At 31.9% G+C, this 72,089-nt stretch overlaps 1 protein-coding gene across 1 annotated transcript; it reads right to left on the bottom strand.

Moving 5' to 3' along the window:
• Positions 1-14,966: 14,966 nt before the first annotated feature.
• Positions 14,967-37,926, bottom strand: LOC106126208 (chondroadherin). The gene is made up of 2 exons (XM_013323696.1): positions 37,865-37,926; positions 14,967-16,767 (listed from the first exon to the last, which is right to left on the bottom strand). Exons 1-2 carry the CDS (start codon positions 37,909-37,911, stop codon positions 15,048-15,050), a joined length of 1,767 nt encoding a protein of 588 aa, XP_013179150.1. The 5' UTR covers positions 37,912-37,926; the 3' UTR covers positions 14,967-15,047.
• Between the last annotated feature and the right edge of the window lie 34,163 nt (positions 37,927-72,089).

Here is a 72,089-nt window from a genome sequence, read left to right as displayed (position 1 = left end):
AATAAATGTGAAGATGTTTTCCAAATGTACTCTGATTTACAAACATTTTAGCTTTACGAGTTAGAAATTTTTAATAAAATAAATTACCTATTTATTTTCAAAAGTAAAGTTAAACAACAAAAATAGGTATAAATTATGTAATAGTGATGTTCATAGGAAGGAACAAAATAAAACGGTACAGAATAAAAATTACGTAAAATGATAAAAAAAAACTCGTTGTCCTTTAACATGTTTTAATGTTTGCATAACTTCTCTGTCCATTCGAAACAATATTGACTGTGTTTCCGTGTTTACAAACGTCCGAAATACAAAAACCTTTGATACGACTAAAATGAACTTCTGGAAACAGAAAACAAATAACAAATGAAATAAAATTGACAATGAACGTTTTATCACAATATAATCCTTTTGTAATTCATCGAATGACATTATTAATCACACTTTTGTAAAAGATTCCGTTTTTTTGCAGACGTTACAAGATTCAGTATTTAGTTAAGGCCACCTTAAGTGTCATATAATTGATAAAAGCTATGTATTTAAATCCCTACAACAATACTTGCAACAGCATTTGCTATACTTACCTGCAAACAATCAATCAAAACTTTCTTGCAGATATAATTTTGCAGGCGCTTTATTAATCTGTTAATTTTCACGAAAAATGGTTATAAAATGTTACAGAACTATTGCAAGTTTCACTCGCAAATTAACGAATAAATAATACTGCTATTTTTAAATACGTGTGTGTATTTTAAAATCTAAAACAAGAAAATTATTTTTAAAAGTATTTTAAAACATTCTGTAAAAAAAATATAAAAAGCAACATAAAGCGTATAAATGTCAGTCCCAGGGTAGAGAAATCTTGGTCAAGTTCTGTTTAAAAAAAGGATATCTCGATTCTAGTCACGTTCTATTGGAGTATTTTTGGTGCATTGCATGAATCGGATAGCTAAGTTTCTAGTAATGGGAGATATGAAGCAACATTTTGCTAACATCATTAGAGATATAAAGATTTAGTGATTTAAAATTTTCTCACGTCAATCTAGCTTTCCGTCAAGGTGCCATCAAAATCAGGCCTGCCGTTTCGGAGATTACAGGCAGACAATTTTTTTTTTCGTTAATAGCATCCCTACTATATCATGTTCGTGAAATAAGATCGACTGGAAGTTCCCTAATCATTTGCATTTTTAATATTTTTTTCTCTAAAAGAAAGCAAGGTATATCTGGAGGATTTTTCTATCCCGGATCGTTAATTATATCTTGAAATCTCTTATAGGAATGTAAACGTAATAGAAAGTATTGAGACGGTTTTTACGCGGAGTATTAAATAGTGTATAACAAGGGACATAAATTTAACAAAATAGTCCCGCAAACATTAATTAATGTCGGAGCGGTGGCCGTGTCCGTCTTGTTTAACTGTCCATAAACTTTAAACAACATTTATTTTGTTTAATTATTCATTTATTAATGCATTAAAATCACAATACGTGGCATAAAGGTCACTTACCTATTTATTAATTTACAAAAAATTTGAATTAAAAAAAAACTTAATAAGTTGCCTATGTGTTCTTCCAGACTATGTTCTACATAAGTAAAATTATCATCAAAATCCGTTGAGCCGTTCAGAAGATACCTTCACACAAACATCCATCCATCCATCTTAAGTTTTGCATTTATAATATTAGTAAGATGAAAAAACACATACATTGTTTTTAAATAAGGAAAAGTAAATAAATGGCTTCAACCTAATGTGTCGTGTCTTTAACAGAAGCTTGTATAACATCGTCAGAGGAGCGATATCATAATAAGTCTGTCGATTACGTCGTCTTTTGTTTGTCGGAAAGTAATTTTCGACGGCAACACGATTACCTCGGCAGTATTTTCTCGTAACGAAGTTCTTTCGCAACATGTTAATCTTTTTTAAGTACACTCGAGCTAGGAACCCGAGCTGTGTTATTGTTTTCACGTCATTCTTTCGTTTCTATAAGAATATTATCTCCCGTGAAGAGCACATTATTTTATTTCTAGACCACTTTAACAGAATCTTGATATGTCTTAATAAAAAGTTTAGTAAAATCTGTTTAAGTTTTTTTTATAATGTTGTTTTTTTATTTATGATGCTGATCAATCATCACCTACAGGTCACTATACGTCCTCACCGAGAGTCTTATCATATGTTAAGGGAGGCTAGGCCATAGTCAACCACGTTGGCAATTCACACATATATTTGAATTTCTCCGCAGATATGTGCAGGTTGCATCATCATGTTTTCCTTCACTGTAAGAACCTTGGATATGTAAATCGTCATACATATACAAGTCGTACATATGTTAATCGAAAATGTAAAAACACATTGGTACATAGCGGAATTCGAACCCTGGTCCTGCAGATTACAAGTCATGTGCACAGGACTCTTTCTTGTCAATTATAATCTACTTGATTTTATACTACTCACAGGAATCAGGAATCAGAGCACAAGGTAACTTCTCTGGCTAATAGAAGCAAATATACCTTATTTTAGCTTAATTTTTACGGCCGGCCGCCTGTCTGTCTCCAATCTAACTTGGGAGGTAACAATATTCTTGCTCTATTGTCATACACAATAATGTCTAGAGACAAAAGAGAGACAATGTAGGTGGGTGTAGGAAATGTCACACTGCGTTACTTGTCAAGCTGGCGACGTCAGACAGGGTAGGTAAACCTTGGAATAAATTCTACGGAATGGAACTAAGTGTGTGAGGAGCCTTCCTTCCAAGAACACCGACGGCTTTGAAAATGATAGAAAGATGTTGCATGCCGTGCTTGGAACACCGCACACTGAGCATCTGGTCTGGAAAGGACTGGAATAAAAAAATTGTTTAACTTTGATGACATGATTGTATTGGGTACTGTTACAGAACAAAGGTATTGAAAAAACATTTGCTTTTCCTTGTCTTTTACTTTTTTATCCTAATCTCTAACAAGCTGCTGTTTTCGGAACAAGTTTTCAATACTTCGTATTATTTTTGTCCATTGCATGCGCGGCGAAAATTCTTTCATAGAACGTGATTTGGTTTAATATGACGCGTTTTGATTCAAACAACATTTTGTGGTAAAAATGAATTTTTTACTTTGATACCGATATTTATATGAAACGATAACATGAAGATATGTATGTATGGATGTAGTTATTTAACAGTGGTAGAGCCCGCTTTAACATCTTCGCACGAATCGGCCCGGCTCGCCCGGTGAAATACCACGACCACACAGAAGACAGGCGTGAAGTGGAAGGAATTCCGCGTTTCGTCTGATGAGCGTGCGTCCCGGAGGCCTAATTTAGTCCTCTTTCCCTTCCCACCCTTTTTCTCATAAGGAAAGGATGGGAAGTGGAAGTGGACTTTCCGGATGAGAGGATGCATGGGAAAGGAAGATAAATGCTTTCTGTGCATCCTCTCCTCCGTCGATTAAAGGTAGGTAACGCATATGCAATTGCGTATGTCTATGGGCAACGGTCACTTCGCTATTTTAGCGACTTCAGGTGGCCGCTCGCTCGTTTGCCACCTTATGATATAAAAAAAAATATGCATCCATTATTGTTATCTCAGACTATCTTTTTAGCATTTTATGACGTGTTGTGTAATACACAAATGCCTATGTGTTCTTCCAGACTATGTTCTACATCTATGCCAAATTATACCGAGATCCATTAAGTAGTCGTTCTGGAGATGCCTTCTAACAAACATCCATCCATACTTTCAAACATTTACATTTATAATTACTACAAACATGTTTATAAAGTAAGCATAACAAATAAATGGAGAATTCGGTAGATATTGTTATTCGAAAATCGAATGCAATATTAAATTGGAGGAACACAAACGTCGATAAAATCCATTTAAAGTAACCCTTTCACGTGTTCCGGAACAAACAGTGTGTCATATTTACACTTGTAACTCAAAAACTGGAAAAGCTTTTGTGTGAGAGATTGTCCGGACAGATTAATCCTATATGATAGATTACTAGTTTTATTTGGGAAATAAATACAATTCCGGTTGGACTTTATTATAAATTTCACTCTTCTTTAAGTTGTATACCTTTTACGTAACGCGTAATCACTTCACGCCTGACTACTGTGTGGTCGTGGCGTCAGTCAAAAATATTATATTCCATCTTAAAATTAAGTTTTAAACTCTAGATATTAAGTTTATAGCAGTAGAAGTAGTTGTAATTAGTACAACCAACTCGCAGTGTCGGCAATTTGTGGTAGTAGACTGTAAACGTTCAGATTGCCCTTTGTCCTAATTCAAAACTTGATCCACTTCCATTTAAGCCGGCTACACTACTTCAGTTTCATCTGAACTTTCAACTTTATTTTATACTACGTGTCGCCCGCAACTTCGTCCGTGCAGAAAAAAAACTTAATAAGTAGCCAATGTGTTCTTCCAGACTATGTTCTACATCTGTGCTAAATTTCATCAAAATCCGTTAAGCCCTTTAACCATCCATCCAAACATTTGTATTTATATGTAAGATGATCGGTGTTCATTTGAAGGTTTTATGTATATTATAAATTTTTACTTATATGATTAAAATTAATCTTACTTTATTATTTATATATAATTTTCTAAGTATAAGGCAACAAAACTCGTTTAGGAATATAAAAATAATATTCCTTTTATGTAATTTTTATAGTGCTTTTACTAAAATCTACTTGATTTATTTTAAAAACTACATTAAGTTGCTTTTGTCTCAGTCGAATCAAATTATTTATGTTCAAGTCTTTGATAAAAGCCCAAAAAACGAAATAAGAATTCCGTGTGTACCTAAGTGTAATTTAACATTCTGCAATTTACATAATATCCTATGTCTTGCCTCGGACAAAATCCAATTTATATGACCCCTGTTCTATTTGTATCAAAGGTAAAAAAATGATCCGCTCCCCTGAAATTATTCCAGTTCTACGTCCACTATTACGCACCGTGAAAACGTGCGTGTAAGGATTAACAGCCCTACTCAGAGTCCTTAAATAGCTACAAAGGGAAGAACCTTTGTGTAGATTTTATAAAAAAAAAAAATCAGGTAAATATTAATTATTTATTTGAGACTGGCTGACGCCCACGACTTTGTCCGAGCGGAATTAAAAAAAAACTTGATTAATACCTTGTGTTTTCTTCCAGATTATTTTATAGTTCTATGTCAAATGTCATCGAGATCCGTTTAACCCCTCTGCAGATACCTTCTAACAAACATTCAATCACATTTAGTAAGATATAACGTTAGAAAATGGTTAATGCACAACCGTATTTTGAAAGTGACTTCAGTGTTATATTCCCGGATAATCGGGAAGTAAACTGTGCAGTCCACGTCAGGAAATAAATCACCGTCCGACCTTTGTCGACGTCGACGTGGGGGACCTGGCGTCGATTCAAATGCAAATTGAAAACCGCCCGTCGTCCTATCGAGCGTGTCGCATTAACACCTATAATTACCACATTGCTAACGACTGTTACATATCAGCTTTTATCTATACACTGCTGCACAAAAGAAGAGCTGGTTGTTTAAGTTTTAGGGTATTCATAATAAGAAACTTAAAATAATTAAGTGAAGTAACTCTGATAGTTACTTTAGTTTGGTAAATTACAAGTATTTATTATTGCGTTTAATTCTTTATTATCGGATATATTCACAAAATATTAACGAACATTACGTTATCAGAGACTTGTTTTTCGTAGCTTTCGGATTTACGAACAAAGCGACTGTAATATTTCACTGAAGCGTAATCTCGCGCCTAGTTGGTGAAGGACTGCGTTACATTTTTACACTTAAACACTTTAATTCCATTTGATTTATAACCAAGGAGGCATATCTTATGTTGTGTTAGTTTTGGAACAGGGAAATTATCATAAATGATAGTTAAATCTTAGAAAAAATTCTGGTGTTAGTTACCATACGCTTTGATTGATTGATTTGTTTTGTTTTTATAATTTTTTTTTGTGTTTTCAGAAGGTCCGAGAATCGATTACAGACAGCTACAGCGCGGTGGGACTCGCGGGCGGCAGCTTCTATTATTTAATAAAACTATAATTATTTGTAGTAAATTTATTTCTGCTTTTACGTCAAACAATTTTAATTACGAAACAGAATTAATTTCAATCTTATCGTCTGTCAGATTGAAATGTGCTTCAAACAAAAGATTTAATTTATTTTTAGTACTTTTTTTTTAGAAATGAGGCAACGTGTTTCGTTTCTTTAACCGTGGACTTTCACTGCTGAAAATCTCGTTTTTATCTGTTCAAAAGAATTGAGGAGGAACGTTGCAGCAGTGGAAATTCGCTATTATTTTTATACGATGTTTTAAAATGAAACAACATATGGATTTCTTCATTTTATTACAAAACTTTGCGTACATCAATATCTAATTGTATACATAGAATAAATCAGACAACATGATAGCCAGAAATTACAAAATCTATTGTGCTATATATATTCAAACATAATTAAATAAAAACACTTTTCGAAACATGTTATGTAACAAAAATAATACTATTATAATGATTTACATCACATATATAAATTGAATAAAAATAAATCATAAATTGTTACAGAAATACCAAAATTATAATAACATTTTGCTGAATTTAAAAAAGTAGCCAATAACATGGCTACGTCCATCAGCTACCTTCCTCTCAAGTCCTGTCTAAATCGGTCCAACCGTTCCGGAGATTACCCGGAACACACGCGGCCTTCCCGACAGACATACAGCCAATGTCAAAAATTGGTTATTCGTTATCAGCAACGTGGTACGACATATGATTTTTAGTCCATATTTACAGATCTACTATATAGAAAAATTGACATTCGTAATTAAATGAGTTAGATAAGCTTTGGATAGAATTAATTGTTTCTTTACATAAAATCAATATTTAAAAACGATATTTGTTATAATAAAATTTGTCGAAATTAAATGTAACATCTATAAATCATCGAACCGAATAATCGATCTATTACTATCGATAAGAATCGATTTTACTTATGTAACCAAAAGAAATTTGTAATCCTGGCACAAAAGTAATTATTTTATTCATAAAAGCATACCTTTTTAAATTGTAAATTGAAAATAGAACGACATATATTTCTAAATCGGAGATATTCATAAAAACTAAACTAACTTACATTGAGTATGGTCACATGAAAATTAGATCCAAAATATAATCAATGAATGTGTCATACAAATAATAGACGTGCGTTTAAATCACCGATACATATTATTGTGAATTACCACTGTCAAAAAACATCTAGATAAACATATGACTATCTCAATTTCTTTCAAAGACAACGAGAGAGATAGCTATACATCATGCGATTGTTTCCGCAGTGGATATTCACTTTATTTCACAATATTAAAAAAAAACAATATGATTGAATAATTGTTAGCAAATAGTACACTGAAAGCACCACAACTAATCTACATAGTAATTTTAACATCATAATACTAAAACATTGATTACATCAAACGTGTACTACGAAATACATAATGTAAGATATATAACTTACTTGTTATCTATTCGCGAACATACATATTATGTTTCAAGCATCAAGAATTATACGATTATATAGGTGATACATAGGGACGTTTATATTTGTGTTACATAGAAACATTAATAATGTAGGTATTATGAATATTTTTAAATATTATATGAAAGTAGTTTTATATACATAATTCGGATTTCGCTCGAGACTGTACAAAGCAGACTGTAGTATATGTTATATAAATATTACAGTTTTTTTAAATATTAGTAAGTTTCACACGCGGGCTGAACAATGTCGTAGAGCAGATGCGTGAAAGAGATGTGTAGTATCTCTTTCATACAGTTTTAGTACTGCTTAATTCTACTGTTCTGTCCTTTTTTAAATATCATAATGATTATAGTACAAGAGTTATTTATTGTGTGATATTAATTAGTTACGAAGCTCTATATTTATGGATATTTAATTTTATAGATAGTAAATTAAACTATTTTAAAATCTTAATACTATTAATTACTTTTTTGGCGTCGATGAAATTATTATTAACTTATATTTAAAACCATTTTGTAGGTTAGATGATTCTGACAAAATCTTATCCGTATATTTGGAGCCTTCTTTTTCATATTAAATTTTTAAATGAAAAACATACGAAATTTTGCTCAAGTACCCGCTTAGTTTAAACCTATTAGTGTATATCTTGAGCAAGACATATATAGATATGTTATAGTATCACAAAATTACTATGACTTTCAAATTAATGAAGTACAAATTGGGATACATTCAAGACTCCTTGTTTTATAAATACAAATACGTTTATGTTTTATAAATTCGTATTTTTATATACATACTAGCGGACCCGACAGACGTTGTCGTGTGTACACGTCTTTAATTTGAATAAATTAATATGAAGTTAATATTTGATGAAAATTGTGAATCTGAAAATGAAGAATACACGAAAAATTTCATCAAAATCGGTCCAGTCGTTTGAGAGAAGTTCAGTGACATACACACTCACATAAGAATTATATATATAAAGATTCATTTATTTTACATTACTGTGAAATTTCATTGCCGTAAAATAGATTGAGACGTGTCTCTTTTTATCCAAAGATAATGAAAGGGATAGTTCAATAGGTTTACTATAAGTATTGTGACAATGACTGTCCACTATTTTTATTCTATTCAAAATATAGTACGTGATTACATGCATAATAAATATAATTTTAAAATAAAATTTACAAAAGCGTCTTTAATTTATGTACAGTCAGACACATAATCTAATCTAACACAATTTTTTTTTTGACATCAAACAAGATGTACTTCTTTCGCTTATTTTGAGTTTTTTTTTTTGATTAAATATTTGTAGAACTAACTTTTAATGATTTTATGTTTTTTTTTGTTTTTTTTTTGTATTTTCTACGAAAAACAGTGATTATGAATACAACTACACATTTGATTATATATGTTGTTTTATACGTTTCCTTATACTAATTGGTGTTTCATCCTTACAGCTCAGAAAGTTTGTAAAATAAAATTTAACGAACCAAAAATTTGTATGTGTTGCGAACAGGGCATTTCGTATAAAGGTTAGAACTTAAAATGGCCCATGTTTATGAAAAAAAAAATTAACAAAATATCTGTAGCAGTTGTGTACACAAAAAGAAAAATACGTTTTTTCGAAAATTTTTCAAAATTTGTACTTTTGCAAAAAATTTATTTATTAAGGTATGTATAAACCTAAAAAAATTCTATTACATATTAAGTACTATTAAAAATTAATAAATTTCGTAAAAAATTAAAATGTGTTTTAGTCAAGAAAAGTATAAATAGTTTAAACCGAAGTTGTGTGATTAAATAGTTTACATTTTATGTTATTGCTTTGTTAATATAATAATAACTAATGTAATTGAATCAGAATTAAAAAAAAAATACCTTTCCTAATTCCATACGCATGCATATCCTTCTACCAGCCAGATATTATTTTAATTATGTTAATTCCGATAAACTGGTTCATGTATATTATACGGCGCACTAGATTTTCATTCTTCTCATCGGTCTATCATTCATTTCATTCGCTCCCTTCTTAATTTTACCTTTCATTCAATCCATCCATCCACTCTTAAGCAGGATCACATACATATTTAAATTTCTCCTGTCACATAAGATTCATCCTTCCACATAACATGCCCTTACTATGCTAATCTTTTATTACTTGACACTTTCAGTCGTCGTCTTATATACTTTAGGATTTAAAAAAAACCTCTTTTACGAAACGACTCTGTTTGCAACACCTAACCTACTTATATTATTTACTCTATTTCTTACCTCAATGCCACGTTTACATTAGGCCAGCTCAGTGTGCCAGTCGCGCTGAACTGTCATGAACGGTTTTAAGCGTTGTTGTTTACAATATGCCACTCCAGTCTGAGGCGTGGCTTAGTAAAGACTACAGGGACAATATCGTCTAGAAAACAATGGAAAATGCAACATAAGCAAGCTTTCAATTTAGTGTGACAAGAAATTATCGAAGAAATTAGTTGTTAAATAATTATTTAACTTTGCCAAACATAGTTTTTATTTAAAAAATAAAAAATGACAAATAAAATTATTGGCAGATTCAACAATCCAGATAAAATAACAAAGTGTAGTACCGATACAATTGTTCAGACAGAACAGGACTAGCTTGTACCAAAGACCGTCTACATTATGTCAGTTGCGGCGGAATGATTTTACTGGCCTAAAAAGTAGAACTCCATCTCAGTTATCGGTCAGGCTGGCTTACTGGTTTCAGTGGGTGTGACATTAGGCTAGTTGTATGTCAGCGCTGATTTCGACCGCGACTGGCTTACTGAGCTGGCCTAATGAGAACGGGGCATTAAGGTCAAGCGTTAAAACCCCTTCTCCACTGTGCTAATGGCCGCGTAAATTCTAAAGCGACTGTCATTTTACGCGTGAAAACTTAAATTGGTTTTTATGTATGTGGGTTTGTATGCATGTGTGTACTTTCCTTTGTGACTGAATAGAACCTAAACGACTGAAACTATAAACATATTGTTTAATTATATGTTTCGATTGGTATTGTTCACAGGAGTGTTATAAGAATATTTTTTTTTTATAATTGTAAGGTGGCAAATGAGCAAGCGGCCACCTGGATTCGCCGAAATAGCGAAACGACCGCTCCCCATAGAACACCAATTGCATACATGCGTTGCCTACCTTTAATTGACAGAGGAGGTGGCGCACAGAAACTGGATATTTCCCCTTCCTATGCATTCTTTTCTCCGCCAAATCCACTCCCCATTCCCACCATTTCCTTATAAGAAAAGGGTGGAAAGCAGATTAAAATTGATACACCAAAATTAGTCTACGTTACGCATGTCTTCTGCGTGGTCATAGTATTTCACCGGTGGAGCCCTCATATTCGCGCAACAGAAATTGTTGGTGTGGGCTCTTCGACTGTTAAAGAAGTCTTGGGGGTTTTTTGGTGTTATCTTTCGCGGTCGCGTCAATAGCAGTGACACTTGCTCATATTTTACAGTCGCGCGGCTGAAGATGTTCAAATAAACGCTACAGTGGAAAAGGACTCTAACACTGCAACTATTTTATAACGAGCACTGCGTTTGTGCATATGTTCGTTAATTAATCTAATATTTATGCTAGACTTAAATACTGTTTGGTGTTTTAACCTATATTTACTTATAATTAGTATTAAAATACTGTGGTGTGGGTAATATTAAAATAATACTACAAATTAGAAGGTAGTTTGCAATCAAATCAGATTAAAAAAAACAACTAAATAATTAAGATCTAATTGAACTCAATTGTATGTCTAAAAATATTTAAAAAGACACTGTCAATTCATTCATTAAAACTTTTTGTATGCAAAGTCTGTTATGTTATTTTTGGAAAAGAAATTAAACAATTTAGTCGTAAACAAACTATCATAGTAAAAAATATTTCATAAAGTAATCAAGCGATTATTTTAATCAGTTAAAATACTATTGTTAGGTGTTCGAACTATTCAATTTTTTTTATATCTATACTTATAAATGTAATACACTATTATAGAATTTTAAAAAAATATTAAAATAATTATAAAACATATTACAAAACTATCGCATTAATTAATCGGTTTTAATTAAGCCAAGCGATATTATCACTAACCTCTATTCCACTGGACGGGCTGCAAGCTATAGTATTTTGTGTCTATTCGATTTTCGCCATTTTGGTGCTAACGGGCAACCGCTAGGTTGGTAGCGGTTTTGGAAACTTGAACTTCTAATAATAGAGATTAATCCGAAGGTAGCTTTAAGTGAGACTTTATGAGGAAACAAGCAAAAGCTATAATTTCCAAGTAGTGTCACATCCAGTGGTATGTTTATAGAGATCAATTGATATTATCAACTCAAATTATATTTCTTTCGAAAGAAATGGATTCCAAATCAATTTTTAAGTACAAATAATATGTAATTGGGGTTATGAATATAAATTAAGAAATTAATATTTTAATATTACTTAATGTGTATTCTTAGTTTACGTATATCTATTTTTTTGTATAAAATAAAGAAACTCTGGTAAATAAAAATAAAGTTGTAGAGTAAGTTGTTAATCTACTGCGTAAAAAGCTATAAAATAAAAGAATTGAAACAATTATAAATAATAAAAATTAATTATAATTTAATTATTGAAATTAGAGAAAATTAGAAAATATAATTTAATGTAAGAAAATAATTCGCAAAATAAATTTCACACAAGTTCTAATAATAAAAAATAATTTTAAATTATAGAGCAATAAAATAAAAAAATACAAATAAAGTGCTTTTAAATATTATATTACGTACTTATTACTAAGTATGGTGTATTTATTTTATCTTATTAACTATTTTTTTTTTGTATTTTTTATTTTTTTTATCCAATAATATCTTATTATTAATAGAGTGTAATAATTTTAAAAATTAAAACAAAAAAATAAATATTGTAAATTAATTTGAATATTTCGGTTTAAAAATATATAAAATTTAAAAGATTCAACGTTGATTTTATAAATGCATAAATCATTTTTAATTTTAAATTAGTAACATTTAATAATTTGACAAAAACAAATAAGTAAAGAGACTAAGATAAGGAAGTGGTTGAATATCGACTTAGTTTGTTACGAAGAAATAACTTAAAATCCTTAAGTCCTTAAGTTACGTAACTCCTAAATAGTATAACTTAGACTTAGAGCTATCATATGTATCTACTCATTTAAGTAGACACAAGTCAATCTTGTGGGTCAATGAAGCGCTAATTTATTAATAAAATTAGAGATTTCATTTGTAAAGTTATAACACACTTTACTGTTTTTAACTTAACATAGTTGACACTGTTATGTGTTCTTACCAATACTTACCTTATTTATGATATTATATATCTTAGAAAGAAATAAGTTGTTTTGAAAATATAAATATACGAACTCATAATAATGGGGAGAAAAACTGCTTTTTGCTCAATAGATGTCAGATCAAGAGTGAGCGTGGTAACTAAATATACCACAGATATAGAAAAACACTTTAATAAAAAGCATAAAGTACTCTGTGGACTGTAGACATAGCAACGACGTCCGTCAAATTTCCCTCAAAACATTTAACAACAAGATTTTTTTTTAAATAGTCATAAATTATTAATAACAAATGATAGATTTTTTCCAGCTGCCATTCCAGCACTGTGGACAGTTTTTAAATTCCAGTAGAATTAAAAGTAACACATTATTTTAATCGCTAAAATGACGTATAGAAACAGATTAAACAGATGACAGCTGACAGCTGACACTTGGCAGTGGCGCCATCTACATAGAGTTTTCAGTTTTTCTCCCCATAAAAGTATATTTTCATTATATCAGACATAGTAATAAAACTGTACATTTAGATATAGAGAAGTGATGACTACAAATCTAACATAAACATACAAGCGTTACATATCGGTGTTTCATTTCAATCTATGTATTAGAAAGAGAGAAGCCATCTTGGATCTAAACGAAAACACTCACTTGACTACTAAAGAGGAAATATTAGTAATCCATTGTCATACCCATAGCGATAACGATTTAAATAGCACAAAGAAGAACAGATAACTCAGGACTATTTTGTATAACGAATAAATTAGCATTTGACCATACTAGTTGATCTTAATGATGATGTGTTTGAAAGATGGTACGCGGTAGCTTAGTCTTTGACGAAAATTAATTAAGAAAAAAAAATAGATAAAGTATGTCCATGTTAGGTTATTTATCTGTGAAACTATATTCCAATATTGATTCAGAGTAAACAATGGTACATTAATTAATACAATTCTATCAGTGCCTAGCAATCTATACCAATGAACCTTTGAAAGTGGAAAAGGAGATTTATCAGTGTTGTTTGTGAAATTCTTTCCTTCGAAAGCCGAACTACTAAATTTGGAAAAGTAAAAATATTTATCCATTCTAGGAACGGAGATTAGTTGTTGCTATCGAAAGAAACAAATAAAATGAAAATCAATTTATTAATGGATTAGAGTATTTTCCAAAGAGGAAATGAGGTTCCTTGTGAAGTAAATAACATGACGAATGGTTATAGTCACTTTTATATGAAGAATCTGTGACATGATGAGTGGTTTTGTGATGATGACAAGATGAGTTGATGGAGATGCTCATTGATATGATGAGTGAACTAAACTTAATCCATTAGGCTCTCGGTGATTACGTATTGATACTTTTTTTAAGATAAATAATAAAACCCTAGATGGACATTATAATCATAAAGAAAATGTAACAGAGGCAAAATATTCCATTTCCTTTGTCATTGATATTGTACGTGATCAAACTAAACATAGTTTATCTTAAGTTGCCGAAACGTCTCAGGTGCCAGCGTATTGATAGGATAGAAGATCTTCAGATTCATTGCCATCACCATTTGCCTCTTATTATGAAATTTTGTTATGGATTATACGTGTTTGTTAGATTTGTATTACGTTTGGATGACAATGGACTTAAAACAATGATAATTATCAAAGACATTAACGAAAAAAAAATCAATATGTTAATAATTTTAAACAATATGGGTCCTTTCTTTCGTATGATTGAAATGATACACCAAATAGAGATATAGCATAAAATACTTAATCTAGTTTTTTTTTTAAAGTCTTTCACGAATTTCTACTTATTTGTTGTTTATTGTAATGTTTAGTATACATTACGTTACAACTATGACACATGTAAAACGCTAAAATATCAAAATATGTTTCTTATAGTAAACACAGTATATCAGTTTTAAATCAATAAGTTATTATAAATTACACGAACCTACGATAACAGTCCATTTCAGTTCTTTGGTTTACACCAAGTCGTCTTCATCGTAATATCATATATCGTCTTTCGAAGAAGAATATGATGAACGAGCCAGAAAGTAAGTCAGCGGAGTATCGGCTTGAGAACTTGGTTCCTTATCAGTGGATGCAGAGGGCGTCGGTAGATCAAAGGTTACACGGTGAGGTCGCTGTTTGACGAGCGGCGCTTGGGCTCGTTGTTAGCTGGTTTTAGATACGAGCTGGTACGGGGCGTGGATGGTGGCGACGGTACCGACCTCAGTGCGGTTCAACAGTTCGTCAGGATGATCGTGTTCGCACTCTCTGCGCTTCTCCTCGTTAGTGTAGTATTGTGCGGCGCGGCGGCGCGTGCAGCACAGCGCTCCCGCAACCGCCGCCAGTACCGCCACACTCAGCAGCAGCAACCCGGCCAGCACGCTCATCTGTGCCTCGTGGCTGCTTGAACATGAATCCAGTACATTGAAAGACAAATCTGAAAATTTAATTCCGCGCAACCTCAATGGCGAGTAGCAAGTCAGTTGGCGGATAGTCCCGTTCAAGACCGTGGTGGCCATGTACACGAGCATGGTCCCGGCGGAGCATTGGTCGCAGCGCCACAAATTTTTCGACAAATCTACGCGAGCTATCGCTTCCAACCTTTGCAGATCTTCCTCTTCTAACCTCTCGATTTTGTTATGTGACAAATCTAGACGCTGCAAGAACCTTGCTTTTGCGAGCAATCTAAATGGAAACTTGGTTAATTTATTCCAGGATAAATCTAACGACACTATGTGCTCGTTGTATGTAAAAAAATTTGGTGGTATACCTTCCAAAGCGAGATTCGCTAAACCCACGTCGTTTATTTCTGGTAAAATTTGTAGAACGATGGCGATTTCGGCCAAGGCAAGATTGTTTCCACTAAAATTTATTGTCCTGAGTGTTTCTACAACAGGAGCAAAAGTTTGCAAATGGAATCTGTCTATTTTGTTGTGACTTATGTCTAAATGTACGAGCGAAGTTAAGTTCGCTAAAGCAGCTGGAGCAAGTAGTGCCAGCCTATTATGGCCCAGTGCGAGAAGTTTTAGCTCACGGTTTCTTCCGAACATATTATCAACTATAACCGACAATTGGTTACCATCCAATCTTAATTTTTTTAGCCTTTTAAGGCTGATAAATTCATCCGAAGTCAGATATTTGAATTGGTTTTCACCCAAGTCCAATTCTTCTAAATTAGACACTAAATGATAGATCTGGGTATTGATCCTCCTCAACAGGCATCTTCTACACTTAAAGACTCTCAACTGCTGTATATCCTTAAACACTTCAGGGTTTAAGTCATCCAATGGATTATCACCTAGGTCCAAATATGTAAGCTTGGCTAGCATTCGAAAGAGACGTGGTACCAACGTAGATATTTGATTATTTGATAGAGTCAGAGTTTTTAATGATGTTAGATGTCTAAATGTTTCGCTCGGCAAATGTTCTATGTTATTGTGATCGAGATGAAGGTGGGTAAGATTTATCAAACCTCTGAAGTTGTCGGCTCCTATACTCGTTAGGTTGTTATCGGTGAGATTAATCAACCTTAGATGCTGAAGTCCCCAAAATGAATATTGCCCAATTGATGGTACATTAGAATTCACAATGTGAAGTTCACGAAGGTTGACGAATGGAGTAGGTTGTGTGAAAATAGGACCTATTGTTAGAAAATTAGGTCGATCTTTTGGGGCACCTATAATGATTACTTCACCAGTACGATCGAAGAATTCCACCGGTATGGTGTGCATGTCTCCTCGTGTACAAGTTGTGCGCAGAATATGACCCAAATCGGCATCGTACGCAGTTCGACAGGTACATTCACTTGGGCAAGTTACTTCGGCTGATCGCACATTCACTGCACAAATTATCGTCACCATAACAAGAATTATGGGTCTCGGTTTCCTGAAACAAAGAAAATATAATTAGGACAATTTGATTGGTTTAAAAAAAACGTTATGACAATATTTTCTTTAAAAGTTAAAGACAATGATATAATTGAAGTTATAGCTTTTGTTTGAAATGTAGGATAAAAGAAATTTAATATTATATATAATATTGTCTGTCATTAAAATCAACAACATAGTCTGTGATTCCTTACAACAATGTAGCAGTTTATGATAATATGTTCAATTTAAATTCATAAGAGATTCCGTGCCCAATAAAATCGTAGGCAAGGATTTTGGTACGGTTCACAAATTAAATTACTCTCTAGGAATCAATTTCGTATTGAAGTGAACAGTCCCCGAATCAGCCTATTCATTGAACTTGTTACGTTTCTGTAGTTTTGGATCATTACGTAGTTTTCCTGTGCGATGCTCGACCTGCAATAATCGCTTAACAAACTTTCTTTTATTCTTTTTTTTGTTGAAATTGTTGTTTTAATATTTCCACTGCACAAACATCTGTGTTATTTCTTTTTGTACAAACTGCTAGTGGAAATTTTAATTATAGAAGTAACAGTAATCAACGATGGTAAAACAAAATCACAACTTTAATATACAATTTTTTCTGAAATTGCATTAACTTGAAACAAAGAAATATTTTAGCTCGATACAAACAACGACCATTATCAGCATAAACAAGTTAATATAAAATTATATTCAGAACTTTTCTCATAACAAAACTCGCAACAGCGATTTCTTTTAAATTTTTAATAAGAATTTAATTTAAATTCTAATCTAAACAAAGTAATAAGAAAGAAATACATTAGGTAAAGAAGATATACGAAAAAAAGTAAAATTTACTGTACTATACTCGTACATAAAATAAAACATAAGTTGTACGTCAAAAATGGAAAACATTGAATTGCCTACTTTAATAGAAATTGACGTGGGAATATATTTGCTTGAAAAAATATTTTTTACATAAGACGCTTCAAAAAGATTATGCTCAGCAGAAAAAGTTCACGATCGAAATTGAATCATTATTAAATTTATGTATATTTTTATTTTAATAATACTTATGTTATGCTTAATATTTTAATGATACTTAATTGGAATTAAGTAAACGTAATCACTTACTTTACACTTATCCTACATACACGAGACAATTAAAAAACATCATGGCATCAATCATAAGATTACGTTATAAAGAAAGACAAAATATTTTCCGATATTGTGAAAAATCGCAAACACGTTTTCCTCTCCGAGCTAATAATAAAAGGCAGAAAATTTGGTGGTCGTAAGTTGAGAGCTACGTGCGCGTTATGAGCTCTTATTATCAGACGTATATTAGCACAATGATATTAAAAATCGATTTAAATTGCTATGGATCAGGATAAATTGAGTTACTATTGGCATTCTGTAATTCGAAATAAGAACTTTATAGACTTCAAAATAATTATTAACAATATACAATGATAGATAAATATCCGAAAATTATTGTAATTATTTGGTATTGCGATCGATTAAAGTAAGAAATGAATTGAAAATGTTAGTTAAAAGATTGAATATTGGTTCAGTCGTAATTAGTATATAAGCATTTTATAAATACAAATCTAAACACGCATCTAATAAAGCACAGCAAATTTCTAATAATAAAATTGGAGTGTCTGTATGTAGTACACATTTTTCTGCATAGCTTTCGTTTGCTCCGAAGTACACATCATCATCATCAGCTCACTATACGTCCCCACCGAGGGGCTCGGAGCCTACCCAAAGTTATGGGCGATTAGGCCATAGTCAACCACGCTGGCCAAGTGCTGGTTGGTTGACTTCACACATATCTTTGAATTTCTTCTCAGATATGTGCAGGTTGCATCACGATGTTTTCCTTCACCGCAAGAACATCGGATAAATATACATATGTAAATCGGAAATCGGAAAAACACATTGGTACATGGCGGGATTCGAACCCAGGACCTGCAGATTGCAAGTCAAGTGCTTGACCCCTGAGCCACCGAAGCTCACCGAAGAACACACCCAGGCATATTACTCGATACTTTTTTTCACCCTGACGAAGTCGCGGGCGACCGGTAGCTTTAGATAATAACAGTTATATGAAAAACGAATCATATATGTATATGTTACCTATAAAAGTAGCGACGTTGAGTTGGAGTGTCAATTTGTGTGAAGTTGAATCCTTGTTACTACGTGATAGTTGCTTGTTTGGGATCGGTCACGGAGTACTACCTGATTCTATCAAACCTAACAAAACTGTATAACCAACACCTTTTCAGTTACCGGTGCCCTCTATTACCTATATAGCAATCTGTCCAGCGCAATAGCTATATCGTTTTACGTGTTTCGACTGTTGACATTTGCATTGAGATATATTGTCGTCTCTGCTTATTCAAAGCGAATGTGAGAGATGGCATGTGTCAATTTGCCGCTGAATTCTGAACATATATTGCATTTGTTTTGGTTATTCGTTTAAGCTTTAGGTGTTGGTACAATTTTTTGAATAGTCGTTTTTTATACGACCAATTTTTACGTGCAATGTTTTTGTATAAAACTTTTAGTGAGGATTTGCATTGCCGAAACAAATATACTAAAATATATTGTTGTCTTTTGCATTCTCCTAAAGAAAAATAGGGACAACATAATGTTAATAAAAGGATATTTAGCCGTGTAAACTCACAATTATAATAATGTTTGAATTACAATATAATTTAGTACAACTAAGTTTATTAGAAATGATTTGTTGTATAGAACTTTTACATTAACTCAAAACCTTATAATATAAGTAAGCTCCTTATTACAATTGCGGCTATCTCATCATTATACAGATAAAAAAAAACTGAATAAAAGAGTGAAAAGTTTCTGAAGAAGACGCAAACAAGTTTAACACAATTTTAAAAAGACCTAGTTACGAGTTTCCTTGTAAAAAGTTAATTAACTTCAATCATTACTTAAAAACATCGTAAACTCAAGTACTATTAACACTGGAAATGTATTTTTAAAATTTCTTAATTTATTAAAGTATTTTAATTATAAAGTTACAGAATAAAAAATTTAAACTAAGGCCCTTCGCACACTAGGCAACGTAAATCTTCGATACTATAATAGTTTTCTATGATTGCGTCTCGAGTATTGTGTTACAATGTAGTTACAACCTTGAATCGTTTTACGCCTTTTTGAAATTTTGGTCATGACAAACAGGTTGCGAGTGGCTGTTTTAGGTGATTAAAGACGAAAATGTCAGCGATAAATGTCGCTTAGAGACTATAATCGCCAGGTTTCCAAATTTGTTGTTTTGTGTACGAAGGGTTTTATTGTAAAAATAGGAATAAATTGGAAATTATTTTAATTTATTTATTTAACGTTAAATGAACTGACTAAATGTCAACAACAGTACAGCAATGAAGCATAATCAACCTTTTTCTATTGTAAAAGGAAGTCCTTATTTGGTAGTAGATGTTGTAATTAAGGTAGACATTAGGGCAAGTTCTCATTAAAAATTCGTGGTGGCAGTAACCGTGGCCGATGCGCCTTTCCTAGAACATGGCTTTCTGATTATGCAGTTAGAGTCTCATAATGAATTATTCATACATACTAGGCCTAAGGAATCTAATATATATTCCACATGTTCTTTTATAAACATTTCACACGAGGGCACTAAAGTGAGCAGTCTAGTACTGCTATTATTTGAACACACAATAGAACTATACTGTTTTGTCTTGGCGTGTGCAGCAGTACTGATTTGATTAGCTCTTTCCTGGTGTGAAACTATTAAAGGTATGGTTCCTTGTCCCTTAACTAGGTTATCTCTTATGGGAATCCGGGACAGATATTGATAGAATTCAAAACATATACAACAATTAATTAACGTTAGAATTATTACAGTTATTATTATAAAGGTAGCCGAAGATAAAAAATGTAGGCGACGGGTGCGCTAACTGAAGCCATCGCACCTTGAAAGCGCACCGGAATCGAAGCGGACCTAATTATTTTATGAATCTGGATTAAGCTTGTTCCAGCGAATTAAGTAGCTGCTAGATTTACACGAAATCAAGTCAACGGTAAACAAACTCTGCGTTCTATTCTTTGCGATAGGTTTCGTTTGAAAACTCGATAACAAAATTCATTTAGCAATGTTTACTATCAACTATACTAAGCAACATAAACCTACCCAGCTTATTGTTTATTATATTGTTTATTATATGTTCTTAATTTTTTTTAGTATTTATAACTCCTGTTGCCATAAACAATGAACTTTCTTTTGTCTATACTATCTATCATAAGCTAACTTCCAGTAAATGTGCCGTCAAAATCAGTCCAGCTGAATCGTAACAAACACGGTATTAAGGACAAACAGACAAGCAACAATTAAATAAACTGTTTTTCGTTATACGTAGCTCAAATACATCATCTTCTTGAAATATGACTTTTTAATTTACATACAGACACTCCAATTTTATTAATCTATATATATATATATATATATATATAAGTCAGTCGTGTTAGTTACACTATTTATAACTCAATAACGGCTTTACCGACATGACTAAAAATTTGTGAGTAGGCAGCTTAGAGCCAGGAGACGGACATAGGATACTATTTATTCTTTTTTTATTTTTTATTTACAGTTTTTTTATATATCCACGCGGACGTAGTCGCGGGCGACGGCTAGTTGTTAATATATTAACTTCTTCGTAACTAGATTATTAACATTACATTTATCTTAACAAATATTTGTCATAACACAGCCCTACTCCCAATTATTTCCAACATTCCTGCATTTCGTGATACAAACAACATACTTTGTAAATTGTAAAAAAGCGTGACTGCTTTATAAAGGGCACAAACTATGACAAAAAATAACCTTGACACAAACATGAAAACAAACATTAATGAATTAATAAAATGTTATTCGTTACATTTAAACTGAAATACGACCAATTTTACGACAAATATTACACTATTGGGTGATCAATTTTCTTTAATCAAGATTTACAGTTGAGGACAATTATTACCTACCCATGTCATAGTGTCAAAAACTTCAATGTTTCTATGATCAGAGTTTACTAAACGTAATACTTCGACTTAAATTGGGAAGGAAATTAAAATCTTTGACTGCATATAAAATGTTTCAATCGAAAAATAAACAAAAACAAATCGCAAACTTCAAATCTTTCATAGAACAAAAAGCAGTTTCTACAACTGTTTTAATATTAAACACTGGCATAAAGTTCCGGTGGTCGGTGCCTGTTATTTAGTTTTTAATTCTCGTGTAGTGCATCGGATTACACCTCGAAGTAGGTTAATAACTTTTTTATTTGATAGACAGGCTACGGGCGGACAAGGCCGTGCTGCAATACTCCGCTACATTATTGTTATCGATTTCAGCAACATTGTGTTACCATATGAACATTTTTGAACTTAGCCCGGTGTGTTTCCACTGCACTAAAACACGTTTCCTGTAGGTTTAGAGTATGGACATCCGATCAAATGGTCGATGGTTCGAATCCCGTCATTTGACTACTGCTGTCAATATTTAAGGACAAGAGATAAGCTTATTAGAATAACAAGAAATATAAGTAAACTAGCTGTTCCCGCGAAACTCTCCGCGCGGTATTAAAAAAAACTTAATTAGTGGTGTATGTGTTCTTCCAGACTATGTTCTACATCTATGCCAAGTTTCAACAAAATATATGCAGCCGTTTTGAAGATAAGTATAATAATAAAAAATTACTAGCTTATTTTAATAATAATTAATGTTTATTATCCAACATTTTGTAAAAACAAATATAAAACAATGACAATAAAAATGCAATTCATATAGAATGCTTCATTATGTTCCGCTGAGAATGGCGCACTACGTCGGAATAGAGAACTTGAAATACAAAGAGTTCGCTGCAATCTTATCAATAATTCATAACAACACTTAACCTACCTACCTGGCCACCGCTCATGCTAAATCTTGAAACTTCCCAACAATTCGACTTCCTTAATAGTTCAATCACAGTTGAAATTATTCAAATCATGCATTAAAAATTTTAACAGTGGTAGAGCCCACTTTAACATATTCGCACGAATTGGCCCGGCTCGCCCGGTGAAATACCACGACCACACAGAAGACTAAAGCTATTCCGCGTTTCGTCTGATGAGTGTGCGTCCCGGAGGCCTAATTTAGTCCTCTTACCTTTCCCACACTTTTTCTTGTAAGGAAAGGATGGGAACTGGAAGTAGACTTTGCGGATAAGAGGATGGATGGGGAGGGAAAATATTTTCTTTCTGTGCATCCTCTCCTCCGTCGATTAAAGGTAAGCAACGTATATGCAATTGCGTATGTCTATGGGCAACGGTCACTTCGCTATTTCAGCGATTTCAGGTGGCCGCACGCTCGTTTGCCACCTTATGATATAAAAAAATGCGTATGGCACATTATTGTTAGGCAAGGGTTAATAATCTACTAAAACAATTTTATTTGAAAAAAAGATATTTGATTTCATTACTATGAATTAAATTTAAAACTAAACTAACGTCAGACTCTGACTTTGTGTTAGTAGAACTAATTACAAAATATCTAATGGACTAAATAGCATAGTTACGAATTTCCGTCCAGATAGTTTTAGTATTTTCCGAATGTATCCCGAACACACATAACACGAGATGTTTATAAATTAACTGACCCGGCAAACGTTGGTTTGCAATATAAATTATTTCTAGGGAATTTCTAGAAATTACTAAATCAATTTTAGAAAATAGAGGTTGGTGTTAAATGTATTTCATAATGCCACATTACAAAAAATAAAAAAAAGTTGTCCAAAAAATAAAAATAAATGCTAGGGAGGACAACTTTTATCACATAGGGGTATGAAAAATAGATAGTAGCCGATTCTCAGAGCTATTGAATATGCATATAAAATTTATTAAAAATCTGTGAGGCCATTTCGGACTAGTATGGTAACTAACATTGTTACACGAGAATTGTGTATCTACAAAGTAAGTTATCTTTTTGCACTCTCATTAATTTAAAAGTTACTTCAGTCGTTTAGTAAAAATAATACAAACCTTTTCTGTGTCATTTAAATCGAGAACATTTAATGGGACACTAAATACCACTGACTTTTAAGAGATAGGATCCGTCAAGCACTCGCTTAACCCACATTCAAATAAAAACGAACGATAATTTCTACACTTGCTTTTTTATGTGCTCAATGTCATCGTCGTGTATACTTCACTGCCGTAAATATTTAGTTCAACGGCGGCTTTTTGCTTAGTCCGTGTTACTATATTCAAAGATAAATGCAACGTCAAAAGATAAGGGGGTGAAAATCATCGCGTCTTTAGTCGGGAGGGTCGCTGTTGGGGGACCACCCATAGTTTGCGAATAATCTACGCAGCTGTCCGCGAAGATTACGCGTCCCTACGCTGAATAATAGCTGTACTTTTACGAATATCTTCGTCGTCTAACGTTTCGTTGTACTATAACTTTGTTACAAGAACATAAAGTTTAAGAGAAACGCTATAAAATATTATTAATTACTGAAGAACTCGGTACAAAATTATTTAATTATTAAATGGTTAATTTTAGACGGAAATTAAGAAGTAGACGGTACCATAGATACGTAATAAAATAACCAAATCGATAATAATATGCTTTAAATATTTGTATTAATCATTCAAGTAAAAATTCGTATTTTCTATAATACAGTATTGGCTAATAAGTTAACTATTCCAAAGATTGTAGGTACAATTTTATAAAAAACCTCGATGTATAAACTTGCAAGTAAACAGAATTTCAGTGAAATGCTCGCACTCTAAATTTACTTGTAGTTCAACAAGATAAGTGACTTTGGTAAGTTCACTTATAACTTACCGAAAGTAAGTTGATATGAAATAAGTTGCAACACTTCAGGAAAGGAGGTCGTAGTGTGCAGTATCAACACGGCCTGCCCTAACGATCATCCGGCACTGAAATTCAGCTGGATAGTTAAGGGAGTAAGCGACCCCGATACTGCAATTTAACGAAGCCAAATAAAGTTAACTTGCACGCCGTCTGCACTAAATAAGACCTATATCTAAAGTTGTTCGAAGTAAACTTAATAGAGTCCCTCTTAAGTAAAATATTTTCTATCCCTTGTCTATCCGGGAATTTAAAAAAAACTTTATGGACTGTGTGGTCTTCCAGACTGTGTTCTAAATCTATGTAAAATATCAGCGAGATCCATGCAGTCGTTTTGGTGATACCTTCTAACAAATATACATCAATCCATTCATGGAAATTTCGTATTAGACATAGAAGTGAAATTTTTTAAAAAGATAGCAAAACAGTTTTTGTATGTCAAAAACCATAAAAATGCGTTATAAATCTCAAAGTTACTAACGCCATCTATATTCTAAGATCTAGCCATCTTAAAGATTCGCACTTTCTTGTGTATTATAGTGCTTTAAATCTTTATTCAACCAAGAAGAATATCTTTAACCTAATTATAAATTAAAATATATTCTTACTAAATAACTAACCACTACAAAATAAATGAATTAATTAATACTATATTAAATAAACTATTTATTTATATACTAAAACTAAACCAAACTAAAAATAAAACTAAATAATATAAAAAATCGACCCAAATAATATAAATTATTTGATAATAAATAGTGCTTTTATTATCAAATAAATGTCATTGATTAAATAATCTTATCACTTTTTTGTGGATGTTGGTAGTAATAAACTTTAATTTTCCCTTTATAGATTTTGACTTACTTTGTTTAACTGTTTCTCACAATAATATAGAATTAAAGTTTGCCATTCATAAATAAACAGATTTTAAGACATTCTGAGTACTCAGGATGTTTTAAAAATGTACATAATATTATATAAATGCAAATTTAAACTTATAAATGAATACATTACGTTAACACATCAAATTCACGAAATCCTTAATTTCATATTATTTATTATGAAAATACGTTTTGCGTAATATTTAATTTGTGGGCGCGAAAAACAACCGCGATGTATAACATGACAAAAGGCAGGACGTTATTAATTATCACAAATATTAATAAGTCAAATTTATTTAAAACAACAAAGTAAAATTTAATTCATTTGTTTAAAATTGATGTAAGCATTTTTTTTTATTTTGTCAGCTTTATTCAAATTTATGAGATAAATACTCTATTATGTAAAACTAAACCAGTTATTTTGATATTTATACGATTATTAATAGGACAAGGAACAAAACTCGTACAGTCGAGGACATTTATTTCCTACCCATTCGATAAATGGTTACTTGACAGTTACAACGCGAGTAGGTCGAAAATTTGCTAAAGTAACATACTTATGTGATAAATTATAGCTCTTATGGCTACAGTTTGTTTTACGATATTCGATCCTAAGTGGTAAGCGAATTAAATTCTTTGTATGTTCAGCGGTAAAAGCGAATGGATGGCTTTTTTGTTAAAGCATTGTAAGCATAATTATAAAAAGGGTTGAAATTAGAGCGCACGTGTTACATATACCGGTTTTTTTACGCATTTATGTCGAATTAAAATCATGTAATACAAAAAAATATTTTATGTAACACAATACTTTTATATCATAACTTATTTACATCTCCCCCAACTCTTACATCTTACTAATATTATAAATGCGAATGCTTAGACGGATGGATGTTTGACCTATCTTACGAACGGCTCAACAGATCATGATGGAATTTGGCACAGATGTAGAACATAGTCTGGAAGAACAGCTTACTGGTCATTAAGTTTTTTGTTAATTCCGCGTAGACGAAGTCGCGGGCGACAGTTAGTTATTAAATAAAAAAGTATGATGTCAATTAACACAAGCCAAAATCAATTTTTTGTCTTAAAATAAAGAATTTGTAATATTTAATCCACTTTTTATTTTACTCTTTAAAACATTACTTATCTTCGATATCGAAAGAGCTGAGTGAAAACCAATAAGCTAATGGTATTTGTCTCATCCGTTAATCTTAATTTATTCAAACAGTACTAATTTTGGCAAGAAATTTTTGAACATAAATCAACCCTATTTCTGTAATCTCTTAAATACAAAACAGCTGAGAATCTATTTATACACAAATCTAATATTTTATGAATAATTTGTATTCGAAAAGTTGTTCATTAATTTTTTTTGTTAAAAATAAATAATTAATATTTGTAATTAAATTTTTACACAGATGTATATCTATTAATATTGAATACAGATTATAAAATATAATATTAATTTAAAAAAACATGTTTTATAATTAAAATTCTATACATCTTTATAATAAATTCGTTTCAATTTCGTTTTCTTTCAATATTTTTCATGTCAATCTCTTAGTTCTTGAACTAGTACTTGTACTATATATATAAATACAAATAAACAGAGCATAATTAAAAAAAGTCAAATCTTGAAACTACGGGAACATAAAGCAACGCCCAATTCAACCAACCTAAAACAACTTAATATACCTTTAAAAGGATGAAGATCGGTGTTACTACCAGTTGCTACTGTTAGCTTGATCAAATATGTAACAGCAATCGTCTTAGAATGATGCAAGGGAATACTAAGTACGTCAAAGGTCGATGACTTTTACTTACGATATAATCTGGGTGGTCCTATCATTAATTTCCGATTAAACGGCCATTCAAATCTTTGTCATAAATTTGCCTAAATAATTAAACTCTAGTTCTAGAGTTTATACAAATTATTAATTCATCCAATTAAGTAAACTTGCGTATTTAAAATCTTACTAATATTATTAATGCGAATGTTTGGATTAATGTTTGTTAGAAGATATCTTCAGAACGGCTGCATAGATCTTACTGAAATTAGACAAAGATGTAGATCATTGTGTAGAGTAACAAACATGCTACTAACTTTTTTTAATCCCGTCCAGATAGAGTCGCGGGCGATAGCTAGTATTTAAAGATAACGCAGTAGAACTTTATAATACTAAATATTACACTGGCCGCAAATACAACCACAGTCGAGTAACCGGACACAAGTGGTCTTACTCTATTTCCACCGTGACATCGGTGCCTACTTGAGAATAAGATGGATGCCTCAAATACCGATTCAGACATGAATATAACGATGCAGTTCAAGGACTTTCTATTTATATAATGCATAATTATATTTTCATTATATTAACTCATTGAAATTACTTCTATATATAGACAATAATTTTTCCCTCGAAGTATGACGTGGAAGCTTTTAAGAGTAAAGTGAATAGGGTACTAAGGTAGCGCGCACCATCTCTCGGAAACGCAACAATAAATATATGAAAATGTAGGGAAAACTAAAAGTTTTCTTCGCGCTTAGATAAAGCTTAGAAGTAAGCAAGGATGTTAAATGGCTCACGTTAATGTAAAAATTGGATACAATTCGATTCAGGTTCGCTTTCGCGGAAGTGTCTCTACCTCACTGTTGTTTTAAAACAGAATTATTTATAAGCTTTATCCCTGTTTTTTTTCTAAAAAGTAATGTTTTATGTTACCTATTTTTGAGTTAATTGTAAGATTGCTTTTTCATATATAAGATGCCCCTCTATTTGCGAATATAATCGGGATTATTAAAGCGTCAAGTACTAATTGTGAACCACGTCAATTTATAATTTAACTAGACATTATAACTGATAGGTAATTTTCTGTGGGATCACTGACATTTAGAGAAATATCTAGACAGTTTATAAAAAACTGTCGAATACGAATCTTTAAATGTTGTAGTGACATGCTGACAGGTTATAAAACAACTAGGTAAATAATAAAGCTGATAAAGTAGTTAATCTATTGGTGACATTTTTTAAAAGCAGTAAAAGTATAAATAGTGTAGAATATTATAGCGCCTTTATACTGATTGACCTTTAGGGTCGTGCGTAAGATCTACTAAAGTAGATGTACAATAATAACGGCTTATAGCAAACGACCCTCCTTGCAAAGAAAAGCTTTTGTCGACAAAGAGTTCTTTCAATTATAGTCTTTGTAAAATGGAACGTTTGTATTTTCTGTTTATACAGTTGTTTGATTCTAAAATGTAGGTTATTGGTATTTTTCTTTTATATTTTCATACGTGTATTTATAAGGAAAACATGATAAAGAATACTGAAGAATGAGTAACATATCCATGATCAGATATTCTGTCTTTGAACATTTATATTACACGCGGTAAACATTGGTTTTACTAAAATTATATGGGTTTGGATTTATGAATGTATGGATGTTTGTTACCACATAACTTAAAAACGGCTGAATGGAATTTGGATGAAATTTGAAATAACCTACAGTTTTAAATACCACATAGAATACTAATTAAGTTTATTTTCGTCCCTACGGACAATGTCGCTGATATCAGCAGTTAAAATTTCTTAAGGCCCCAATAATTACCCCACTTTCTTCCCCACATTTTGCCCCACTTTTTGCCCCAATTTCTGCCCCGATTTCTGCCCCGATTTCTGCCCCAATTTCGGTCCCAATTTCTGCCCCATTTATTGCCCCAATCTCCGGCCTACTCGATATTCTAATGTATATTTAACTAGTCCTTAATTTTGTAGTTAAATTTTATTAGTAAACATAGTCGGTTCAAGGTAATTCATACCGCGAGTATTTCTGTCATATTAAAGGTTAAATCCTATTAGAACATTAAACGTCTCTTAAGAGGATTATCTCCGCTTATGGATACTTGTGTAGTGGTAAAAGGGACGTTTAAAATGAATTTATCTTTCATTTTCACTCCGATAAAGATTATATCTTTCATGTTTAACACGTTTGGGAAATGTTATAGAAATTTTACACTTGGTACGTTTATTGGATATAAAAGATTTGTTTTGTAAACTCAACTAGCGTCCTCAACTAGCAGTCACCCGTGACACCGTCCGCGGAAGAAAAAGAACATAATTAGTAGCCGATGTGTCCTTCCAGACTATGTTCTACATGTATGCCACATTTCATCGAGATCCGTTCAGGCGTTTTGAAGATACCTTCTTACATACATCCATCCATCCATCCGTGCAAACATTCGTATTTATAATATTGGTAAGATTCTATTATAAAAACATATCTTATGACGCATGTTATTCATAACCAGTTTCTTTAGTAAGAAAAATTGCGAGACTACATTTTAGCTAACGATATTGCGATTTCGCATTAATAAACTACGTAATAATACGAAGGTAAGGACCCCAAAATCACTTTTACAGCTCGTATAAATGGTTTGTTACGCTATCAAAGTGCGGCTTAATCGAGTTGACGACCCAAATTGCTATTCTGTCACCTGATCACACGCAGCCTGGTTTATTTTAAAGCTCTTAGTGCTCGTAAAGTATGACGTCAGGACTAGAGATTCCATAATCGATAGCTGAAAACGGTTTCTAACAACGCCAGAAGCCCAAAACATATTATCTACTTTTGATATTAAAACGAGATTAGTATCTTTCCTTGTTAATTAAATTGAATTCTCTCTTACTGATAAATAGCTAATTAAATGCTTAAATTACAAAGAGAAAAGATTATATTTATTTATAGTAAGCTAATTTTTAAAATCCTTTGCCAATGTCAAGCAAATATCGGCTAGTATTATAAAAAAAAATATTTTATTATTTGTTTGCCCGAACTCCGTAGGGAGAGTTGTTGAATATAAAATGTAAGAGAAATGTTACGAAATATTATAAAACAATATAACTATCATTCTTAAACCAGAGGTGCAAAAAATCATTCAACTTATTAAAAATATATTATTTAAAAATATATATTTCTTGCACTAACCAATACAACTTAACAACTTAGTAAACGAAATGTTTATTTCAGATTGAATTCACTTTGAAAAAATATATTTCTTTATTAAATGTCCTTAACAATACAACGATGACCTAAATTTTAAGCGCACTTCGAAAATCTTTGCATTGCTTTGTCGAACAAAACTTTGTCGTTTTAAAAATTTAAACACGTTTTTAATTGCCACACTAAACTGCACAAGCACAGCGCTTTCTCAAAAATAAATATAACAAAGAATATTTCAAACATAATATTCAACAGTTTTTCATAATGTTAGAGTTAATTAACACGCATCTAAACTGAAAAATATTCTAATTTTTTTGTACAGCAACTGAATGTATTATAGATATTTTTTTTCTAAAATTCCCTAAGACAGACAATATCTGTTCACTCTAAAGAGAAACCAATACCTTGAAGGCATTTCGGACTCTCATACTGACGGGTTCGATGCCATCATTCGAAAGCGCTGCGCCTCCTTATTGCGGCGAGTGCGTGACAGCCCTAACAGGATCCTGAGCGCCTTGACGGAAAGGTCGGACTCGGCGATGCTAGAGCATTGGATACATTTACATGTAGACTAGCGCATTCTGGCATCGCTGAGGAACCTTCACTTCTTTTTAATTTAAATTGTTTATACTAACATTAGTTTTTTAAGCTATTACTAACCCTAGAATAAGAATATGGATCCATGTTATCTGAGATAAATAAATAATAATAATAATTATTATTTCAACTTAATCATACAACTTATGAGACAAGAAAATAAAAAAGTTTTTTTTTATAAGAGATGAGAGCTCTTCATCGACGCCCATGGACATCTGCAATACCAGACAATCCGCAACCAAGTTATTATAAACAACTGAAAATAATATTTAGTTGTTTCATTATAAATGAACAAATTAACACGATAAGGTATTAACATTCGGCCACGACTCCAAATTTATGAAATAAAATAAATAAGTAGCCTATATGTTCTTCCAGACTATGGTTCACATGTGTGCCAAATTTCATCTAGATCTGTTAGGCCGGAGATACCTTCAAACAATCGATCCATCCATCTTAACTTTCGCATTTTTAAGATGCGTCATCACATGGTTAAAAAGGAAATGAAGAAAACCTATTGTGTTAAGAACAGCAACATGAACTAAATTGTCAATATAAATCCCAGCTATGAAGAATCAATTAAATGAAGTGCTACCAATTAATGTAAAAGAAATAAGTGAAACGCAAAGTGAAGTGTTTGCGATGCCTCAACGAGGAAACGTTCTGCGAATAATGGAGCTAGAACATAAAACATTTTGCTGACGATGAACAATTAAACGACACTAATTCCTGATAAAGCTAACAAATTCAAGGATAACTTTTTGCTGTAAGAAAAAGTATCATCTATTTAATAATTAAGGGCGCACAAAACCATCCCTTTTCGTATTTAACCTCAGGCTAACCGAGACTGCGGTTTAGAGACTTTTTTGCCCACTCTTTTTGTTGGAAAACGGGCACTGGAGGAAAATATTCGCAAAAATGTTTTCACTGAAGAATAATGAGTGGAACGCATTACTAAAATTCGTATTAAACGATATTTTTTTAAAGAAAAAATAGACTAGGAATCAAGGAGAGAGATGCGCAAAAATTAAATTTTACGCCTTTTAAATGCGACAAAAGTGTTTTATAATATCCTCCTTTACAATTTTATAAATAAAACATTTTAAAAGGTAGGGACAATTAGTGTCGTACTAATAGAGATTATATTGATACATTTTACCCGTTAGAGTTTAAAATTAATAACAAATTTAATTTTAAATTAGGTTTCGTAAAATCTTATCCTTCATCACAAACGTGTCTGCTCAAAAATTTAAGAAGACAGTGCGCAATTTGTCAGACAAATAGCAAAATATCTTTAGTTAGTCAGTTTTAATTAACGTCACATGCAAAAGACATGTATAGATACTATTATTTTGTACGAAAAATATTTAGCCGTATAACTGTCACTTACAATGTTAAAAAAAATCGTTATATTTACTGCTTTCCAGCAATCGAGTATTTTGGTTCAACGAAATGTTATTCGAACTTCGAAACTTCGCAGACGATATTCGATATGCAAAGATACTAAAATAAAATTTCCTAAGGCAGTAAGAAACATATGCTCTTTATATACTTACAAAAACTTAGTATATTAAGGCTTATATTCAGTGTATATAAAAATCTGATAAATTTAGTTTGACCTTTCTACATGCAGATTCCACTTTAGTGACAGTAAAATTGCTTTTGATTGAAAAAAGACATACTAAAAAGTTTTCTCGCGTGCATTTATCTTCTTTATATCGCACAATCAAGTTAGAAAATTAATAAAATGAGAAGTTATTTTAAGATCTAAAGTCATACAAATATATTAAAGCTATAACGATTTAGTAAAAATCACAGTTCAAGTATTTATCATTTAACTAGAAAAAGTTTTAGACAATTATCTATTTTCTCTATCATGAAAACCAAACTACCTCTTTACCTTTTCATGTTTAACTATAGTTCATATTTACTATTAAACAGTATTTATTTTAGTAAAAAGGTTCTTTAATAATTGACATCGTCAATTTTTTATGACAGCTAAGCTAATTTACTTCTTGTCAAAAACTTCATAAATATATCTACCGATGTACCTAAACCAGTGTTACCTTCTCTGTCCTTTAGCCTTCAAACAACCCACTTTTATACAATTTCTTTTTCGTTAAACAAATCGAACATCACGTATTGATAAATTAATTTCATCGACTACACAAAAACAAGATAGAAAATTCTTTCATAAGGAATATTTTACTTAGCTTTTCAAAGAGAATCTTGATTGGAATTATTTTCATATTTTATAATTATATTTCTTTAGTACTATTTTATTAAAATCGTTACTGTGAAAGTTTGATTAATACTTGATAGATTCCGTCCGCGAGGATTAAAAAAAAGCTTAATTAGTAGCCTCTGTGTTTTCAGACGTCGGTGGCTCAGTGGTCAAGCACTTGACTTGCAATCTGCGGGTCCTGGGTTCGAATCCCGCCATGTACCAATGTGTTTTTCGATTTCCGATTTACATATGTATTATCCGACGTTCTTACGGTGAAGGAAAACATCGTGATGCAACCTGCATATAACTGAGAAGAAATTCAAAGATATGTGTGAAGTCAACCAACCCGCACTTGGCCAGCGTGGTTGACTATGGCCTAATCACCCTTAACTTTGGGTAGGCTCCGAGCCCCTCGGTGGGGACGTATAGTGAGCTGATGATGATGTGTTTTCAGACTATGTTCTATTTGTATGCCAAATTTCATCGAGATCAGTTCATTCGTTCTGGTGATAACCTTAAAAAATACATCCATCATCCATCCAAATATTCACATTTATGATATTAGTAAGAAGGAAGCTATTAAATTAGTTGATAACTCGGTCTTTTTGCAGCACGCCTGGAGTCCCCGCATGCGAAATAATGACTAAATGATCGGTCTATGTAAAGCAAGCATCGTGCGGGTTACTTATTCGAGAAGTATATGGCGCGGTAAGAAAAAATCAGGATTATAAACCATAGTCCTTGGAAAGATTTTCCTTACGAGCTTTAATTCTTACAAGACGACATAAATACAGTGTTACGAGCTATACATTGTTTTAATATGATTAAAAGAGGTTAAAGTAGCAATTATACCACAAGTACGTGCCAAATGCTAGGTGGCATGCCAGATTTAGGTAATTCTCGTATAATTTATTGTTTAATTTCAACTTAATTTTGTTATTATAATTTGTATATGGCAAAACAAACGTATTTGTTAAAATTATAAAAGAATAATCTAGTCGGATATTTCAAGTTTATTTTTCAGTTTTGTCATCTAGGGAAATCGGCATGACAAAAAAACGAGGAATAAAATCCATCTATTCTCTAAAAGGGATGCTTTTAGTGTAACGCGGTCGTGTGACTTTATTTTTATATATTAAGTAGAGTAAACTCAGTTAGGCTTGCTCTCTGAGTGCAACAAAGCTAAAAATAAATATTTTTCGCCTGACTAACAACAGTAGGGCAATATATATCGCAGGTATGTTTGTTCATATGTATTTATGTAGTTTTGTATGTATCTGGAGGTCTATGAATATTTGCCACACGCGCCTTCGTGACGTCATCAACAGAATCAATCAAAATTTTTATAAAATTCTTCGATATACTTAACGCCCTGTAGGGTAGTAACGCTGTTACTGTGGAATAATTTTAATACTTTTGTCGATGACGTTATCACAACGTTCTCATGAATATTCGCGCTATACCCTCTAATCCATAACGACTTGACTGAGTTTGACGTGGGAGGTGACATTTAATTGGTGTTTTTCCGGAGTGTGGTGATTTTATTTTTAAATATAATTTGTAACAATTTACTTCTAATCATATTTATTAATATTAAGTTATAGAATATATTCCAGCTTCTGCATACACTTATTGTCCCCCTCAATTTCTTAATAAAAATTGAAATAGCAACATTTTTTACCGGTGTGTATTTACAGAATCGTTAAATGTTGCAAAAATGATGCATTATTAAGGCAAGCTGCATCAAATCTTGTTCCCCCTGTCCTCGTATCGATTGATCATTGAATGGGGTGAAATAAATTCAACCGTAACATTTAGGGGTCAGTTGAATAAAATAACAACAATAAAATTTAAATTTAAACCTTATTCTCAGTTGATATAGAATTTAATTTAATTTCCCAGAGTATTTTCCCCAAGGACTTCAATAATAATAATAAAAAATCACTAAACACTACTAATACTAATGACTCTCGTCGATTTTGGATGACCAAAGATTCATAAATCTCTCTCTTTGTTAATAAATATAATAAAAACCAAACTCAATCAATCTAAAATAATTTTGACTTAACTAAGATCATAAATGGTAACGTAACGCTAAAATACCAAAGTGCCCGCTACCCATAAATGTCCGCTATGAATTGTGAAGTTGGTGTGTTATGCCTACTTTAAATAGTAAGAGGTACAGATGTAAAGATAAAGGATTTTCTTTCTCTAACTTCAGTTAAACTGCATAAAATGTCGCTTTATTTCTGCAATAAATCGACAGTGTTATCGATGGCAAAGTGACCTATTTGCGTGTAACTCATTTCACGTGTCTGATCCGGAAGTACCGTCTTGAGATGTTATTTTTCTTTATTTTATGGGGTTCGGAGATCCCGGCCTTCTTTTGTCCTTAATTATGTAGCAATTTACCCTAACGATGTTATTATAACTACCCAATTCATTCCCGAAATTATATTTTCTTTTTGAACAAATATGTCGCCAAATATCTGAATTGTAAATCGTAATGTTTTCTGTTTCCACTGCTGAAATGCTTGTACAAAACACCGACATATCCCTTTTGTTATTTTTTAAAATATTGATAGCTTTACGATTTTTATAACGAAGTATGAGCAGTGAATACTTTCCGTATAATAATTAACTTTTACGTTTATAAATCGTTATTGTTGACTTCGATAATTTCCATAAATATAACATTGCTCTACTATCTGACTCTGAGTACCGTTTTTTTAGTACTCTAAAATATTTTTTAACGCAAAAGTTTAAAATCTAGAGTTATTTTCTTGCAAGCGAAAACACTGAATCACAAAACTATCCAATAGTAATATAAATAGGCGAGGGAGAGCTACATAGAATCAGTGGACCCCAGTTTGTTATATCGACCAATCATCGTATCAAGCAAAAAACTTGGACCGAAATATTTTGGGGTCCGTCCTTTGCAACATCAATGAACTAGAATCTGTTCTATTTTTTATGCAATCTGAACTTTAAATTTGAATAAATAATTACATTGATTTATTTAAATACCAGTAGCTGTTTAAGCTAAATCGTATAAACAGCATTATTGTATAACTATTTTATAATTAAAGATAAATTATGAAACTGGTCGCCAAGTTTAAAGCTGGTTAAAAAAGGTTTAACAACTTTCTTCATATTTTACTGCCATAAGTTTTTCTTGAAACATTTCGTTTTCACGGAGCGACGACTGGTCCGCAATGCTGGCCAGTCCGTGGAATCGGTAACTATAATTTACATTATTTATGCCGTTGAAATATCGTCAATTTTTGATGTGTTACCCAAAAGTTTTAAATGTACTTGATATTTACCAAGTCTATCCGTTCACTTTTAGTTTTTTTTTTAATAATTTCCATCGGTTTTAATTGTTTATTAAGATTAGTTTAATAGAAATTGCTTTCTATTTAAACTATTAGGCTTTTACTGCCAACTGCGGGAAAAAATATCCACCCATTGCCTTTCAAAAAAAGGTTTTTCGTTTTTCTCCTGACGGAAATTCAAGATATAAAACAATTACAAATATATGTGTATGAGTACATGAATTATGTTCGTAAAAAAAACAAATAAAAAAGAAAAAAATCAGTTACACAGATGAAATATTAATAAAGAGTGACAAAAGAAGCCGACTCCTTGACCCTATTGAACTGAAAGCAACAAAAGTGAAGTCGTTTGAGGTACTTGAAATATTCAAGTATAAGATAACGACAAAAGAGACGATTATTTAATCTGTCGCAAACAAAGTTACTGTTGAATAACCGTAGAATTCCATTGCTGTTATATTTCTATGGACACATATTGTCATCCCTTTCAATCTCCTTCACCAGAGATAATATTATATACATTTGTAATAAAATACAAGTGTCATGGCAGTGGAATTCTACGCCGTGTGCCCACCGCCGCCGCCGCCACCGCCGTCGACGCGCCGACAACCAAATCTCAGTTCGGATATCCGACGGATGTCTTTATCCAAGATTTCTTATCCCAAAAAAATGTAATGCCTACTTAAAATGAGAGCATTTTCTTATACGTTTCCCCTTTTTTTTAATATTATTTTTTCCGTTTGATTTGGGTATAAAAAAAAATCTTATGATTTTTTTTTTAAATTCTTATGATTTTTTTTCAGTGATTGAAATCTCAAGAAAAATTACAATTTACATTAGAAAAATAAAAGTTTTTTTTTTGTATAAAAAGATTTTCAACTTTAAAGTGTTTCGGACTGACGGGATAACTTTTTTAATTTCGGACGCAATATTTTTTTTAATATTCATTTAATTTGGTAGTAAAAAAGGCCGAAAATACTTATATCATTATTTTAATACATTATGGATAAAAACAATATAAAATACGATAAATTCCGCAATCGCAGGGCCGGTAAAAGGAGTATTTTTTCGCAAAAGCCGCTAACAACGCGCCGAGCGAATAAAAAAAAATATAAAAAATTACTAGCTGTAAAATTAAAAAATATAAAATAAAAAAAATATATAATTACCTCTTGTGCCTGTTGCGACGCCTCGCGCCGTTATTTAGTCCGTACATTTCGCACTGAGTCTCTATTTGTCGTCCGTGTAAACTTTGAGCGCACTCATCGCAGGCGGGTAAAGCCGACGACTGGCCGCCGCGAAAGCTCTCTGCTGACTGAATGCAGGCAACGGTCGCTCTAAGGGTGTCCCGCTACCCTCTGCTCTACCCCCCGCCAACGCAGACCCCGCAGCCCCCGCCGCTTACCACCACAACCCCACCAGGAGGGTTAGGTCGTCAGCTGCCCGATATTCAGAACTGGCCAGTCCCACAAAGATTCCTAATTCGAATCCTTTGACCAAATTTTGCACAAACGGATTAGTACGGACCTCCTCGCTTTTGTTAGTTAATTTTCTATTATTATTTAAATTTATAGCGCGATTTCGTCCGCCGAATTCATTTTAGTTTTAAAAAGGATAAAAAGGTTTTTTTTTAAATATTCATAAACCGGTCTCAATAGAAAGCTATTGAAATATTATAACGAATTTCAATAAATTATCTCTTTGTTACTTACTCGTTCATTTGTAATTAAAAGGACTGTATTCGTTGATCAGTTCGATGTTAATCAGTCCAACAAAGCCTTCCAATTAATACATGAAATATTCAATTGATAATAAAATATGGGGACTTCGTTTTAAGTAAATATTTCAATCTGAACTCAGACTTTACTTCAGCCATCGATTTTTAATTAGTTAGAATTACAGCAAATTTCCGATAAAAAAATCTAACGTTATAAAGACTGTATGAATATACAAATATAATAAAATGAAACATTTTGTTTGATCGTTTTAATCTCATCAAGTCATATTATTAAGGAAGAACATTTACATCTCGTTTTGAACATTGATTTTGGTAGAGTTTGATTTTTCGTAAAATTAAAATATTTTTAAGTAAATCAAAACAAACGAATATACAAATGTTTTTCTTTGTAATGTTTGTATCGATTTACATCGTAAATGTTAGAAAAACTTTTTTTTCGCCTAACTTGGACAATAAAAGGATTTATATAACTTTGTCGATTTGTCTTTGGTAGTAGCGTAAGAAAAGAAAACAGAAAAGTGTAATTAACAGATGATCTGCGACTCTAGCTGGCATTTGATAAAAAAATAATGTCACCTATAAAAATGTTTTTTTGAAATAAAAAAGTTTTCTAAAATATATTTTAATAAAACAGACAAAATACAAATTAATTTTATTACTATTATAATATTTATTTTATATTAAAAGATATTTCGTAAGTAATATTTTATTTTGTGCTTTAGATGTTTAGTTGGAATTTGTAGTACACTATATTAATGTGATGGGTTTCTATTAGGTTCCATAGGATTCTTTAGAGTATTGTCATCTCTATTATTTCAACGAGAATGAGAGAGATGGTAGTATTTTTTTTGTAATAGTTTTTAAGCAGTGAGAACTCCATTTAATGTAAGATATTCGTCGGACAACTTGGCACTTTGTATTTAATGCGCAACTTGTTTCTTATTTGCAAAGTATAAGTTTTCCACTCCAATGGAAAATTTAAAGATAGAACAAAGTACGCCTTAAATTGCTGCAATCTTTTTTATACTTTTTATAAAACTGTTGCTCTTTCGTAGAAAAAACTGACAAAGAAAATTTAATTTTTCCTGTTATCTTAACGTTTAGAATATACTTTGTAGTACAATTATTTAAAGATTTAACTTTTTTATCTAACTTTATAGATTAATTAGACTGTACGTAAAACTTATACTGCCCAATATAATTCCTTGCTTTGTGCATATATGGTGTAGATGAGTAGGTATTTTCTAAATTTCTAAAATTTTTGACCACATATCCAAGTCGGGTGAAAGTTCGAGATTTTTCATTATATAAATTATGATTGTATCAGCTTTGTATTAATTCCACGCTGATAGAATTGCGGGCAACAATTAATATACCGTTATTAGAACCTAGTTTATTCATAATTAAGGTAAAGTTGATACGTGAGTGCGAGTACTAAGACTATTGAGGTTGTGTAAATGCTCAACTAATACTCGACATCTTTATGATACCAGATAATGTAATAACAAATCTATTGGAATACTTATCCTATCCTAGTATCCTAATACAAGAAGTAGAAACTCTAGGAGCTAAATATTAAGGCACTTCTAAAATTTATACTGACTATGGAACCTCTTGATTATTGAAGTATGTTAAAAATATATCTTATAAGATGTAATATAGAGCAAATAAAATTTAGAGAGGGCATACCAGAATAATCGAAACACTTGTCTTGTGAACTATACATAGATATTTGATTAAAATTTCAGTCGAAGGTCACCTTGAACTCGGCGGCAAGAATATCAAAGCACGTGTTCCAAGTCAAACGAAACGGGAGACATTTGTGTTCAACGGACCGCGCTATGCATCAACCGAAGCGGTCCTATACCAACATATACCTAGTAGATTGTCTTAAAACCGCAACCACCGTAATTGTAACGTTTCGTAACAATTCCATATTCTTCTTTATAAATATCTAGATTTCTTTAGAAAATATTAAACGAACAAGATGGTCATTTGATGTACTTAATATTCATATATCTTATTTTCACAGATGGTGATGCGAGGCGCAAGACTCATAGGTTTAGGCTATCATAACGAAACGTTAAATACAAAAATAATATAATATACTGGTAAAACATAAATTACAGGTCATAAGAGTACGATTTACAAAAAAAAATAAGTCAAAAAAATATGTAAAATATACCAGTATTTATTCTTAATATCTGTCTGTCCTACTGAAGACACACTTGAGTGTTTAACTATACTACTAATATTATATATGAGAAAATTTAGATGGATGGATGTTAGACGGTAAACGGCTCAACGAATCTTAATGAAATTTGGTATAGATGTAGAACATAGTCTAAAAGAACACATAGGTTACTCACTTATGTTCTGATTCAATTCTCTGCGGACGGAGTCGCTGGCAACAGCCAGTTTATTTATAATTTATAAGTATTGGCATGTGCTAGAATAAATTTAATAGGTTATTTATGCCTAGAATATGCTTTTATAAAAATCAAAGTCAGCTCTTATTCGATTTATTACTTAATAAAGAGCTTAATGGAAATCTGTTTTATCTTTTTCAGTAATAAAACAAGCAAATCTCATTACATTAAGTGTAAACATATTTCGAGCGAGACTGTACAAAAAGAAAATATAATTCTTGTACAGAAATCCAATAAGCTTCAACAACTTGTTAAACAAATATCTTTTGGTACGAATAATAATAGGTTTCCATGGCCGAAATATAAAAAAAAATACCCTAAGCGTGTTTTCAACAAAAGGTCAACCGACACCTTTTATTTAGTTATATTATCTGTGCAAAATGTGCTGCGAAATATTATTTTTTTAACACGTCGACAACTCAATTTTGGCATGCAATTTTTTTCTCTTTGTATTTCATAATCTGTTGAATATGCATTCATGAATTTCGAATAGAATCGAATTTAAAATATCAAATATTCGAGTGCGGAAACGTTCAATATACTTGTTTTGTTTCGAATTCAAACAAATTTTATTTGCATTTCCTTTATAAAATATTCACGAATTTTAACACGTGTTTAACTTTCTTTATTAAATTCCTTTTTTAAATATTTTACAAAATCAATTTTATGTATGTGTGTAAAGTAAAATGCTTTCGAGTCTCTTATTTTTACTAGACTGCATACTATGAAACTCGGTTACTCCTGCGAGGTTATAACCACCAAGTAAAACCACATGTGTGTAACCTACAAAAGTCGTAACCGAAGTTTAACATTTTTTTGGTATCGAGGGGAAATCAAGTTACCTTTTTGGCGAAAGACAGAGTTATGTGAGATTCTTACTCACTAAAACCCCCTCGGTGGCCTTAGTTATGACTGCGAGGGTCCCGGGATCTCCAAAGGAACGCACCGAGAAATAAGTTTAACCTCACGTGTGTAGCTTACATTATGAATGTGGGATTTATTTTAATAGAATTTATATAATATTAAAATTGACTGTAGTAGAAATAATAGTTCATATATCAAGCTGCATGAATCTTTGCAACAATAGTTGTAGAGAAGCTCGGTAGAGCGATCGCCTGCATTGCGTACTGGTATACACCAGCGTTGTATTTTGTACTCCCGACTGGTATTGTTTCATGAACATACTGTATGGAACAATGTTAACATGTTCATATTGACTTAACATGTTTACGCGGCTAAATTTTGAGTCTCGTCAGAATATAACATGTTTAAATTTGAAATTGTATTAAATATCTCAGAGCTCAACGAATATGTATTACTATGTGTAGTACAGTAGAACTTGGGTAAGCGATAAAAATATTGCATTGCCTTGGATTCTCGCTTATCCAGGTTCGACTATATCACAATATAAGTATATTTAAAAGGCTTAATTTTTAAAATGTTTCGGATTTTATTTTATATTACTTGATAAACTGCTACTGAGTACTGCTAAAGATTTAATAATGTTGCAATTAGAGTTTAAAAATAATAGTAGTAACAATAATATCAATTATTCCTTTGAAAGAAAAGATAGATTTTATTATTGCGTTTAACCGTAAAGTGTGGAAGATTTATTTATATTTTCAAAGGTCGAAACTTGGTTCATCAAAATAAAATGTTCTTTTATAAAAAAAAAAAACTAAATCCTATAATAAATTGTACGTTTACGTATACTAAACTGAATTTTAAATATTAAAACACATTCAGTTTGTATCAAATGCACTTGCTTTAATAATTAAAATAGAAAATAATCAGTCTGCCGCGACAATTGTGTTCAAAAAGAGGGTTCTTACAAGGAAATTTCAAATATTTTTAGCATGTGAGACATGACGCGTCAAATCCGTACAAACAACTTTCAAACATCCCATTTTTGTGATGAGAATAACCCGCTCAAAGACCGTCCCCATATTCGAGCTTTTATTGTGACACCCTCACATCAGGTACACACAACGGATTTTAAAAACGCGCACTTTTATCACACACGTTTAAATGCATCGAGTCTTAATACCGACATACACGGATATCTTTTATTGACCAAAAAATACTGCAACACACCAACTGCTTTAAGATGTTTGTGTATGTTCGTCCTTACAGTCCCATTTAGAATCGTTTAATAGTTACTGAAGCAGCCTCTTAGTGTATATTAATATTAAATTTACACTAAGTGTCTGTCTTAATGACTGTTAGATAACATTGATTCAGGATGTTGTACATAAATCGCATATATACTAAAGCACGTCAGTATATAGTTAAAATCGCGTGTTTCCATTGCCGAAACACATGTATAAACATATAAAATAGTTTGTTCTTTTGTTTGAAAAGATTGAGAGTGTTGACATTATGTTATTGTACATGTTTCGTGAGTGAAAACGGGCAATTACAAAACGTTTAGTTCACCCGTTGTGACACAATCCTTAGCCACCGTCTACACTCACTTTGGACATATGACAGCATTTAAGAGGGTTTCCCGCTTGACGGCACTCAATTCAAGTGTCTACACAGTAAAGTACAAAGGACTCATATCCTTGTCGACAAAATAGCTATTAGCATTTTGTTCTTTATATTGCAGACTGTTTTTAGGTTTTAACACCGTTTGATCACACGAACATTAAATAAATAGTCGTAATAACAAAGCGCGTGGACAAAGTAATATTTGAATAACTATAACTGTAGAATTGACAAAATTGACAAAAATAAATAAGATAAGAATAACGCAAAAAGTACTAGATACTCGTACTTTTTAATTTTTTAATAAATGTGCGTTAATGAGACGTATCTTTTTTTTATAGGAGAAGGGGGCAAACGAGCAACGAATCGCCTAATATTATTTGATCCGACGCCCATGGACATCCGCAGCGCCAGAGGAACCGCAGATACGTTGCCGGCCTTTAAGGAAGGTGTACGCTCTTTTCTTGAAGGCTCCTAAGTCGTATCACCGTAAACGTAGCGGAGTAATGAAGCTACGAAGAAAAACATACAGACGAATTGAGAACCTCCTTCCTAGAAGCATAGGAAGGGGATATATTCTCTTTATGTGCCTCCCCTCCAGCGATTAAGAGTATACGCATCTGCTTGCGTATGTCTATGTGCAACGGTCGCTTCGCCATTTCGGCGAATTTAAATGATTCGCATGTCTACCACCTCTGATATATTCCATCCAAGATTTTTTCAGATAGAACAGAAAAGACAAGTAATAAGAGGTTCTATTTTTGTAATGTAGTTGAATTATGGGCACTTGTTTGTGAATGCAACTTGAGTTACCGGCAATTGAAAAGGGTGATATCGATTTGGAAATACCAGTAAACAATCAATTCAACAAGTGTTACTCTGCGACAAAACACCTCGTAAACCATACCAGCAAATTGTTTTGAAATGGCAGTAAATTCGTATTTACATTATAGCAAATTATAAAAGAACAACTAATGCAAACTTAAAAACACTAACAATTTACCAACACTGAAAAATAAAATATATTTTAGGTTCAAATATTTGTCAACAGTACAAATATTTATAAAGTTATAAGAGCGGCCATACACTGACTGCATTGTGCAGTCGGTATTGACAACTTCAAGCGGTCGCCGTTGTGTGAAGTTATCATACAAAGTTGTAGCTCACCATTCAAGAATCAGAGTTTTATTTACTCGTTTATTCACATTTACTGACTGCATATGCAACTTTAAACTTATTGTAGGTGGGTAGAAGTCACTTTTATAATTTAAAATCAAATGGATGCCCGTTTGTCACGTTTAACTGTAAAATGCAGTCCATGTATCATATTTTTTAGTTAGCAATGCAACAGATTGATGAAAAATATGTTAAATACGTAAATAAATTTGCTAAAAAACATTTGCAAATCAAATATTCTACTAGGTTTAACATGATTATATTTATTTGGTCTGAAACTGTTTTAAAAGTTAAAATGTTGTGTCTGACCAAAACTAAACGGGGGAAAAAGGTTTAATTATCTTTATCCGCATTTGAAAACTTAATTAACCGGACTCCGGCAGTTGCTTTCGTATGTTAGTCGTCATTTAACATTTTCACCAAATGTTTTTATACGCGTGTTTTTGTTTGAAGTATAATTATTTCTTGTAAACTATATTTTTATGTTTGTATTGAATTTTCACTGCCAAAACACAATAAATAACGATGTGTATTCGTTATTGTTACTAATATTATAAATGCGAATGTTTAGATGGATGTTTGTTTGAAGGTATCTCCAGAACGGCTGGACGAATCTCGATGAAATGTTGCATATAGAACACATAGTCTACTAATTGTGTTTGTTTTTAATTTCAGACGGAGTCGCGGACAACAGCTAGTGATAATACATGTGAAATGTCGATAAGTAAGTAGGCTGACGATGTTAGACATAGTTTACTAAAGTCATGTCATAGTACCAGAACACAGCAAAAGTTTCCGAGATCACATAAAAATTTAAAATGTTCTTAAAAGAATTTAAACAGTTAAAACTTAAAGCGATATAATCTTTGATATTATTAGTTTTGTTCAATGAAAACATTCGACTCGAAGCATTCCTAGCAATTGTCCTCGAATGGAAATAGGAATATGCTTCCAGTGGATTTCCTCCTCTTTATTATGCGTTATAATGCTGGCAACTTGCCGCTCACCACAGCATATTGGCAATAACCAACTAACCCACTGTTACCTAACCTGTAATCATACGATAAACTTCAAAATTATAGTACTAAAAATGACGTAACAATATAAATTACCATTTTTATTACGTTTAATACCTATTATACCTTTTTATATATTTCTATAAACCCATTTTTTTAAATATCCACGCTAATATATTTTCAATAGTAAATTTATAGAAAAATGTGTTGAAAAATATTTGCTATTTAATGCAAAAAGGCGCTTTTTAGCCGTCAACTGAGAAATATTTAAGTGATGTATGCGAATGAATGATATGACTAAAATACACTAAAATCTCGTATAATGAGCAGCTTTGAAACACTTAGCAGCGCGGTCACCAATTCGCCTTAGAATGAGGGTAAAACGTATGTGTTCCAAAGCAGATATTCTACGCTCCAGAGGCTTGTGAAGTTTGATTACGGCCTTAGGCAAGTTAAAGCTTTAGTCCTTGGATTCATGGTAACAAACTAGTTTGCAGTACATACTATTCTGTCAAATAATTTTAATTTGATGAACATTTACGTTTGCTTTGGTCTACTTAACTACTGCTTTTTAAAACTACTGTATTCAAAATGAAAACGGATATTATTAAAAAGTTAGCGTTATAGCGCGACATTTTAGCGTGTTTTATTTATGACATTTTTGTTCATTGACGGTAAAATGACACCTTTTGATAGCTTACTGCAATGGAAGCAAATTGAAATTTTTACTAAAACTTTCTATGCTTTGTACGACGCTTTAAAATTAAAATGCAAATAGCATACAATAGTTACTTTTTATTCATTTTGAAAACGTAAAATAGTATTTTTATGTATAACTATATTTATAATTATTCTTTTTACGTTTTATAAGCTAGCGCTTGACCACGATCCCACCTGGTGAAGTGGAGATTTGGTCGAAATATAATACAAAGCGTAATGTTCATAGTTTTTTTTTAATTTTATTATTATTGACTATACAATTTAACATATTACGGACGGGATGACAACATAGTATCGAATTCAAATGAAAATATCACAAGAAGCACGTAGCAAATGTTTTCTATTACGTAAGAGTCAACACGAGTACAACACCACTGGAATTTGCTATTTTGACTTTAATAACGCTTTGAATTTGAAACAGTACCAAGGGATATTTTGTAAGAGAATTTACTAGACAAAATATTATATAGCATACGTTTTTGATAAAGAGCCAAAGTAGCCGTGGGATCCTTAATGTTTCGTTATCAGCAATAGGCATGCAACACCACCGGTTAATAGACCTGCCTTTGAGAAACTTCTAGAAAAGAGAGTTGATACGCTCGCTTTTCAAAGGATCCTAAGTAACTATAATAACTTAAGGTACTTACAGTTTTTCAAGTTAAAATTAAAAAGTTTAAATTACATCGTAGTATTTCAACTTCTCGTGGGCGCTTATTTTTTAATTTTAAAATTTCAATATCCAAGTCTATGAGAATTATTTTTAAAAGAAATCGAAACATCAATTTTACCATTAACTAATAATTGAATTGAGTGCGTCGGTGGCTCAGGCGTCAAGCACTTGACTTGCAATCTACAGGTCCTGGGTTCAAATCCCGCCATGTACCAATGTGTTTTTCGATTTCCGATTAACATATGTATCCGACGTTCTTACGCTGAAGGAAAACATCGTGATGCAACCTGCACGTATCTGAGAAGAAATTCAAAGATATATGTGAAGTCAACCAACCCGCACTTGGCCAGCGTGGTTCACTATGGCCTAATCAATGGTGGGGACGTATAGTGAGCTAATGATGATGATGAAGAATTGAATAAAAATTTAAAAAAAAATTGACAGATATTTTGATGAATTTGTAACGAATATTAAAAAATAGAAATAGTTTACCCAGATTCGAAAATTTATAGTTTTAATTTAGTAATTAACATGTAATAATTACGATTAGTGAAATACTCGTCTCAACTTACGACTCACTCACGTCACGTATATTTAATCCATTCATCAATCACCCAGCAGTTGGACAAAAAAAAAACAATTAATTAAGACATTGAATCTAAAAATCTTGGCGATTAACTAATTGTTTCTTCGGATACAATAAGACAAGTCGAAATCGACAGGAGATCGAACAGAAAGAAGAAAAAGATCGACATCCAGTGAGTACACAGACCACAATGCGATTATATTATCTGGATCAGTGTATTCAAAAACATAGCATTCTTCTTATTAATATCGCATAAGAAAGCCTTGTGTGAGACATAGTCAAAACCAAGAAAGCACTATGTAGTAATAACGACTTATATACTATAATCATTGTTTTAATTTCAAAATAAACAGCTGACTGATCTGACTTTAATTGCGGAAAAAATATCAAATACCATGCAATTCAAATCAGTTAAATCGTAAAGAGGTGAAAATTAAAGTACCATATATTTATTTATTTAATATTATCCATCTATCATTAAGTCCGAGGTAAAAATCGCAAATTGTCAACAGCTTATATGTTCCCAATGAGACTCGCGTTTAACTTTAACAAGGCCTTACTCAAACACGTTGGCCCAATGCGATTTGGTATTTCAATACTTTCGTAGACATATGCAGTTTACATTACGATGTTTTCATTCACCGGAATATTGGAGAAACAAAACAACTCACGCAAACCACAATGTACTCACGCATGTAACCCAGTGGGTTAGGCAGAGACAACGGAACTACATATGGCGCAGTCCTGATTCACATCTCCCGCTTCTATATTTATGTCTTTAAAATATATTTACATGTTTTATATTTTCTTTAATATGCTTGGAATGAAATACAGGTAGTTCCTGAAGGAATTATATTTCAATTCCAAGACGGGGAAGATGTAAAAAGGTCTCATTTCAGTCGTGATGCTCGTTCAAATGCAAATTTAAAGCATTCCTATTTCCTTACTTCATTTCTTTCATTACTTTATACCGATGACTTTTTTTTAGTATACAAAATAGCGACTTAATTTGATACTTTAATTTAAATTATCATTAACTGTAATTAAATAATAATTGTCAAAAGAAATAAAATTTATAATAAGTCTTAATTTACATAAGTCATGGAATTCTTCTTCTTCTTCTTCTCAGCCATTAGACGCCCACTGCTGGGCATAGGCCTCCCCCAAAGATCGCCACGATGACCGATCTTGTGTCATGGAATTAATGGAGTACTTTAGCTTGTGACGTCATTCTTTAAAGAAACTACAAGGACTTATTTACAAACTTTCTAGTTGTATTTATCTGTAGCAATATATATTTATTTTAATGTACGTTTTTATGAGAACAAATTGTCAATTAGTGACGTCAGTTATGAATATTTTTTTCTTCTAACCACCATACTTCATACAAATCATTATCTAGTTAATATCAACTAGCTGTCGCTCGCAACTCTGTCTGCGCGAAATTAGAAAATGTAGCCTATAACATGCCCGCATCGATCAACTACATTCCAGATAAAGTCCCAACAAATTCGGTTCAGCCGTTCCGGAGATTATCGCGAACAAACGCAACCGTGTGGACATACATATAGACAGAGAAAAATTTTAAAAATATATTTTTCGTCATCAGCAACGGCAATACATGGTGTTCGCGTTATTACATACATACACTCCAATTTTATTCATATGTATACATTTATTTTATGACTTTGATAAATTGTACTATGTATGAACATTAAAAAGTTTGTTCTTGCGTGTTAGCAACATGTATTTATACAAGATAAACAAATTTGAAAACATTTATCAAACCGGAACTTAATTGTAGGGAATGGTTATTTCAGAAGTTGTATTCAAGCATTGTATTTTTTATCATAAATTTCGTTTCGTATATTTGATATTTAATATTTTCAAAAATACTTTTATTATAAATGGGAACGTTATATGGATGGATGTTAAAGTATCTCCATAACGGCTCAACGGATCTTGATAAAATTTGACATGGACGTCGAACATATTCTGGAAGAACACATACGTTACTAATTAAGTCTTCTTTTTCATTCCGCGCGTATAATGTCACGGGCGTCAGCTAGTTAATGTATTCAAAATGTGTTTAAATTATATCAAAGAGTATAATTCAATTATGATATTTGTATATGTATCGGCAATGAAAACACAAAGTCAACGTAGAAGTCTACGTTTCTTCTACGCATTAAGCGACGCCGAATAGAAGGAATAGCTCTATTATTTTTACAGTTTGCAAAATGCTCGCAGTAAAATTTAATAACCCATATATTAAATTTTATTACGGGGTTTACGTAAAAATAGAGCTATTTCAAACTTCGCTTACGTATACGATGTATTGGTAAGTTTGCTTTGGTTTTAATTTCATTAATTATCATAGACCACAACAAACGTCCGCGGTTATAAATTAACCCCCGTCTCCTATAAAAAGTTAATAGCAAAAAAAAAAAGTTTTTTTATTACTTTTCTATAAGTTTGCGAATATAGCCAGTATTTCACTATGAATATAGTTTATATATGAAATCCTGATTCCAACGAAGAATCTCTTTAATTCTCAAAGTGTATTTATTAAGAGTTTAAGTATATGCTGCCTCTAGCATCAATAATTCCTCTCTCCATTCCACTTTGACCTAAATTAGATCCAGCATCACATTAAATTTTAACATAAGCAGTCAAAAACTTTTTTAATATTTCGCTGATACGATTAATTAAGTACTCGTTACGTTTTAAAATTAGTTTTAAAATTAACCTATTATATAAACATAATTAAAATAACATTAATTACATAAAAGTATCTCCTTAAATAAAACTCGAAATAAAAAAAAAAACAAGAAAAAAAATATTTTGTGATCTTTTCTCGATTATTAGAATTAATTTTTTGGTGTCTTAAAAACCGTATGATGAAATACTTAGTCTTATGAATTCCTAAGCTATTGTGAAAATATACATTCGTTTTGTATGGTTCCGTACCCCGTAAGAAATAAAACGGAACCCTTATACGATCACTTTTTGTCTGTCCGTGTATCTATCAATACCCTTTTTTGTATAAAACAGCAAAAAAAACCAGTTCAGCTAAAAAAAAAAACTACCAAGTTAATAAAACATATATTAATAATTTTTTTTTTAAATATTAGCAGATTTTTTTGTAAATTTACTAATATTTCTTTTACCATTCCAACTAAGCTCTAAACTTGTACTAGGATATGGTTTACGACAATAGTCGAATGGCGGGATTCGAACTCCCGACCTCGTGATCGGAAATCCGTACCCTTAACCATTAAGCTATTGACGCTTTATTAATTAAGATAATGTTCAAGACAATCAAATATCAGGTTTACTATTTTATACAGTTCCAACTCCAATGAAGATATTAATCATTGATAACATTAGAATAATCAACGTTAATCAATTTGTTTGAATTAATTTAATTACGTAAGGATATTAATCTCATTAATTTGGATTAATTAATTCGTGTAGCATCAAACATCATACCGGCAGTATTTAGGTCACCTCTAGACGACGTAACTTAGGCACGGTCACGTCGGGATTACACGGAATCATAATCAAAACAGATAGCAAACAGCCAATTATAAATGAAAAGTAGCTTGTTTTATATAAATTAAATGTAATTTAACTAATTCAAAATGATTAATAATCTTAAAGCTTTCAAAGAGAAATTTCTTATTTTAAAGGATATATTCTTTTTCTGTCCACTGCCTCGCCAAATCTACTTCTCCTTCTTAGAATAAGGGAAGACAAAACTAAAATGTTCCTGATGTGTACATCAGACGAAACGTTACGGTTTAACGGTTTGCGGGCGTGAGGATGATGATAACATAAAGAAAGGTCACCTACAAAATTAATGAGATTAAATGTGGATGGCTACAAAGATAGAGGAAGACCAAAGAAAGTATGGATGGATTGTGTGAAAGAGGATACGCGTAAGAAGGGGGTTAATTCAGATATGACGGCTGATAGAGATGTATGGAGTAGTACATACTGTATCGACCCTAAGTAGAGATAAGGGCAGCTTGATAATTTTAAACAAAACATGTAACTACTTAGTGTTATAAAAGGCGAGTGGAGTCTATCCCAGGTTTTTTTATAACAATAATAAATTTTTAATTCAGAAAAAAATACAAAATCAAACTCTAGCATAAAAATAAAACACAAAATTCTTCAGGGTACATGTAGACGTGTCCACATGGCCAGCTCTGGACAGTACAATCCCACTCTATCAACAATGAGTCTCGCACCCGCCGCATCAGCCGGTTTATCCTCGGTACGTTTGTTTAAGAAAGAATAGTATCTGATTTCGTCCCTAAAGATATAAATCCAATATAACTGGTTAAAACTTGACTACTGAAACAAACTTTTCATCGACACTGATTTCTACCCGCAGTATTGCCTATAAAGTTACTAAATGCAATTTTATATGTTCGATGTTGTATGCGTTACGTTTAATAACATGAAATAATAGTAAAAAAATATTGTAACATATAATAGAAACAATTAGTGCACGGTGGAAAAACTTTTGTAATAAAAAACATAACTGCAAACGAAATGCCTGAACTAAAACGTTACAAATTCTGCATCGTTGAAAATGAAACAAAATACATGAAAAACCTATGAACAATTATTGTTCACTCGAAACTTAGTGTATACAAAAGTTACGGCAGTAGTTAAAAACAAAATAAAGTAAATTTTTTTTTTTTTGACTGAGTAGTCATAGTTTGCCTTGAAGAGGCACAGCTTAAGGCATTTACAGCTTAACGTTAGAGTGAGAGAGACAAGGACATTGAAAGAGAGAGTATGTACCATCATACTTATTCGCATTTTATTAAAAAAAAGCTATCTTTAACTTTATACAACCAATTTAGTTTTTCACAATCTGGGTTCATTATAGAAAACAGTTTTAACCTCAAATTAACTCTTTGAAGAATGAAATTAACGCTGTGTTGTTAACAAGTCGTTAAAGTTAAGAATAGGTTAAAACAGGTCAAAATAGGTTAAGACCTTGCTACAACTAGAATGAACGGTGTAATTATTTTCCCTTATATACAAGTACTTTTGTAAAATTCTTATAAAAATTTTATACGTACATATTCCACAGGATTGTATTAGGTGGACAACTAAGTTCTCGCTTTTTTTAGATAAAAATATAACTTTATTATTAAAAAATGGTTACAAATGAATCATTCAAAGTATTGCCCATCGCTAGACACAACCTTTTCCCATCTTTCTGGTAGAGCTCGAATACCTTGACGCCAGAAGTGTTCGTCTTTTGAGGCTATCCACGAATCAAGCCATTTTTTGATGTCTTCATATGAGTGGAACTGTTGATCAGCCAGGCCATGGGCCATCGAACGGAACAAGTAAAATAAAAATCACAAACATTTAAATTACGTTTAATTCTTTTAAAAGATAAAAGTCTTTTAATTCTTCTTCACTTCTTATATCATATAATATGTTGATTTTTTTTTCACATTAAAAAAGACATATTGTTCTTGACAGAAAACTTCTCTCGCGTTCTCAGTGCATCCCACCATATTTTATAAATCGAAGAAAACAAGATTCACTGTTCTCTCTAATGTACGATGAGTAAAAGAGATTGCAATATGTTACTATACCAATGTTTCGGCAGTGGGAACAGCAAAGACACAATCTTGAGCGTCTTCATTTCAGTTTTCGTGCTCTGTTCTGGAAACGACAGCGTCCGACGTGATATCTAGATATGGCTTGATAAATGGCGACCAGGTTCTGTACCGACGCGACGTAACTAACGTTTTGTTACTTCTAAATAATGTGTTAATATTTTATATCTCGAAATATGTTACGGTAATAAAGTTGTAGCAGAAAGAAATAAGGTATCCGATTCCGGAAAATCGCTGCAAAATATCTTACATTTTTAATATTCAAGTTTTATTAATTGAATTCAAAACCCTACGTAATTGTTCGTGAAACAATCAAGTTCGTAAAAATGAGAATTGTTTACAATCAGATGAAACAAATGAACATCGTTTTTTTAATTCTCAACACATCTACAAGGAAACGAAGCAAGAACCAGAATTACATATAAGAAGTTATATATTTCTATATATACATAAAAGAAATTAATTGATTGATTGTCAAAATAAATGCTGTTATTACTGTAATTGATATAAAGCTAGTAGATTAAACGTAGTCAAGCGTAAATATGGAGTGAGTTTTGGCAGTATGATAAATGTTTGTAATGGGTAATAAACGTTGCCAAATGATTGATGTTGAATGCCTTCGCATGTATTTATAAGAAAAATAGATATAAATTTCATTCTATACTATAAATATAATCTTATACCAAATCGTACCAAAAAATTCATACGCAAAATAAATATTGATATCGATTTCACTCTTGTTGAAAAAATAGACAAAAGAATATGTTTTGTGCTTTTGTTTCGGCAGTGAAAACACACACATGTAATTAACAAGTAGCAGTCAATTAAAAAAAAGCTTAAACGTCATTAATTTTTACGATACATTAAAAAATATTACGAATCGAATGATTGAATACTCTTCAAAATTGCTTAAACCTTCTCATAGTGGGTTTCTGAGACAAAAATCCCCGTTTAAACCAGATTGTTATCTCTGTTTTGTCAAACATAACAACAGGATTGACAGTACGTTTTATACAGATTTAGATCTCAGAAACCAATTGTCAGTGGAACAAATATACACATTTGCAGTCAATAAACTGAAATAAAAATACAGTTTTCCATCCAAAGTTACATATATAAGAGAAACCAATATATCGTATACGGTAGCCACGGAAGCCAATTTCAAAATCCAAACAGATTATTGAGTGACGTTGAGTCGGGGCGAACGTCGATTGTTATTCGAGTGGGGTACGACACCCAGTAACGACTCCCATTGGGTAAATCACACGGTGACCACTTATGTGCACGCCAACGGTACTCCACTAAATACGAAACAATTACGAATCGCAATGTTGAACTTAAAACATTTAAATTAAAAAGAATCTTGAACTACATTGCTCCAAAAATGTATTAAACAATGTTTAGCTTAACAAATGCTTTAAATCTTTGTTATGAAATTATAATACGATACTTGTATCACCAAACGATACTTGTATACTGTGATAACGATACTTGTATCACCAAAAGTACCTTTAGTATAAGTACTGATTGTTTTCTGGTACTGTTTAATATCAGCGTTAAATTAGCTGTTCATATAAATAATAGGAATAATAATAAAGTTCAGGCTTGAAGTGGAAGCAATTCCGCGTTTCGTTTGATGAGTGTGCGTCCCGGAGGCCTAAATTAGTCCTCTTTCCCTTCCCACCCTTTTTCTTATAAGGAGAGGATGGGAAGTGGAAGTGGACTTTCCGGATGAGAGGATGGATGGTAATATTTTCTTTGTGTGTATCCTCTCCTCCGTCGATTAAAGGTAGGCAACGCATATGCAATTGTGTATGTCCATGGGCAACGGTCACTTCGCTATTTCAGCGATTTCAGGTTACCGCTCGCTCGTTTGCCACCTCATGATATAAAAAAAATATATAATAAAATACAGGAAAGTACAACTTAGCGTACTTCAACAAGCGAGAATACATCTTCCTTAAAAGTCGCATATCTGCAGTTCCTGCGGTGTTGCCGATGTCCATAGGCGTCTATTGTCACGTAGGTAGTTGTTAGGTCGCTTACAAAAATATCTAATCAAATCTTTTTTAGGTTATGTTTACACTGTTGTTAGACTTTTATTACTATTTATAAAATTTAATATTTAATCACAGTGGTATTTCAAGGTAAAATATTCTTGTGATGTCTATGTGAAATATTTGCAGCCGTCAGATTATTAAGCTTAATTTAATCTGTGAAAGCTTAACCTACTTAGTTAATAAGATATTTTTATAACTTTTCATACTACATTTATATTAAATATTTATATTTCATTTGCTAAGAGACGAAAGTAATATAAGATAGCGTTTCAAATTAAATGTTTCCATCAAAAGAGTAAAGTATCCTTAAATAAATTTTATTGTAATGTGAAATTATAGCCATATAAAATAACCCAGAAGCTCACGGAAGTATTTAATTAACTCTCAAAATATAAAAGCCTTTAACATACGAACCGTTTATTTTGAAAGTGGTGTATGTCCATTTACAGCATATAAATATGTTTTATCGTAGTCTAATTAGCCAAAAACAAATCTATATAAACTAATGAAATGTTTATAAAACAATAGAAACAATGGCAGACCTCATATGATTTGCCTGTATTTTTAAATAAACAAATATAGTAACCTTTAATTATCTCGAAACAAAAGAAAATGAACTTACAACACTCCATATATCCAGGAAAGATGAGTACTATGATGCTATATCTTCCTTTATGTTTATTATATATCCTTTCACAACTTTTAAAATAATTCGACTAAAGAGACGCTAGTAAAAGTATGAAAATGTTAAGTATTACCTTTAATAACTATTACTCGGAACAAATGCAGACAGACAGACAGAGACATACGTTAAAAAATGGATTTTCTATGTGTTCGCGAAATATGACGTTTGAGGGTGTTTCACCTTAGGAAGATCAGCCTATAGGTCAATCAAACACCTTTGTGTTGTGACTTTAAGATTAATTTTATGGACATAAAAATTATGCTATATATAAAAAAGTGCAAGCATAAGCTACTGTTTCTAAGTTATTATTAGCTCTTATAAAATAGTGTAAGAGAACTTATCAAGGAAACACACAAAGTAACTTCTTGGAAAAATTTCTTGTTAAAACTAGAATAGCGCAGATTTTAATTATCCCATAGTAATATTATTCTGAGGAAGAGTTCCGGAAAATTACTTACTTAGAATTGAAACATCCCAGGTAGGGTTGGCGAGAGGCAGTCGGTCCAGCCGTAAAAAAAAAACCAAAACTTGTAAGTTTTATAAAACCATAAGCGTTGTCCCCATGTGAATGGGATAGGTCCACAGAGATGATGAGTTAGAATTAAAACATTATTTTGCTATGAAGATTATATTTTTCTAGTCTCACATATTACTTACAAAGGCATCGGCACTATGGTAATAAATACTAATTGATACTTTCTATCACAACTTCATAAATGTACATTTGGTTTTGAATAAATATGATTTAAGTATGAAAAATCCTTTCCTTTGTCTCTATTTTTAAAAGACTCGTACACTTTTAACATTTCTTGATCATTGAGACGTTATTAATAATTTCTATAAATAGTATTTTGTTTCTAGATAATAAGAAAATAACTAGAACTGCTTAATGTAGATTTTCGTATGAACAACTCGAGACAAAACGTTTTGTTTTAAAATTAATAGAATTCTAAAATTAGTGCTTTTCTCTTACATTTAAAGAAAAGAATTTTAATTTTTATGTTAAACCTACAAGATGAAATTGTATTTTTGGGTTTATTTATGATTTATTTACGGTATGCGATAGATTCTCTATTTGCTACAATTACAACTAAACAATTCCAAAAGATCGATCGTCATTTGCTTACGCTTTTTAATACCGCGGGATTTAGCTTGTGAGACGCCAACTCCTTACCTTTATTTCCTTATACAACGTTACGGGATAAAAAAGCGTCTCGTTTAAAAACATCGAATCAACAGATACATGGAAATGCGTTAGTTATATTTGAACGCTTTTTAACACGGCGCAAAAAAGCGTCCGTGCGAACGAGGGCTTAATTTGAATTTCAATTGTCATAACATTTATATTTCATGTATAGAAGTATTATTTTAGTGTATTTATTTAAAGAATATTGTGGATATTTGTTTTTTATTTAACGTTTCTAAAATTCACCTTATGTATGTTATCAGACGCTATTTCAGCTGTAGAGTATTGAAGGTTTTATAAAACGTATTAAGGTCGCTTCAGCGCCGTCTCACCAAAAACTCATTAACCTTAACATGTGACGTTATATCTAGAAGGCCAGATGGGCTCGTTTTCTAAATTTAATAGACTATGAAATTTTACTTACACTTTACTAATATTTGATAAATAAAATCAAATGTAAGCAACAAAATTGCATTAATTTTATTTATAAACTTTATAAACTTTCGTATTCTCAACATAAGAACTCTTTGGTACTAATAAATTTAGTGCATATTGAATTTACGATAAACAATCAGATTGCTAATACATTTAGTTTCACCTTTATCGTATATTTTAAAACGCTAAAATAAATACTTAAAGTCTTCCGTTTCTCATGAATTTTAAATCTAGGTCTCCGTTTTCTAGATTTACGAAGGTATTTGTTGTGAATAAGAATTTAATAAAGATTCGAGAACCAGCTTGAGATTTCACTCACGTACTTCTGTCTTTAGTAAACACATGAGTTCAGGTTTTCTTATAGCGTATATATGAGGCACATTCTCCGTTAACGCGCTGATATTGAACACGACATAGATCAGTTACCGGCAAAGCATAAATATCGCCCGTATTTAATATGCCCATGCAAATTTAGAATACTCGGCAAATTGCATATCGAACGAATTCACAAAATGACGAGTATACAAAAATTTAATATTATTCGATTTCAACTTTCTAAAGGACACTTCATTGGCTGTCATTTTCTGTGCAGCTAGTAAATGTCGCGAACTATCTGGCGAGCATTGTTGACAGTGCAACCACAATGAAATGTTATTTTTAACTTTTGGTAAAACACGTCACTGCGATTGAATTTTTCGATATACTGATTTGCAGATTCTTTACAATTTGCCTATTCATTACAAACGGATTGCCTAAATGATTTGCCTAACTCAACTTGAAAGACTTATTAACAATAAAAAGGTATGTAACGGTGGGTTTCAATTATGTAAATGTTGTTACATGCAACATGAGAATAATTATACTTCTTAAAATATCGGGAACTACATTAACGCTCAGACTATTCTGCAGATGACATATTAAAGCTTAACAGCAGGGGTGCTCGTCGGGCACGGGGGTGGCAGGTTTGTTAATAACGTAGAACAGTAACCACCCAGCGCGATCAATTTTTATTTCCAAGAATAATTTGTACTGTCTCTAATAAACATATATGTTACTACTAGCTGTGACCCGTGACTCCGTCTGGGCGGTTTATTTATTTATTTATTTATGATACACCAACGGGTAAGTTATAAGACATGCGAAAAAAAAAATATTATAGAAACAGAAAACACATAATAACTTATCACAATTAAAAGTGTACACATCATGCGAGACTAATGATGAAACAAACAAACGACAACACCAAAACCTTATACATAAACAAAAAATACTGAATTTTTTTAGAGTGAAACCAATTGTGAAAACAAAAAAGAAATAAAAAAGATAACGAAGGAAAGAAAAAAGAGGACATGAATTAAATTAATTCACGACATTACGGATGTATTTTTTAAAAGAAGATATTTTATTGGAGAAAATGTCGATTAGGGGCGGTTTAAAAAAAACTAGTAAGAAGTTTATGTGTTCTTCCAGTCTAATTGTCTCTTAATTTATTCCTATTTGTCGCTAAAACTAAATTATGTATTAATTTTGAAACGCGTGTTTTTCTTTGATAAACTTAGAGTAAATAAGTAAAGAAAATTGGTGCAAGTAACATCAGTGGAAGTTTGGTGGAACGAAGATGGCTAATATCGAAGTATGCAACTGTTGGAATGTTGCCAAAACTACACAAATTGTTAGATCGCTTAGATTATCAGTCTGTTGGGTTACTTGAATAGTTTGTGATAATAATTTGATTTCTTATCGTACTGTATGTGTCTTACATGTCTTACATACACATACATACAACTCTAGTAACCGGAATAATTTAATTCAATCCCTTACAAATATTATACAAACAATAATAATTTCATTCTTATTTATATTAATATAATGTAAACACATTCGGCAAATAAATTGCTACCGAAAAGGTCTTTTAATCAAAAGTTTTCCATTTGCCGGAAGATACGTTGCTTTTCAAATGATCGGAATATTTCTAATTTCTTCGGTAAATAAACAGCGGCGAATGTCAAACTCAGTGTTTGCTCTATCTTGCTCTGGGGAATATTGCCGCGCTTCAAATTATTATCTGTAGGCGTAAGGGCAGTAATACACTTGTGTTCTGCAGAAAAAAACATGCGTATCTAACCTAATACATTAATTTTTATCGATGTTTTGCTGAAAATATAACTAGGGTGAGAAAAATCAACAAAAATGTGTTTTACTCTCTACAAAGCTGCTTCTATGAAATGCTTCTGTGACGTCAGAATACTTAAGATATAAAAAACGAAATGTTGCAAATTATAAATGCATAGTATGGTTTTATAAAACAACTAGCTATCGCCCGCGACTACGTCCAAACGGATTAAAAAATCTTAATTAGTAGCTTATGTGTTCTTCCAAATTATGTTCTATAACTGTGCCAAATATCAGTAAGATACGTGCAGGTATTCTGGAGATATCTTCTAACAATCATTCATCCATATTAAGCATTCATATTGTTAGTAAGATTTTTTTACTTTATATTGCAGAGCGGATTACTCAGTTCGAGTTCACCGAAAACTCCATTAGCCTATGCTCTTAGGATTTAAATTCACTGTATGAATTGAATACAACGCACTTTGAGCACTTCCACGTAAACCTCAGCAAAATTAATCCCCCTTTAAACTGAGAGAATATTAATTGCTTCGATAAACACACAACGAATCAAATAACAAATATAACAATAATCTGATCTCAATTAAAAAAAATAATCCTGACTGACGTTAATTGATGAAATAGCGCCATCTTTTAGCTGCATATTAAAACAAAGATTTTAATTAATAAAGTGCAAAGTTTTAAAAACACTTTCTTATTTTATTTTAAAATGGAAAAAATCATTACAATTATTACGCAATGTTAAAAAAAATATGGTGAGTGGGATTCGAACTCATTTTTCAATTATTAAGAATTTTACATCCTACGAAGACTCTAAGACAGATTAAATTAGCTCAGGAATAGACATTATTACTAAGGGGCTGCGTGAAGATAGAAATTTCTAGAAACCCTAGCATTGAAGGAAAACGTAAGCTACTTTATATTTTACGTAGATAAAATTAATTTCAAAAGAAAAATAGATTATGTAAGAGCAGAAAATGTAAACGTTGAATTTAATTTACCGGGAACATGCTTGAATTGTTTTCTGAAAATAGATTTAGTGGTAAACTATGGCGTTATCGAATTTCGACAAACTACATATTACGACGTGTCAAAAGCAAGACCTTAATCAAAATGGGCTTTTATATTAACATAAATATTGTTCCAATTTCCTGTAAATAAGTCGTGTATCTATAACTTGGACAAATATTTGTATGAAAAATAAAAATACACTTTCACAGACTAATGAATTCGATGTCGGAAAGATTTGGAAATATCTTATAGAGTTGTATTTTGATTATAACAGAAAAATTAAATCTATTCTTTAAATTGACATTTATAACGTTGAATTTCCATTCCAACACCTGGACAAAAACATATCTGTTTTTTTAATTAGTTTCGTCAGTGAAAACTCACGGCTTTACATACGTAGTTCACTCTGTGAATAAAATATTTAAAATTTTATCTTTCATCAAAAGCATTCCGTTTGAATTCTGGCTCTAGATAAACGTGATGAATGGTCGCTCAGCGTGAATGAATTTCGTTGTTTTTTAAGTGAGAATTTGTATGAGCACGTTGGTTGTAGCTTTTTCATTCCCCTTTTTTTAATTATCGGTAGTTAAAATCAATCAAACCGCTGAAAGGCCAATTTTAGTTGGCCTAGGATAGCATTTGCTTCAAAGAAATTTGAGTATTTTCAATTTTGGAGGATTATATTTACCTTTTTAGTAAAATTTAATAGCATGGCAATTAAAGTATATAGTTACTTTTAATACAATAAGTAATTATCGAACAGAAAAACGTACTAACAACTTTATAAAGGTCGATCCATAAATAATTTATCAAACGGTTTTCACTACGGAAACAACTGTACAAAAACATCTTATCTTTTCAATTCTATTGATGAAGCTGTGATTCTTCTTCGTCGTTGCAGTATTGTCAGACTGGTCGTGGTCATCACGTATCAGTGACCCGCTTTACCAGGCGCCGCCACTCCTCCCTAGTCGCTGCCTTTTTTGTACATTGGTGCAGGGGGACATCCACAGCCGCTCTGATTTGGTCGGTCCACCTCATAGGCGATCTTCCTCGTGGTCTGTTGCCCTCAACTTTCCCCTGTGCTGTGATAGCAATATATATTTTTACATGTATTTGGACAATATAAACCAATTTAAAGTGATTCATATGTTTTCATTTGTTATAATTTGCGACCAAAGAGATGTACTACTCATCTTAACGGGGCAATTTCTTCAGCCATCAATTCAAGAGGCTGACACGAATGACATGGATGACGCGGCATGACATGTCATGACATAGACGACATTCCTGACAGGAATATGCGTATGCATGACATGAATTAATGACCCTGATAGGTTCAAAGCGTTATTGGTTACAAGGCACGCAAATATACATTAGTTACTAAACATGTTTACTGACATATTTAGAATTAATACAACAACTTATATCATAATCAAATAATGTACTTATGAATATTTTTAATCACCTGACTGACAAAATTATGTTTTAACGCGTGTATGTATTTAGACGTTCGTAATTTAAACGACGACATCGATTTTACAGTCATTTTTTTTTTTATTAGCAAATAATCTTTGTAGACAATTTAATTATAAATATATGACTAATTTCATCGAGACACAAATGAGTATCTTAATAATCTTACTAAAATATAAATGTGAATGTTTGGATGGATGGATGGATGGATGTTTGTTAGAAGGTATAAGTAGAACATAGTCTGGACGAACAGATAGGCAACTATTTTTTTTTAATTTCAGGCTACTGCTAGTGACTTATTCTGATGTCCTTCTTTTTGTTTCTGTAAAGCATGATTTTACTTTTAAAGTAATATTGAGGAGAATGCTCTGGGACCTAAATGCATTACAAGCATTGCAACCTGAATTATTAAGTGCACGTTCGCCGTTGTAGAAAATTGTGCAGTGTAATTTATGTGACATTGCTCGATTGTACGACTGAATTGAACTACAACACCAAAAAAACCGGTTTAATGTTTTATTGCAATTGCTGGTACATATTAAAATAAATTGGTACAGAGAGCACGAATATTTGCGACACGTGCTTTCGTAGCGTCATCGACGTAATATGTCATGTGTATCCTTGTTGGTGTAATTTACGTTCGGTTGTGGCGATTCACAAATTCGAATACAAATTTGACGATGACGTCACGAAAACGTTGTCACCAATATTGGAGACTTCATCGGATAATATTACTTCCATTAAAAATAAATTTCATATAAAATTATTCCACGAAAATTAATTAATGAATATATGACAAAAGGCATTCGGCGTATACATGAACGAAGCTTGTATTGCATTGTACAAAAATAAAAAAAATATTGCTAAGCTTCAAGTCAAAAGATATCAAAATGTATTATGCTTATTATAGAAATTATACCCTTAAAATTATTCAAGGTTATCATACAATATTGAATAAGACGAACAGCAGCTAGCAGCTGTTGGCAGATGTAACATCTGCTTTATAATGCTACAATAGTGTTATTTATAATGTTATGTTCCATTTGGTCAAAACCCCTTCGGAATTTTTTATATCTGTAAGCCATTGCAAATATTGATAATAGCGCCCTATCACAATATGGTAATTTTAGTAAGTATCACGTTGTTAATCATCGTTCCTGTCAAGAGCCGATTTGATTACAATCTAAACAGTAGCATATAAAATTTTATAGCCATTTACCTTTGGTTGTGTAGTTTGTTTTAATATTGTAAGCGATGTATACATTCAAATTTGAAAAAAAGTAATTGTTCCTTATTTTTTTTTAGCAAAATTACTATTTTTTATATCGTATTTATCTTACTAGTATGTATTATAAATGCGAAAGTCTAGATGGACGGATGGATGTTTGTTAGAAGATATCTCCAGAACTGCTAGACGGATTTCGATAAATTTTGGCATAGTTGTAGGACATGTAAGAACACATAAACTATTAAAAACTTTTTTAATTCACCACGGACGGAGTCGCGGGCAACAGCTAGTTTAAAAAACCTTACGAATATTTAAGGATAACTTAATCATCGCTTTTAACTCAGTGTAATTGATATTTGAGTATGAAATTACATCTTTAGAACAGTCGAATTTTCAAGCCTAACGCGCCGGTTTTATTCAGAACCGCAATTTCGGTAAGCCGCTTTTCATGGCATTTGCAAAGGAACAGTAACCGGTGTAACGGTTTAATGGAATCCTTTCAATTGCGTCAATAACTGTTTACGTGTTAATGGACAGATAAAAAAACTGTGATTGCTTCCAACCAAGCCGGAATCGAATATCCGATGTTTATAGATATATGTAATGCTAGTTACACACGAGGGCAGAACAATGTCAGTATGGTAGTATTATTTTTTGTTTTGAAAGTAAATTCTGTTCTACCCCAGTGTGATATTAGCATCTTCGATATTCACTCGTACTAAGCGTTACTAAGTTTATTGAGTGCAAACCAAATAAATGTAAAAAATTATACTAACCTTTGGTTACTGAAAACAAAATATCTTCACACATATATTCATCACTTATCATTATCTTTGACAAAACAGAGATAACAATAAGTTTTTAACCGAGATTTAGAGCTAAGAAACCCACGGTAAGCTGATTATTGACGTTTAAATACAATTAAAGAATTAATCATTACATTTACGTACCAGTATTTATATTTTCTTACATAATTAAATCAAGAAATTTCTATAAAATGTTTCATTTTCAAACCCTTTCCGAACGAAGCCTGCAAGTAAAATGAAGGCAAACAAGCTAATTAATTTTGTGTCTTTTAATTAATTTACAAATCCACGACATTCGTCGAGTTAAATCTAACATCCTCATATTCACGTTGCGAATCTCATAGAGTAAATAACGTTTACATTTATCCGTCAACAAAGCTTCTAACACAGTTGTTGAGAGGGAGACAGGGTAGGGGAGGGGTGGGGAGGGGACTTGAGGAGTCGAGATTTAACGCGCTTGTCTTACATCTTATGTTGTAATATTATAATCAGAATATAACGTTATAAATTATTAGTTATGTAAATTGAAAGTACCTTCTTACAATAACTACTAGTAAGCAAACTAATTTACACTTAATATGATGCGCTCTTGTTTACAAAATAGCTGTCGCCCGCGACTCCGTCCGCGCGGTATTAATAAAATAAACCATAATTAGTAACCTTGTTCCTCAAGTTTTATATCTATGCATAATGTCAACGATATCTATGCAGCTGTTCTTAAGATACCTTCAAACATCCATCCATACAAATATTCGCTATGATAATATAAGTAAGATATATTACATTTAATTTAACTTAAATAAACATGTAAGTAATAAGTTATTTCCGAAGCGTCGTAGTGGCTTTGTAATTTAACTTGAGCCCCGTGATAATCAAGTTAAATGCAAGTCGGCCATTCATTACTTCCGGGTCACTGGATATAGGGAAACTCTCAGGATCATTCTGATGTGTGTTTATTTGTAACTCTATTAACTACTAATAAAATATAACAAAAATTTGTTTTCTTTATCCGTTGTCCGTCTGTCTGGAAATACCCTTTTTTATTTTTAATTTGCAAAAGTTACTTATCTGTAACAAAACTATATTTTTTTTATAAATAAAATCTTATAAAAATGTAATGCTTTGTATTTTGTAGTTATAATGTTTATGTTAAATTATACGTTGAACCTTGATATTTTTTTATTATATAGCACAAAGTATTGGAAAGGATTCAGATTGCGTTGCGTAAAATTGACCAAAGTTTATACATAAATTTGAATCGACTCGAAGGAGTATATTCTATGAATTATTTACAATTTCGAAGGTTCCTATTTATGTAAATTACAAAAGGTATATTGCCTGATATTTTGTTTTAATATTTATAATATTTTGCCTTATCATAATAAACATAAACCGTAGATTTCCTTTGACGAAACAAATGTACAAAAATTTATTCGTATATCAGTTTATTTTAAAGAGAATGAAATGGATTATATCTTTTCGTATGGGTATTTCGGTCAGTGGAAACCTACGGGAAACATATCTTGTAAATAACAGTACTTGTAAATTATTAAAAAAAATGTTTTATTTAATCATCGCTTTTCCTGACAAATGCAACTGTTTCTATCATCGGAGGCATACAATGTGCCCGTAGGGACAAAGATTTTCTATTAATTATAAAATTGTAAATTTCTATGTGCATAGATCCGATGAGATGGTGCAGAGTTGATGTTACCTTAAAATGTCAATTATAAAAAAAAATCATCATAGAAAAATAAACTTACTAAAATTCTATTCCCACTTCGTATGTAAAGTAAAACTCTACAAATGGAAGCTTACTTTTTTTTTATTTCAACAAAAAAACATAAATTCCAAAACAAACGACATCATTAATACAAGAAATATTAATATACATAAATATTATACAATATCAAAGTCTGCGTGCCTCGTCGTAAACGATTCGTTGTCGATAAATCAAGCCCACGTGAGGCGATAAAATCATGTACAAATTCCTGCCTTCGAGAAAATAACTGACTTGAAGAATTATCTTGACTTACTTCGAGCGTCGGATGGAGTTATTGTAGCAATATTTCCGTATCATAAATTCTAACACGAAAAAAAAATCTAGCGAAATAATCAATCATACCACATCAAATGTAAATAATTCAAATAATAACGTGAACTATCGCATCTTTTCATACCATTTGGTCGAAGGAGATAGCCAATCGATCAATCTATTCATAGAGTTTATCAAGCCGTGAACGCATCTATAGAGATTCGTCGTAGTACATTAGTTACAAATTCAGCATTTTTTTTTATTTAACGTTGTTGTAAAAGTATTCAAGCTATACGTCATTGTATATTTCCACTGCAGTGAAACTTGATTAAAAAGAAACAATAATGTCTACTAGTCTCACTGTAATGTAAACTCGTAGTCAGACAATTTAATCTCCAACATATGAAAAGTGACGGGAAATGAATCGTATTAATTACACTTCGTATGAAAGGTAAAGAAACAAATGAAGAAAAAGAAAGATATCTAAGCATCAGTATTACTGTTTTGTTTTGAAAATATACGTTGTATTTTTCCTTGTTTAATACTCATAAAATAAATGGAATCAAAACACGAAATGGAAAAAAATGTCAACGTAATTTACGTTAGAATAAACAAGTGAAAAACATCGAATTGCGTTACTTGTTTTGCTCATTTATTCTTTGTGAAATCGAAATGGGTTTTCAATTAATCTTAAAAGAAAATTGTTTGTTTTGACTCGACTAATTATCCTTTGTCAGATAACGATGGAACGCAATAAAACATTACTCAAAGTATTTAGAAATCCTTAGTTGACTTTGAGATTTTTGTTTAAAATAATAATGTAACTATTAAATTGGTTAAACTTTCTTGAGACATTTCTATAAACTAATTAAAAACAACTAACACTTGTAATTATTTCTTGAGGTTCTTCTAAATTAGTTTGATTTGTGGTGTCTGAATTTGTACATTGAAAAGGGTTACGAATGTTCGTAGCCAAATTAAATATATCTTTGTGTACAAAAGCTGTTGTTTTCAGCTAGCAATTGAAACATCTTTTAAACTCAGAATGTGTATCTTGTTTGAGATTGATGTATTTAATCCATCTATTGCGAAACTGCTGATAGAAAATTTCTAAAATCGAACATTTTATTTCCCAAGACATGTGTCTAAGAGAAATCTCATCGTTTTTCTTACATACAGCAAATTTAAAATTGTTAGTTTCCATCAACGAAACTTGTATAGAAAACATGTTATCATTCGCTGGGTTTTTAAAGTTACACACAACAGATAATTACTATTTTAATATAACATTTTTTTCTAAGAAATTATTAATGTAAAATAGAATCAAGCTTGCAAGAATTTCTTTGTTACGTAAACAAACGGTAATAAGAGTGAAGGTTAAGCCTCGAGAGAAACTTGCAGCGTGGAGCAGATATTGCAGGAAACATTGTTGTTAGTAAGAAATTATTCTCTGAAATACCAAGTCAAGTCACTGAACATATTTTACAATTACTTAACTTTAAATTCTTTCTAGATTTTCTTTTAAATATTTCAATGTGAGCCAATTAATCTTCACATTTACATTATATTTATATATATTAAATAAAGTAGAGTGAATAGGCACTTACTAAGCTAGCGCGTACCATCTTTCGACCAAATCTCTACTTCACCAGGTGGGATCGTGGTCAAGCGCTAGCTTAAAAAACGTAAAAAAAAAAAATATTGCTTAAGATATATCTATAAAAGAAAATATCACGTTTCAATGTTCGCTACATAATCCAAGTTTTACCTATACGACCAGACTGTGCATTTAAAACGCACGTGTGTAGCCGATATTGTAACTTTCATTTGCACTGTACAGTTCTTAGGTTGGCCTACACACATTTTAACTTTACACTCTGATCTGACGGAAGGTCTTTAGCTGTAGTACGCTTTTATTATTTATAATATGGAGAAACTAGGATCATCGTGTGTATTGAACAATCGGTAGTAGTGGTTAGGGTACGCTAAACATGGATCTTAGTGTGCTATCGATAAATGGATGGATGTTTGTTTGAAGGTATCTACAGAACGGCTGCACAGATCTCGCTGAAAATTTGCCATATAGAACATAGTCTGGAAGAACACATAGGCTACTTATTAGGTTTTTTCTTAATTCTGCGCTGACGGAGTCGAGGGCGACAGCTGTTTATTGTGCTAAAAGCTCAAGAAAGGTAACATTTCAAGCATATCGTGTATGTTTTAAATTTCTCTTAAGAAATAAGCGCGTTAAGTACACAAACCGCTTGCAAATATGAAATGGAATCCTTTTCTTGTATTATTGTTTAAGTATCTTTGTATTCAGTAAACAGAAAGGTCCTAACACCTCACTTGGAACATGTTTGTAACAAGTTTTATTTATTGTAGTATTTGTAAGAGGATTTCGTGTGGCTCTTGACTAACTTTGTAGTATACTAAGGGGCGCGACCCTTGAATGCATTGTTCGTGTTCACATTATTATACAAATAAGAATGTATAAAAATATGTATGCATAAATGTCTTACGAAACAACAGAGGAATAAAATAATTTTCTTGTCGATAAGTTGAAAAATATTGCTATTATTTTTTAATATCGAAATATTTTTTAAGACGAGATCTCATTAAAATGTTATTAAGTACTAAGAGAAAATATATTACTCTCAAGCTTGTAATAAGAAGTAAAGAGCCCTTTGTATGTACATATATCTAGAACTTAGGACACTTTAACGCTCAAAACGTTAAGACTCTTGTGCGCTAAGCCGATTCACTGTACAGTCGAAGAATTTAAATCGCTACCCACACAGTCGTGAGAAAAGTCGCTGAATTTTCAAAATGGCAGAACAAATCTACACAGTTGAATATATTATATATATAAAAAAAATTGCTGTTCGTTAATCTCCCTAAACTTGAGAAAGGCTGAACGGATTTATCTTATCTTGATTGTCTTGAAATTTTAGGTTTAAAAGGTCAGAAAAATTTGAATAATCGCCGGGAATTAATTAAGTTTTTTTTCAAACCACGCAGACGGGGTCGCGGGCGACAGCTAGTCACGAAAATTTATGACAATCGCCAACGTATCGTCATCTGTAACCTGACGATGCCTTAGCTAGGTGCATGGTAAGGTAATAAACGTCCTCGAGTATAGATAGAAGAGAGAAGTATCTACCTGCTTAAAGTGCTTTGAAAAGGACAGTATTTGCTCACTCAACCGATAAGTTATATCGGATTGTAATATTATTTTATCCTATTCTATACAAGACAGTTCGACAAGCGTATAAATGGTTTGAGATCTACTTTAAATGGAACAATTTATATAAACAATTTATAATTTCTCATCATAATAACGCTTAGTATAAATGTCTTATACTAGTTCTATACTTTTAGTGCTTATATATAATTCAGCTACTTAAAATTATTGCTATCTTTATTTTTTAAAGAGAGTGAAAAGGATGACGATATGTTTTTGTATACACGACGGTTGAGACTCGCCGAATAACGATAAAATGTTTTTTTAGACGTAATATCAAATTAAAGATACATGTCTATGATATGAGCAATCTTCAAAAGAAATTATTATGAAGAGCTTTCAGGTTTTAACGTAGAATGTATCCTTTGATGTTGATGTAAGTAAATATATTAAAATTTCAATATTAAATGCTTCTAAAGCTTGTAATAAAACATCTAATATGTATGTTAAGTAACACTCGAAAAGTTTTACTTTTAAATAAATACTGGTTGTCGCACGCGACTCCGTTCGCGCGGGATTAAAAAACCTTAAATAGTCTATGTGTTCTTCCAGACTATATTCTACAGCTATGCCAAAGTTCATAAAGATCCGTTGATTCGTTTTTGAGATACCTTTAAACAAACATCCATAAATCTAAACATTTGCATTTACAATATTAGTAAGATTGGGAAAATATCTTTCAGATAAATCGAGAATATATTTTGTAAATTCGGCAATTGATTGATAAATGTGGCCTATCGTTATATGACGAGGGTAGTTTGGGGCTAATTAATCAACGTCCCCATTGGATCAGTTGAATGCATTTAACGTCAAATGAAGAACAGGAACTGAAAAGACTTGGACGATGTTATATGACTATGGCTTTTAAGGTACTAGCTGTCGCCCGTGACTCCGTCTGCGCGGAGTTCAGAACAAACTTATTTAGTAGTATGTGTTCTTCGAGATTACGTTTTACATCTATGCCAAATTTCATCAAGATCCGTTTGGCTGTTATAAAAAAAGTGTAACGACAAATATCCAATATTAGTAAGATATAATTAAGTGTAAGGGAACGAAACTTCTGTCAATAACAAGGTAAATTTTTTTGCTATTTCTTAGTTACGTGTACCATTATGACCCTATACACATTATGGCTTTGGCACTGCGAGGTGTCACTCGAGTTATATACTTTTTCAAAATGTGTTTTTAGGGTTCCGTATCTCATAGGAAAAAAAACGGAACCCTTATAGGATCACTTTGTTGTCCGTCCGTCTGTCTGTCAAGAACCTTTTTTGCTACTAAGTACTACTTTATCAACTAATAATAACATTTAGAGATATAATAAAATTTTAATGAATCCGAGTGGAGATTTTTGTACTGATTTTTTTTTTAATTTTAAAATAATTTATTGTTTATTTAACGAAATATCTTAATAGTGCAAGTTGTTGACGCGTACAGGAAATCCGTAGCGTAGAGTTGGCAATGCATTTCCTTTAGAGCGGACCAAGTTTATAAAGTTGTACATGAAACTAACGTTTGCGAAAACCATGCATGCATTAGTGCGCATGTCATGCGTCAACATTCAGTTTATTATTTAATATACTTAGTTTAATTTACCTTTAATAGTAATTACAATCTTTAACTAGCTCATTAACACGTTATTTTATCTTACTATCTGTAACAAATTTAATTTAATAACTAGCAGAGACAGTACCATTTTTTCTGATTGCTAAAAGTTTTAACGCGAAAACCGACTATCCTTTTCTGATTCGGTCATGATTAATGGATGTTTTCGATACTTATTTTATGCCCGACTGCCAGGAGGGCTGTACAGTCAACGAATTACAGCGATTTCACTTACAACTATGATTTCACACATTGCTATAAGTTTTCGACCTGATTACTGTCACTGTCAAAATAACATGTCACTTACATGGGTAGTAAATTAACGTCCTCGACAATATCGATAATCCTTGTACGTCACTATCCGTGTGACATAGAAAGTGATTATTCTGAATGTCTGTATGCGATTCTGTCATCAGTTATGATTCATGACTTATTCAATGACTCGTCATTGATTTATAGTGAAGTGGCACAAACTTAACTGGTTCGGTGAATGGGGAGTTCATGGTTGGTTATGTGCAAGCAAAGCATACAAGCTAACATTAAAATAAAGGAAGAGGAATAATGGGATGTTGAAGTGGATTTGGGAAATCCTCTTTCTGTGCCTCTAGTAACGTATTTACAACTGCAGATGTGTATGGGCAGCGTTCGCTTCGCTATTAAGGCGAATTAAGGTAGCCGATGGCTCGTTTGCCATCTTGTAACATTAGAAAGTAAAGAGATAGAAAATAACACAAACGAGAAGACATGACAAGACATTACACTCGAAACAAAAATTGTAACATTATTAGGGCGCTTATGAGTAGTATTTCAGTTTCATTTACGTCATAAATGGGTCAGAGAAGTTTGTCGATGTATAACGTTTTTTGTACAACAACGTATTGTAGTTTAAAAAACGAAAAAAAAAGACACAGAAAAGGTAAAAATCTAGCCTCGTAAAAGCCCAATCAATGGCCAAACGCAACAACTTGATTCCGTTCTACCTAACATTGGATCGAACACAATTTTCTACAACGG

The sequence above is a fragment of the Papilio xuthus genome, unplaced genomic scaffold, assembly GCF_000836235.2.
Source record: "Papilio xuthus unplaced genomic scaffold, Pxut_1.1 DF825017.1, whole genome shotgun sequence".
Taxonomy (NCBI): Eukaryota; Metazoa; Arthropoda; class Insecta; order Lepidoptera; family Papilionidae; genus Papilio; species Papilio xuthus.
Note: the sequence above shows the minus strand (reverse complement) of the source record. Positions and strands in the feature narration are given on the sequence as shown.

What these genes read in the sequence shown, in the direction of transcription:
- LOC106126208 (XM_013323696.1), bottom strand. Translation starts at nt 37,911, where the DNA reads ATGTACGGACTAAATAACGGCGCGAGGCGTCGCAACAGGCACAAGAG. An exon ending in CGTCGCAACAGGCACAAGAG is followed by an intron (nt 16,768 to 37,864) that starts GTAATTATATAT and finishes TCTTTGTTTCAG; the next exon opens with GAAACCGAGACCCATAATTC.